Genomic DNA, 72,089 nt, shown 5'->3' with positions numbered 1-72,089 from the left:
TACTGCTGACAGATATGACTTTTGACAGCCAGAAATATTAATGCACAATTAGGGAGGACACCCCAAAAACACTGAGGAGTGCTACAAATTATTGAGTAGATACTGCTGACAGATATGACTTTTGACAGCCAGAAATATTAATGCACAATTAGGGAGGACACCCCAAAAACACTGAGGAGTGCTAAAAATTATTGAGTAGATACTGCTGACAGATATGACTTTTGACAGCCAGAAATATTAATGCACAATTAGGGAGGACACCCCAAAAACACTGAGGTGTGCTACAAATTATTTAGTAGATAATGCTGACAGATATGACTTTTGACAGCCAGAAATATTAATGCACAATTATGGGGGACACCCCAAAAGCGCTGGGGAGTGCCAAATATGAAGAAAAAATAATAAACCTCTATCCTCCTCTCTGCACTAGCGATTTTGGTTAGAGCAATTGCAAGAACAATATGGTATTCTCTGTCCCTGCTCTAATTAGCCTATGACTACACCCTGCTCTCTCCCTCTGTCAAATGGCGATGGATTGCTGTGGAGGCGTGTATTTATAAAGTTGAAGTATCGCGAGAACCGAGTCCCGAGATCCGACGACGTCACAATGACGTTCGGCCTCGATTTGGATTCGGAATGGGCGGGAGAGTACCGAGCTGCTCAGCTCGGTACTCGGATACCCAAAGTTCGGGTGGGTTCGGTTCTCGGAGAACCGGACCCGCCCATCTCTACTTTGGACACACATTCAATTGATTGGGCAATGCTTATTTTAAAACGATAGAATTACTTTAATAATATGGGGGCTCGTGAGTTAGGAGTTACGTTACCGGCAGGTATGCAACGCTTACGATATTCGGTTCCTCAACAAAGGGTGGATTGACGGACGCGTCGCATAAAGCAGGAAAGAACGTAATGCGTCTAATACCTGTGGTTCACTGTGTGTTGCGAAACCGAATGTCCGTTGTTGCATAGACTGAAGGAACGCTAATTAGAATCTAGGGACAAGAAAGAAAAAAAATGTTTCTTTTTATTGTCGTTTTAATGGTTTAAAGTATATTGCATTGCTGTGCGTATGTGTACTTCCTGCTGTGCGTACGCAAACTTCCGGTAGATTTGCCACGTGGTTGAACAATTGTTTTGATAGTTATTATATGCATAGTATAATTACTTGTGAAAGCCTCTGAGACATTATTACGGTTGTTGGGAACTTTCAATTTTCTGCGCAGAAAAGGTGTATAGTGTGCGATTTTGTAACGTAGATACACTGTTTATTGTTGAGGTGCTCAGTTGCTGTCTGACGAGGCGGATTGCCCAACTGAAGGACGGTATACAGGGCAGGTATACCGAATGCGAAAACCGGGTTTTCGCAAAGCGCTACCAATAGATCGCAAGGTTTGCTAATAATTAGTATTGGTAGGCAGTGCGATCCAATAGCACCGTTAGTGCGAATTGGTGAAGCAGCTAGGAGGAATTATACTGGAAAGGCAGGTTGATTGTATTAACTTGCGCTCCCAGCGATAATAAACTCAGCAGATTTTTGTGGTTGAGCCAGGGTATCGAGGAGCTGATAGCCCTTGGGGCCCACAGTGATATTTCTGTATTAGGGATCCTCGCCAGGGGCGAGAAAAGCGAGTGAACGCGGCTAAAGGAAATACGTTCACCGAGCATTATAGATCTCTAGCGGTGAGTATAGCAACAGAGTTGAAATTATTTAGTGGAAAGAACAGAGCATTGCGGTGTGTCTGTATTTCACATTTGGCCGGAAGGAACAGAGCATTGCGGTGTGTCTGTGTTCCGGGTAGAAAGTATATTGTGCAACATGGGTGCTAGGCATACGCTAGAGATTGCCAATTTACTGCCTAAGGAAGGTCTTATTGAGTCAGCGAGATTTCTCATGTGTGCAAAATATGGTGCATACGCAACTGTGTATTGTGACACGTGGGTCGAAATGAACAAAGATTGTGATAGGCATTTCCCAACAACAGGGAGTTTTAATGCAGAGGTGCTAAATACCGTAAAAGATAAAGTACGGTTGATTAAGTCAACGAAAGTGAGAAATGCACATAATCATTGTTTAAAATCGTGGCAAATGGAAGGTAACACGTGGCAGAGCAGCGAACGCACAGCGGAAGTGAGTGTAAGGAAAAACACGTGTTCAGCGGAAGTAAGCGTACCGGAAACAAGCATTCCGGAAGTGTGCGTTGCAAAGCGTGGCGAACTGAGCGCAAACACGCCCCCGATAAATTCGGTCGGGGCGGGAAGTACAGCCAATACCAAAAATGTAAAAACTGTAACTAGTAAGTTGTATGTTGTTTTAAGTAACGTTAAAAGTAATGTTTCAGGACAAAGAAGAGGAACGGTTCCACCAGCAGGGGCAGCTGCTGAAAGTGGTGAGAATAATGAAAAGGTTAACACAGGGGGAGACATCCATTGTACTGCAGCAGCGATTTCAGCAACTAGTTTCAGTGATTTGGTAGACTTACATCCTGTCTGCACAGCAGCAGTTCCCAATGGGAAAGCAGACAGGAATAGTGATGTTCCCTTAAAACATGTAGCAAAGCATGATCCATGCACTAGGTCTGAAACATTTTCAATTTTGTCTGATTTCCCTGATCCTAGGAAAGATTTGACCAAATGTCAGCAGTTTATTAGATATTATGGTAATGTGTATGAGCCAACTAATAACGATTGGCGAGTATTATTGAAGACCTGTCTTCCTCTCAATACTGACATACAAAAGTTCATTAAGGATTGTATGTTGGAGGAGGATGAATCCTTAACCGAGGATGATAATCAGGACAATATTAGACATATAATCACACAGTTGGCCACAGCTTTCCCAGGGATAGTGGACTGGAGTAAAATTTTTAGTATCCAGCAAAAAGATAGTGAAAATGCAGCAGACTATTTTTGCAGAGCTTTGATAGCCATGGGCAAATATACTGGGGTACCAGACATAAAAGATAATCTATATTACAGAGAGGTTGCTGTTAAAGTTCTAATGGATGGCCTCAGGGAAAACTTGAAAAGAAGGGTGCAAACTTCATTACCATACTGGAAAGGAACCACTGTAAGTGCTCTCAGGGAGTCAGCTATAGAACATGATAAAAGTATAAACAAACAGAAAGAGACACTAAGTGATAGGGTAATGATGATAAGTATCCCAGCACTAGAGGGACTGCACACACGACCACCAGAATACAACCCACATAACAGGAAACCCAGAATAGTGAGATGTTACAATTGCAGAGAAGAAGGACACATTAGGAAAGATTGTAAAAAGGAAGAGAAACAACACGAGTTGAGGAAGTGTTTTCAAGGCAATAAAATAGGACACCTAGCAAAACATTGTGCAGACATGACAGGGACGTGCTTCTACTGCCATAAGAAGGGACACATGAGTAGGAACTGTGTAGAGAGAAGAATGAATACCTGGGTTGGAAATCACATAGACATCCACAAAGGAGGCGTACACTTCTCTCAGAGGTTCCCCTTTAATTGATTGCACACTCTGTAACAACTAATATTCTGGGGGAGAAATATAGCCGACTCTAGAGTTAATCTGTGGTGAGCATTAAGGTGCAAAATGTAGAAAGAAACTTATTTTTCTGAAAGTAATCTTTGTTGATTTTGTTTGTTCGTTTTATGTTGTCACATGTTTGTTTTCCTAAATCACTAGCCGACGGCAAAGAATAGAAATGTTTGTTTTGTTTGCTGTTTTAAGATAACTATCTTGTTTTTCTTTTCACAGATAAAGGGGACACAAAAGAAGTATAGACAAGTGTTTAAAAGGGGTTAGATAGAGAAATAGAAGAATTACTCTTGAAAGACTAATTAACAATAGACAATTGGAACACTCTTTTGTTTTAGGCTGCAGTGACTCATGATAATTTGTTTGGCTGAGAATCATTATCCAACAATGAAGTATGTACATACTTTGCTCCAAAATATCGTTTTATGTATTTCAGAGAAAATATGAGTCACTAAGAGTACATTTTTACATTTCTCTATTATAAGTTAGAAAAGTCCGTTGAAAAGGTATGTAGTAAATGAGATACCGAGTTCTTAATGAACAAATGACGGACGACACTGGATTGCACTGTTAAGAACCCCTAGTCAAGTATGGGGAGGGGTCATAGTTAGCAAATAGCTAAGGGGAACAGTGGAATGAATACAGCCATTTGCCCATAGAGTCAGAGTCCAATCCAGCTGTCATTTTGTTGTAAAAATCTCCCTTTCTACATGTATGTTTGTATTCAAACCTTTGTATTCCCATCATTCATTGCTTTCCTATTTCTCATTCTTTACACAAACGCTAGTCTCTCTCTCTCTCTCTCTCTCTCTCTCTCCCGCTCCCTCTCTCTCTCTCTACCCCTCTCTCTCTCTCTCTGCTCTGGTAGAGATAAAATCAGACACAGTCTCAACAATGGGGCTAAAACATATTTTATATTTTTACATAAGACAAATTCAGAGATACACACACTAGATTGACATAAGTTACAGAAACAGTCAGGGGTTTTGTTTTCATGTGTATAGAAACTGCTGATTTTTTTAAGCAGAAAGGTTCTGTTGTGGAAATACGATTCATGTTTTATAGATTGCATATCTGTTTTGTTTTTTGTTTTTTTTTGTTTTGGTTCGTGCCTCCTGTACAAAAATGTGCCTTTTTATGGATGCACAAAGGGTGGAGACAGGAGATTGCTAGAGGATAGGCATACAGATATGCATCTCTGTGTAGAACATTGGAGTAGGATTTTTACCACAAGATACGACATAATGTGAAACCCTAGAAAATGTAGAATTTTCATGTTTTATAATTTTCACTGTTAGACAGGCATGTACTGGATACTGTTATATTTGAAGAAAGTGTTATAGAAAGAGACCCCTTTGCCTTTTCTCACTTAGTCAAGTAGCTGAATATGAGGTACTGAGAATGACATGTGAGTTGGCAGAGGGAAAATCGATTGATATACATTGGTCTTTAGCATTTTTCTAGTCTAGAGGGTGATTTTGAGGTGACTAAGAAATCGTTTTATAGCAATACCAGCACATGATTAGGACACTACATAGAGGACTTTATACAGTGACACAGTTACCAACTGAAGTAGCTGCTAGTAAGGTCCACACTTACACGCACAACCATACAGGGCTGTCACACCAGGGAGAACATAGCTGTCAAATAGACAGCAGGGTTTTATGTGACAGCTAAGAAATTTATGTTTTGTTTGTTTTTCGTTGTATTGTTTTAGTTTTAAAAAGGTGAACACACACACACATGCACGCATACAGATATTGGTTAATATAGGAAGATTTGTGTTACCTGAGGGATAAACTGTCTGGAAGGTGAAGAGATGTGGTGAGGAGTCTGGTGGACTCTGGAGAGATGGACAAGGTAGACTAATAGAGCCATCCCATATCCCTCCTGCTGATGGGTTTTCCTCCAGTTAAAACAAATGCACGTCATCCAATTACCACCATGCAGGATCCTCAAGTATACACAGGTGTACCAATGAAATATGTCTGGGTAGAGGTGTATTGAAATGTGTCTAATGTATTACTGTTTCATACTCAAAGCTTTTGTTATTTAATGTGATAGTCCTAGAGTTATAATAGATGATAGGGGTATTCATGTTATTGATAATAGATGTATAATGTATGAGTAGTGGTAACAAATCACATACTTTCAGTTAGCCATAAACCAGTGTGAACATAAAGTAGTGGTACTCGGTAGAATAGAATAAGAGTTGGAACTTGATTGAAGTGCCACTAGTCCTTTCCCGCTACCAAAAGATCACTCCTGGGCAGACTCCTAACCTGTCAGTTTTTGAAATGTTCTTGACCCCTCGTGAGATGAGATTGTAACTGGGAGGCTAGGTTAGACCTTGAGAGAAGGTAAATAGTGAGACAGTAACCGAGAACGTCCAAAACACTGTTTCCTGAAAGGTCACACTAACTGTCAGGATGTTGGATCAGGAGAGTAAGTTGTGGAGCAGTAATTTCTTAAGCTTAGGTTATTTGCCAGACAGGTACCAGGTGTAGGCTACCAGCCTCACGGCTTCAAGGGTAGCAGAGACACACTGGTGCCCATACCACCCACTGCAGAGGGGCCAACACTCAGAGAAGGGTCCAAGGGCACTCATGAGTCTGTACTGGAAGGCCTCGAATGCAGTTAGTAGCACCTGAGCCAAAGGCTAAGACTGTTGTCCAGCATGAAGTTGTAGTTTTTCCTCTTTTGTGTTCTCTCATTTCACTCTCTTCTCAGGACGGTTAATTCTTTTGATTATTAGCAGGTGACAGAGACTGGTTCGGGTAATGATAAGGAGGTATTGGGGAGGAAGAAGTTAGTAACATAATCAGTCCGGCCAATTACTCTATTCAATTCAGGGGTAAAGGAAAATTTGGAAACCTTGGAGCTTGGAGAAAGTGCGAGGGGCTATTGTCTGAGTAGCATTACGTCCGTAAGTACGGCGACCCCATAGTTAAAAAAAAGAGATACACCCAGCGATGCCAGTCCAGTAATATCCGGACTCGAGCAGGCATCCTTGAGAATGATTATCATTCTTGGGAGGGTAAGGTTTTAGACCAAACAAAGTGCTGGGCGTGCTCACACGTGCCTCAGTGATTATCAAGTAGGATTAGTTCTCTTTCCACTAAATATTCTTGAGGTACCCGAACTATAGGCGGGAGGTCACTAAGGGAAAAAGTAGGACACCTAGGTCCCTTAGTCTGAAGTCTCCCAATGCTTTGCAAGCCGATCACTGTTAAATCTGAGTATTGGGAGACTGGGAAGAACGAACAGACAATAGCCCGCCCACAAGTGTTGATGAAAAGAACTTGAAAAGAACTAGTGACATTATTAGATGTGTGTATATTAACGCAAGCTGAAGGAGATTGCATATGACATTATTGATAGACATAGGATGATGCTATTGATGAACATGAAGTGTTTAAATGTATTCTGAGCTTAAAGACATGCATTGGACAGAAGAACCTGTTAAACTTGAAGAACTGTAGTAGAGAATTCTGTATAGCTGATACACGTTCTACTGTACCATGTACCTTTCCAAATAATGTATTAAGTGTTTTGTTGCACCCTTGAAGGGCATACAAAAGGTTATCTCCAAGCTCCAGAAGTGTACGGTTTATAGTAAAAGAAGAAGTCGTTTAGAGGATTAAGACTCTCTCTTATGATAACTTGTTTAGATCTACAAACAGCGTGGACATACACCAAGGGGGATTTGTATTACATAACAATGAAACGTGGTACTGAGATCCTGCTTATAACATCTTTAAGGTGATAGTTTATTGTACTATCAAAGGGTGGACTGTCAAAGTCGTATAATTGGATTAACGAAAGTATATTGGTTTAATATTGGTTTGCCGTGCGTATTGCGAAGCGTACGCCACGTGTTACGTGATGTGGTGCGTTTGCACGGTAAAATACGCACGCACACACTCGCATTACAACAGTTAGTTATTTATATAATTTCATATTGGTTCTGTTACACTGTAATTCAGGAGCAGATAGTATTCGGTTTATTATTAGTCTATATATATATATATATATATATATATATATATATATATATATATGTTGATTATATGTACATTGTAGTGTTATTAAAGGTTTAGGTAATAGGAAAGGTGTCATGCCTGATATCATATTGAAGCCCTAATCATCAGCAGCTGTCCGGTGCAGTCGGCGAAGAGATCGCACATTGCATACTTTAGTTATTGATATTAGAGAGTAAAACCTTTGTATGATACTGGCTATGAAAAGGAGCAGACCCCCTGGAGAGAAGACCCCCACCTTTGGATTCCTTAGATTGAATCAACCTATTACCTGTCTGGCCTGGACCCACCCAACGTCTGGACCTATAGAAACAATCTACGTCATCTCTATTGTTCACAATGAAACACTGACTGTATATATATATTAGCTGCATCTCACTGGGGCCTCAGTCAACTCTGACACAATATTCTATACAGAATATTGTCCATCGGGTCCCGTGGTTGCGCAGCGTGCGCAAGCGATTGCAAGTGGTATGTATGTATTATCTTTTTGTATTGGCTGTGCTGTACTGTACTTTATCATGATATAATAATGTATTGAATTATTGACTATTTACATCTGTTAAAAATAAATCACTTTGTGCTTTGGACACACATTCAATTGATTGGGCAATGCTTATTTTAAAACGATAGAATTACTTTAATAGTATGCTTAGCACCCATGTTGAACAGTACCTTCTATGCGGAACACAGATACACCGCAGTGCTCTGTTCCTTCCAGCAAACAATTTCAACCCTGTTGCTACAATCACCGCTAGAGATCTCTAGTGCCCGGTGAACGTATTTCCACTAGCCACGTCCACTCGCTTTTTCTCACACCAGGCGAGGACCCCTAACACAGAAATATCACTGTGGGCCCCAAGGGCTATCAGTTCCTCGATACCCTGGCTCAACCACAAAATCTGCTGAGTTTATTATAACTGGTAGCACCAAGTTGATACCATCAACCAGCCTTTCCAATATACCGTATTTACTCGAGTATAAGTCGACCCGAATATAAGCCGAGGCACCTAATTTTACCACAAAAAACTGGGAAAACTTATTGACTCGAGTATAAGCCTAAGGTGGGAAATGCAGCAGCTACTGGTAAATTTCAAAAATAAAAATAGATACCAATAAAATTACATTAATTGATGCATCAGTAGGTTGATTAATGAATGAGTATAGATGTATTGGATTCATACAGTATAAAGCAAATATAAACAGTAGACAGTATAAATATGGCACAGTGTTAAACAGAGGTAAATGTTACAGTGTTCAACATGCAGAGCAGTATTTCTAATGGATGCTGTAGGCATTGCACTGATAAGAGTGTCCGTGCCGCTGGTAGATGGATGTAAATAGTGCTTCTGCCTGTATTAACTTTGGCAGCCTGGAATGCACAGTAGGGGCTGTAATGGTGAATGTGTATCCCATTCAGAATCAGATGTGACAAAAGTATGCAATTACCTTCTGATGGTAGTCAAACTACCATTATGGTGGATGCCAGGAGTCTTGTGCACGGTCCCGGGTACGTTGGGTAGACGCTGACCGGACTGAGCAGGAGCGATGTCGATATGGCTGTGAGGTCAGGCGGGCAGCGGTGTCCTGTCCGGGTGGTGTGTGAGCTGGCACTGAGTGCTGGGTAGTTTCCCCGCTGGTGGCTCCGATCTGTGTTTTTGCCGGGCAGCATCTGTTCCTGACGTGGCTCTGCGCAGTGTGACGTGATGTCAGAGGTCACGCTCTGCTGCATCCTGCATTGCTCTCAGTATGGCACCTTCTCTTCCCACTAGGAATGCCGGTCACTTAGATCACCCCAAGCATCACTCAAGTATAAGCCGAGGGGAGGCTTTTTCAGCACAAAAAATGTGCTGAAAAACTCGGCTTATACTCGAGTATATACGGTAATTCCTCCAAGCTACTCTTCCAATTCGCATTGACGGTTGTCGTGCGGTTAGATCGCACCGCCTACTGATACTAATTAGCAGTAAAGTTTGCGATCTATTGGTGGCGCTTTTGCGAAAACCCCCTTTGTCTTCGCATTCGGTATACCGTCCTTCAGTTGGGCAACCTGCCTCGTCAGACAGCAACTGAGCGCAATCCACAATAAAACAGTGTATCTACGTTACAAAATCACACACTATACACCTTTTCTGCGCAGAAAATCAAAAGTTCCCAACAATAGTAATAATTTTTCAGAGGCTTTCATAAGTGATTATATGATTATATTATGCATATGTAACAACTATCAAAACAATTGTTTAACCACGTGGCAAATCTACCGGAAGTTCACATACGCAAAGCAGGAAGTACACATACGCTAAGCAATGCAATACATTTAAAACGCAATCTTTTGTCCCTAGATTCAAGTTAGCGCACCTTCGATAATGCAAAACGGACATTCGGTTTTACAACACAGAGTAAAATTCAGGTTTTGAACACATTGCGTTCTTACCCGTATATGACGCGTCTCCACCCTTTGTTGCGGAACCGAAATCCGTTGGTCTTGCGTATCGTCCGGCAACGAAACCTCCTCCGCAAGCCCCCAAATTGTTATGCACATTTTGTCGCTATCCAATAACGATTGTCGAATCTCGATTTGTGTTTCCAACGCACAAATATTTATTCTCAAAAAGTAGCAGAATAATTCAAGCGAAATAATAGTAAGTACAGCCATTACTTATCGCAGGCGCTTTGTATCCAGTGAACAGTCATTCAGTCCTGAAGTCTGTGGACAAGATGTCTGAACACTAGATGAAAAGCTCCTGCTTATACGCAAACAGAAATACAGTGAAACAATGCAGATAGTATGGTTTGCTTCTATTGGTCCAGGCTTCAGGAAGGTCCAGGCTGGTTCAATCTAAGGAATCCAAAGGTGGGGGTCATCTCTCCAGGGGATGAGCTCTGTTCTTGCCGCCAAAACTCCAATTACAACCAGTCTATTAGCATTTTACAGTCAGCATCATATTAAAGGTTTATTCCCTAACATCAATAACTAGAGTATGCAATGTGCGATCTCTTCGCCGAATGCACCGGACAGCTGCTGATGTAAAGGGGATTAATATGATATCAGACATGACACCTTTCCTTTAACCTGAACCATATGTATCACTAATATGCATATAGCTTATAATATTACACATAAACACTACTATATTTCGACATAAATAACTATGTGTTGCAACTACGATTAATGTGTACTATTTACAAATGTGTGTGTTTGTGCGAATGTATACTAAAGTGTAATAACTGTTATTGCCATGTGTTGCGGCTGGATACGCCATTCCATGCCGTAGCGTGTTCTACGCATAATTTCAGACAAAGACAATCAAGTTTGCTCGATATTAATTGAGATGACTTTATCCAATTTGCTGACTTAGACACTAGTGGAACTGTGATTTTAGCCTATACTGTAGTCCTAGTTGGAGTCTCTCCCAGAATCCTCTGGGAAATGTATTTGAAAGCTGTCTGCTGATATTTATTTTTATGAACATTTTATCTATTTATTGATTGTTGTCACTACTTATGGGTTAGGTGGTCTTCTTCTACTGGTGCCTAACTTTGACCTGCACTTTCCTGTGATAGCTGATGAAGAAGTTGTCACATGTATTCCTGCATTCATTGAGACTAGTTAGTGGGAATTGAAGGTTACCAGCCACTTGGGTCTGATCTTGCATATATATCTCCTACAAGTTCTGACCCCCTGACCTTTTGCTTTAAACTTGACTATTCTCTGGATTGCCACCTGCCCTGAACTTTTGCTGGGATATTGATTTTTCCTCGATAGCCATCTACTTTAATCTCTGCTTGGACAGGATTTTGTTCTATCGTTTCTCCCATTATACAGTTCCCTGTATTGTTTGATTCATGTCTATTATATTTTTGGTGCCAGCATCAATCTCAGAATAAGCCTCTACTACTAAGAGACTTGGGGGCAATTGAGTATTGGGCTAGGAGAAGACCACATCTAGCCTGGTTATAGAGGTTTATTCTGGGAATACACACAAAGTAATTGAGGTCTTCCCTTGCAGCCATGCTAACAGGCAACAAAGGCAGTTCAGCATTTTCTAAAATGAGCCTAACCATGCTGCTTTGTTGTCACGCACCAGGTTCTCAGGTCCTGTTACTTACCAGCCCTGGATCCAGGAACAGTCCGTCAATTCTGATGTCTGTTGGCAAAGAGAGACCGTTCCTGAATCAGAGGCTGCTTATATGCTGTTAAGTTTAGAAAAAGTACTGATGATGTCACAAAATATAAACAGATAACACTAAGAAAGTTCTTCATTGGTCCAGGGTTTACAATGTTCCAGTAGACTGCTGGTCATAGGTCAGTTCATTTGATCTTCTTCCAAAGGAGGGGGCAACTCACTCCAACTGTTAAAAAAAAATAAAAAAAAAATTGGTATGCCTGCGCTGACAAATTAGGAGCAGCCCTCTATTAGAAAGCACACAATCCACAACAATGTTCTCTAGATAATCTTTAAACATATATGGAAATGGAGTTGGCGCTTTCCAATGGAAAGTATAGATAATTAAAATAGAAATGTTAACAAACAAATAAATCAGTCCCAATAAGATGACACTTCAAATAGTTCAAACTTGGTTTGTTCAAACACCGAGGTTCCAGGACTTGAGTACTTGAGTTCTAATGTAAAATTCCAACACTTTCCTCCAAAGATGTAAGTACATGAAAATAAAACGAAAATGATATCATAGCGCAACATGTAAAAACAACGAATATCGTCACAAATAGCACAATTACTCCGGTGTGTGTATAGCTGTAAAATAATGACATCAAGTGATTAGGTTCTGCCCCTTTCGGGTTTGAACAACATGTATATCTCAAAACAGCGTAGTCTATAAATGATGTATATTCTTCCTCAAAACCATTAAATTGATTCTTATATGCGGTCTCCCCATTTCAGATGAATATAAGCATGTAGATAAAAGCTTCTCCCGCACAAACAGTTGGGTGGCCGGCTCGTTTCATCCACAGACTTCAGGGAATTGGAGTAAGACAAAACCGCTCGGTTTGTGTTCCTCTTTAGTGCCCTCCCCTTGCCGACATGTTTCAATTAAAAGAATCTTTATCAAGGCACGTGGTTGTGACAAACACTGATGTATTTAATGTTGTTCCTCCCAATCATAGGAGAGTTCTACTACAAGTTGTTTCCCCAGTGACGGACTCATGTGTATAGAGTAGGGATGTGCACCGGTGACTTTTGAGGTCTCGTGTTTTGTGTTTTGGGTCCGGATTTTCATTATTTTTGGGGTTCGGATTTGTCTCGCAAAACACTTGACGAAAGGTCTCGGTTCGGATTTAAGGTTTTGGATTCGGATTTTTTTTGAAAAAAACATAAAAAGTTTAAAAATCAAGTTTTTGGGCTTATTTTCAATCCTACGCTATTATTAACCTCAATAACATTCAATAACAAGCATTTCCACTAATTTACAGTGTATTCTGAACACCTCACAATATAGTTATTAGTCAAAAACGTTGCAACGAGGTATCTTTCTGGACTGCGTAGAGGAGTGGGTCACCACAATATATATAATAAGAAAACCATCAACTTGTATGATTCGCACCAATAAATGTACCTGGACTGCGTAGAGGAGTGGGTCACCACAATATATATTAAAAACCCCGAACTTGTATGATTCGCACCAATAAATGTACCTGGACTGCGTAGAGGAGTGGGTCACCACAATATATATTAAAAACCCTGAACTTGTATGATTCGCACCAATAAATGTACCTGGACTGCGTAGAGGAGTGGGTCACCACAATATATATTAAAAACCCTGAACTTGTATGATTCGCACCAATAAATGTATCTGGACTGCGTAGAGGAGTGGGTCACCACAATATATATATAATAAGATAACCATCAACTTGTATGATTCGCACCAATAAATGTACCTGGACTGCGTAGAGGAGTGGGTCACCACAATATATATTAAAAACCCTGAACTTGTATGATTCGCACCAATAAATGTACCTGGACTGCGTAGAGGAGTGGATCACCACAATATATATTAAAAACCCTGAACTTGTATGATTCGCACCAATAAATGTATCTGGACTGCGTAGAGGAGTGGGTCACCACAATATATATAATAAGAAAACCATCAACTTGTATGATTCGCAGCAATAAATGTACCTGGACTGCGTAGAGGAGTGGGTCACCACAATATATATTAAAAACCCTGAACTTGTATGATTCGCACCAATAAATGTACCTGGACTGCGTAGAGGAGTGGGTCACCACAATATATATTAAAAACCCTGAACTTGTATGATTCGCACCAATAAATGTACCTGGACTGCGTAGAGGAGTGGGTCACCACAATATATATTAAAAACCCTGAACTTGTATGATTCGCACCAATAAATGTATCTGGACTGCGTAGAGGAGTGGGTCACCACAATATATATTAAAAACCCTGAACTTGTATGATTCGCACCAATAAATGTATCTGGACTGCGTAGAGGAGTGGGTCACCACAATATAATAATTCCGTGGGTGAAGCTGAACCACTAGTCATGAACACGGGCCAGGGCCTAAGCCGTTCCTTGCCACTCCGTGTCGTAAATGGCATATTGGCAACTTTACGTTTCTCCTCAGATGATTTTAAGTTTCTCTTTTTGCTACTTTTTCTTAACTTGGGCTTTTTGGATTTTACATGCCCGGTACTACGAGATTGGGCATCGGGCTTGGAAGACGACGTTGATGGCATTTCATCGTCTATGTCATGACTAGTGGCAGCAGCTTCAGCATTAGGAGGAAGTGGGTCTTGATCTTTCCCTACTTTATCCTCCAAATTTTTGGTCTCCATTATATGTAGCACAAGATACTGCAGAATGTGTGAACTTGGTAATATTGCAGTACCAATGGACTTATACTGCTGGATTGGTTTTGCAAATTTGGTTATAATTATATTTTTTTTTTTTAATTTTTTATTTTTTATTTTTTTTTACTTTTTTTTTATTTTTTAAAAACTTGGGAATAATGGGGAAATAACTATGCCCTTAGAAGCACAGAGCACAGGACACAGCACCACTGGACTGAACAGGACACGGCACAGGACCCAGCAGCACTACGGAACTCAGCAGGACAGAGCACAGGACACAGCACCACTGGACTGATACTGCAGAATGTGTGAACTTTGTAATATTGCAGTACCACTGGACTTTTACTGCTGAATGTGTGAACTTGGTAATATTGCAGTACCAATGGGCTTATACTGCAGGATTGGTTGTGCAAATTTTGTGGTAATTAAAAAAAATTAAATTAGTTTTTGGTATTTTTTTAAATAACTTTTTTTTATTTTTTTAAACACAGGGGAATATTGGGGAAATAACTATGCCCTTAGAAGCACAGAGCACAGGACACAGCACCACTGGACTGAACAGGACACAGCACAGGACCCAGCAGCACCACTGACCTCAGAAGGACAGAGCACAGCACACAGCACCACTGGACTGATACTGCAGAACACAGCACAGCACAGCACAGCACAGAACTAAACAGCACAGCACAGAACTAAACAGCACAGCACGAGATCTACCAGGACAGAGGACCACCTAACACACCCTCCCTCTACCCTGATCAATGCCCGAGTGAAGATGGCGGCGACTAGCGGGGAATTTATAGGATCCGAGTATCGCGAGATCCGACAACGGGATTATGAGTCAGAGCCTCAGTTTCAGATTTGAATTTGGCGCCAATACCCGGATCTGTCTCGGATCCGACTCGGATCGGCAACGTTCGGGTGGGCTCGGATTTCAGAAATCCGAGTGCGCTCATCTCTAGTATAGAGTTCTGTTCATCATGGTCTCATACCTGACTGTGTCAGAAAACGCATATCACAAATTTGACATATAAAATAGGCAATTTATAATAATACTGACAGAAACCTTCATTCTTAGAAATCTATTTAAATATATGTGACGGAAACTGCAGCCCTGAATATCGATTCCGAAGATAATTAACGCAATTTTCCTTTCATGTCGGGAAACTATGATCTTAGGTGGGTAGAAGGAACTACCCTGATATCTTCACGAAAAAATAAAAATATGGATTCTGTTGGAGCTATAATGACACCCATAGTGAAAATAGGATATTCTACTTTCGCTGATTACAGAATGTATAATGATATCTGCATGTACATACATATATACAAACCAACAGGTATTTAAATGCAAAGATATAAACTGAACAAATTTATAAAACAAACAGTGAAAAAGGGACGTACGTGAATATGAAATCTAAAACACATCGCTGTGAACCCATAATTGCTTTCTCTGACATGAGAGTGTATACACCCTAATGTGTCTATAAACTTAAAAAATATATAAACATATTAACTGGATCTCAGATAAGACGTGGACCTAGAAATATATACATGCCCCAACTGTTGCCTACATATCTTCCCGCCAAAGAACCGGTTTAAACTGACCCATAAGAAGAGTGCTTTTGATTATTAATCTCATATTGCTCATAACTAGCGACCGCTAGATGCGATCGCTACTTTGTTGAATCCGAGGTACTGCTCGTGAAATCTGGATTAATATGAGACCAAACCCATTACATTTTAGAGGACCTGAACCATAAATACCTTTACTGTAATATTATCTGTGTATATATAACCTTTAATTTATTAAATAATCAAGTGTGGATTGGAACGTTTAAAAAATGTGTACTATTTACAGCTGTATCCAGAAACATATGCAATAACTGAAAAGACGTACCTGTGATGAATAAAAGGCTTGTTAAACATGAGTCATTACCGATTTTGAGCGTATCGTACGCAAAATCACTCTGCGCTTACCCAGAACTGGGAGATATGGCCATGAATGCAGCCCTGTCTGCTATGTGCGGAGGCGATATGGACACTTGCTATAGCCTACGATTTTGGGGAGTGAACGGACAGGGGTAGGGAAGGGGCGTTTGGCCATAGTCAATTTACAGTGAGGGTGTGCCAAGCTCGAGTGCAAGCAGTCACCTCCGAATCAAGCACTGGGCTTCTCAAAGTTACTTGTATCTTTTGCACCAGCTATAGGGCTAAGTACTCAGTCCTAGTGATATCAGTGTCATATCCATGCTATAACATGTGTCTGCAATCAGGAGTAACTGTAAAAATGTCTGTTCTGTAAAACAGATATTAAGGACAGCCTAATAAATGTTAAAAAATATATAAAATAAATTAAAAAAATTTACATTTCCTTTTAGAATCATAAATGACTATATTAATGACAGATAACATTAATTGCTTAATTTTTTTTCTGTGCCTTCTTTTGAGACTTTATATTCCACATAGATATTGTACGTATCCTGCAGTGTCTGGTATAGTAGAGAAAAGTAAGACTACACCCGTAGTCAACACCACATATATCTTTAGATCAGTTCCTTGGTGAGGAGTATGGAGAACTGATTTATGTGTGGTTAATAACAAAGCACAATGAGCTCAATATGCCTGCCTTAATGACTCTGATGAGGTCTGACTGATTCTAGTGGAGGGGTGGAAAACAGTTGCATCATTCCTTACCTCCCTCCACATTTGTAACTCCTGCAAGCATAAGAATAAATGGGAGATATTAAAGTTGTATCTGAGTTCTCTCACAACATAGCACTAAGTCTCAGTAAAATGCAGAAAAAAATAAAGTAAAAGGAACTATAAATCTGTCCACCCAAAATCAATCACATGAACTTGAGGCTATTTTTGGCTCTGTCAGAGACAGAGAAAAAAATGTGTTTACTGTTTATGAGAGATTCTCTGGAATTCATTTTTTTTGCACAGCACTGTATTTAAATTCTAATTACTTTTTTGTCTGATGTAAGTGGATGTCTTTTCTGAAAATTAAACTTCTATTATTTATAGCTTTTAGATATTAACGCGTGTGTTTTCCTTCCTGCTATAACTCTCTTTCAAGTCATGGAAGTTTCAACTTAAAATGGAAGGGTCCAATGGCATCAAATGGTCAAGTCTGTTTCCACTATTTTCATCATCATCATCATCATCTGAACAGAACAGGGAACAGAATAAGCGCCAGCCCTGCTCTTAGGAGAGAGAAATTGGGAGAGGGAGGAGAGCTGCAAACTCCAGTTGCAAGATTCCGTTTTTCTGATGCACATTTTTTTATTTAATGGATGTTTTCTTTTCTATTCCTTAATGTGGAATTGTTTGTTGATTGAATTTTCTTTGATATAGATTTTTAATTGATTGAGTATAGAAAGAGATCAAATGTATTAAATAACTGTGTAATCAGCTTGGAGGGGGGCTGGCCATAAGAAGTACCTGAACAGTACCCAGAAATCTTTTCAGTGACTGGGCAGAACTCACAAGATACATAGTCCTTGTATAGCCGAGGTTCCCTCCTCAGCCAGTAGCTGTGGTTTCTCTTTTTATTACAAAAGCAAGACTCTCCTGAGGTCCTGTCTGGTGAAAAAAAGCTTTCCTGGGACAGACCTCTTGTCCAGCTTCAACTGGTCCTCTGTTTGGGCTTGCAACTTTCCTCTCTGTCTCTTTGTAGTACAGGAGCTCCTGTCTGGCAGGATCCAGTTCTCTTGGCACAGATATCTTGTCCCTCTGCAATTGGTCCTTTTTCTCAGACCTCCTGCCTCTTGCAGAACAACCAACAGCCTCACTTGTCTGTCTTCTTAGCTCAAGGTTGGACTGGCATGCTGGGGAGCCAGGGTGTTCCCTGATGGGCCCTGATGCCTGATGGCTTTGCCCACTTTGTTGGTGGGGGGAGCAGTATACTTTAAAAAAAAAAAATTCACATGATCGCAGAGCTGGTGCCCCTCCTCCCTGCTCCGTTCGCACTGTATATTGGGTGTGATGTTATCAGGTCACGCCTGACATTCAGTGAGTAGCAGTGGAGAGAGGAGCCAGCAAGAAGACAGAAGACAAGAGAAGAAAAGAGAAGAGAAGAAAGAAGCCAATAGGAAGGTGAGTAAAGGAAAAGAGGCATGGGGAGGAAAGCAGGATGGCACAGAGTGATGTAGTGAAGGGGGGGTCAGGATGGCACAGAGTGGTGAAAGGGGGGAGCGGGATGGCACAGAGTGATGAAGGGAGGGGGGGAAAACAGGATGGCACAGACTGATGAAGGGAGGGGGGGGGGGAATCAGGATGGCACATAGTGATAAAGGGAGGGGGGAGGAAATCAGGATGGCACAAGGTGATGAAGGGGGGATAGCAGGATGGCACAGACTGATGAAGGGGGGCAGAATGGCACAGAGTGATGAAGGAGGGAAGCAGGATGGCACAGAGTGATGAAGGGGGAAGCAGGATGGCACAGAGTGATGAGGGGGGAAAGCAGGATGGCACAGTGTGAGGAAGGGGGAGCAAAAGCAGCATGTTACAGGGTGATGAAGGGGGGCTAGTAGAAGGAGCAAAAGCAGCATGGCACAAGGTGATGAATGGGGGCCAGGAGAAGGGGGGGGCAAAAGCAGCATGGCACAGTGTGATGATGGGGGGAGCAAAAGCGGCATGGCACAGTGTGATGAAGGGAGGAGCAAAAGCAGCATGGAGGGCGCAGTGGGATCATAAGGAGGAACAGCATGGTGATGAAGGGGCACAGTAATGTGTGTGTGTGTGATGCAGGGCCGGACTTACCGCTAGGCTCTGGGGGGGCTCAGAGGCCCCCCCCGTGATGATGGTGGGGACATTTTTTTCTCTTCTATACTTCTCCAACTTATTTGCCAAAATACATTTTTTGTAGGCGGTAGCTGTGAGAGCTTGCCCAGGCTCAGTGTGCTTGGACTGGGCGTGCAGGGAATGAAGTGACATCATACAGAGAATTGAGGTAGACTGAGCAGAGTTGGACCAATAAGACCAATAATAGCAACCAGCAGGAAGTGACATAACCTTTTTTGCATCAGCAAACATGAGTAATGAAAAGTAAAGTAATCATTAGAAAAGATTATTGAAAAAAACTCCTATTATTAAAATATAATTATCTCTATTGTAGTGAGAAATCATGGGGGGGAGCATGTCTTCTCTGGGAGTGTGTGTTACAAACAGTAGTAACTTATATCTACATTCATATGAAAATAAATTGGTTAAGTGTCTATAAGGGTGGTGACCTCTGCATGTTATATGATCACTAACTTTACATCTACTGGTATAAATATCACATGCACATGGATCAAATTCTACCATACATTAAAGTATTGACATGTGACATGGATAATACAAGAGCATGCAAACACAAATGGGAGGTTCAAACTTGTCCTTATGATTATCAGAGCCGGATTTAGACATCATGGGACCCTAGGCAAGATAATGGTTTGGGCACCCCTCCCTGAAAAAATCCATAGCACTATAGTTTTTTAGCATAACATATACCCCTATTTAGGGGCTGGCTGGCAGACTTTAGCCCGGGGGGGCAAGCATATAGCACTGGCCCATAAGTAGCGGCCCATTTTTAAAGGGTGGTCTCACCGTCGGCCCTGGGCAGGCCCTCTGGGAACCGCTGGGCCCTAGGCAATTGCCTAGGTTGCCTAGTGGTAAATCTGGCCCTGATGCTTATTGCTTTTTCTGCACCAACAGCATGGGCAAGGCCCTACGTCAGGGTTTCCCAAACCCAGTCCTCAGGGCTCCCTAACAGTGCAGGTTTTCCATATCTCCTTGCTGGAGCACAGGTGTATTCATTACTGACTGACACATTGTAACAGATCCACAGGTGGTCCTAATTATGTCACATGTGATCCAGAAAACCTGCACTGTTGGGGAGCCCTGAGGACTGGGTTTGGGAAACACTGCCCTACGTTATAAATAGACCTATGTGACGGAGCTTCCTTCAGTCTGGATATGGTCCATAGTCCTTTTTAACGGTTATATGTATTTCTGTATGTGTAGAGAATTCTGTATGTGAAAGAACAAAAAATGTTTTTATGTTTATACGTGGGTATTGGTCTTTTTCAGGGGCTTGTAGTTAGACAACAGCTACAGTCAGCTGGTAGGGAAAGTGCTGAACTGTTTTTGGAAATTATAATATGTTTAACATAGTTGATTAGTGTTGTCCCAAAACCATCAGTATGTAATCTACTATATAAATGCCTAGTGGCGTGTGTGGGGAAAAAAAAACAACAATCTGCAGCGCCACCTGCTGGGCAGAGTTATACACTGACCTATATATTTCTTGAAGGAGAAGTGACAGTTGGGAGTGGTTGGTGGTTGCCGGGGGTGACAGTGGGGAGTTTTTAACACCTTAAGTAGCTTGATGAAGGATGTGGCGATGAAGATGAAGGATGAGGTGATGGAGAAAAATGATGAGGTGGTGACATGTGGACAAAACCACGTTAAAAAAGGGCACTTGCGTCGGGAAGTAACGCTCTACCCCTGAGGAGGCCTGGGCTAGGCCCAAATGCATGACAAGAACCTTTTTAATACCTTAAGTAGCTTGACTTGACTAGAATGCATGAGTATCATGCACAGGTGAACTTGTTTCTTCTATATTTATGAATGACTGTTGCAATGCCAGTTTTATTTGGGGGCAATGTGTACAATAAATGTTGTGTAGGATTATTGATTTTGCTGTTTTTTTTTTATTTAGCTTAATCCATAATGATGACATTTTCAGCAGGAAAATCAAATGTATGGTATAGTATAAGTAATACAATTGCTATTAACTTTTCTTATTCTGTAGAAAAACTACAAGATAATATGTACAAGCACATATTTGGGTCTGCTAAACGAAAGAAGAAGAGAGAGTTAATATTTTTTGGGATAACATTGTTTGCACTATCTTTTCTAGTAGGTGTTAAAAGTTAATATAATCTATGCTTTACAAAAAAAAAAAAAGTAGTGCTATGTATTGTTTCATGGAGGGGGGGCCCCAAACAAGTATCTTGTCTAGGGCCCCTTGAGACCTAAATCTGGCTCTGGCATGATGACACAAGGGGCTTGCGGCAATATAATATGTGTAATGGCACAGGGGGCTTGTGGCAATATAGTATGTGTAGACCAGGATTAGGAAGAGAAAAAGAAATGATCAAATGGGGCACTCAAAATGGACTAAATGTTGAAATTTTAATAAATATGTACTATATTCTATTAAATACTTCTTTATTGGTATTATTTAAAACATTCTAATAGCGAAATATAAAAAGTGGATATTGAGTGAGACTAATAGGATATATAAACTGGTAAAAAGGACAAAATTAATTTGTCCAGTCGCGTAACTGCACCATAATCCACTAGGACTTTATTAATTATGTTAAATATTGGTTATAACGTTGTTCCAGTGGTTAGTCAATTCCCTGGTTATTATATTATATAACAGTGCTATGGGTTTAGCCTCTTAAAATTGGAATGTAAACTAAATACCTATACTCCTAGATCATAAAGAAGCCAGTACCGTGTACCAGACAAAACTGGTATTGTTATAATATCCCAGCTAGTCTGGACACATAAGCCTGATTGTCTAACCAAACCTAAACCTAATAATGTATATAGTTGTGGTCTACCGGACTGTTAGGGCATATAGTGTGATTACTGGAGTAATCCCTCCAGTCATTATAGGAGTATGTGTTCCACACAATGCACTGTTTGCTTCACTGCCCAGGAGGCATTCATGTGCAGCCAAATTGATCCGTTTTTTGTTGCCCTTCATATGGCATAATCAAAAGCTTTTATTCCCTCTTATGTACGAGGGTTTGATCCGATTCACTTGTCCCCTCTTACTGTATCTGGACTGCATTTAAGCTGTATCTACTATATGGGAAACACGGGAGTGGATGCTTGATGTTGTTATATTCCCCGCTCCTCCAGCAGGGAGGAATCTATTGAAGCAAACGGCTATTGATATTATAACATGGGTGCTAATTGAAATGCAGCTGTATATGACTGCAGTTCTCTTGGGATCAGTATAGCACTCCCATTGTCATGCCGGACTTAGATTGGCTGCATATAGATGAGGTATTAACTAATCTAATTCTTATAAGAGGTTCGCTCACTATCTAAAACTACCAGGATATGATTTGGTGAACAGTAAACGCGGCGTCTGCCGACGCGCGTTTCACTAGAAGCTTTTTCTAGGCAAGCCGAGGATATGGCTTGATTGGCTATTTATAGTAGAGGGCCCTCCCCTTTGATGTCATCATCGTTAGTAACGTTTGTAGCAACAGAATTGTTGCCACACCTCCCACCGGATGTAGATCCGTGAGTAACAGACAGGGAAATGTAAATTGACGATCTCATATTGCTTTTAATAAAAGAAACTCGACATCTAGAAACCTATTAAGCGAGAGATACTACAAATCCATTATATCACGGATAACTGAATTTGAGAGGAATCGCAGCATCGGTAAATTTCTTAGGAGAAGAAATTATTGAATTCACTATGACAAATGGAGTATTCATAATCTCTCAGATTGGTAAGTATCCGAAAGAATAGAACTATTATTTTAAGAGAAAATCGATGTTAATATCCCATATTACTACGTTCAAAATAGTTCAACCGCATTCTACAAGGCTAATAAACACAGTTTCTTGAGATCAAAAGAAAATAGCATATTCTCAAGGACTAAGATATATAATATTAATTATTTTAGGTCACGTAAATTTATTCATGATAATTGGATTTTTTAAATGAGGGAATGGAGACGTGGGTGTTGTTGTAATGCTAAATTCTGACGAAGAGCTATATCTTGGATTGTGGATATAATAAAAAATATATATGAACCTAAGTGAAAGTGAGTGACGTGACTAAATGGATGATTCTGAAGGGATTGTGATCAAATTAATGATACTGAGGGTATATAATGCTAAAGTGAGTGAAACAATGATTAAACCTATAATAAATTAATTTTAGGAAAGACGTTCCAAAAGGGAATGAATTAAGTGAGAAGTGACAAAATAAGAACAATATCATTCAGTGAACTAGATATATGCTACCTTTGCATACTGCCATCCAGACTATATGAATCGAAAATTCTAAATAAATTATAATTAATTGCTAGTGATATTTATTGTAAGTCACCAGTAAATCAAATTACACTTATTATGAGCTCGATGATTAATCTCATTAGTTGTTATTCATTGCCCATTGAACATAGGACCTTATATAGATGTCTCAATAATTTTGTCTATATTATTGATAAAATTATATGGATTAGTTTAAAAAGGCTGAGAAATTGCTATGGTCATTCAAGCCATTAGGGGTCATACTGCCCATTAAGAAGATAAATTTGGTCTCTCTTCGTAATAATTCATTTTGTAAGTCCCCTCTTCTCAAGCCCAAATGCACTTGTTCCATCGCAAATGCTGATAGACCGCTGGAATCACTCTGATGATACTTCATAAAGTGTTTAGCCACTACTGTCAGTTGCTTGAAATTGGTCCTATCATTAATGGCTCTTCTTATGTTCCCAATATGCTCCAGAACTCGTTTTTTAAGGGGTCTACTTGTCATCCCCACGTATTTTAAGTTACACGGGCATGAAAGGCAATAAACTACGTTTATAGAATTACAATTCAAATACTTAGGGATTTTGTATGTTTTACCAAATCTGTCTTTGTATTCTTTGACCCGACTCATATTAGAACAGGCTTTACATGAGCCACACTTAAAAAAACCATTGTTTAGAAATCTTTTTTCTGGGAGTCAGAAAGCTATGCACCAAATGGTCTCTAAGATTTTTTGACCTTCTCCATGTAATGGAGATTCTTGGTTCTAATGTCTGATTAAGGTCTTCATCCGATTGCAAAATGTGCCAATGTTTTTGTAGAATTTGAGTTACAGCTCTCCATTCTGAGCAAAAGGTGCCCACCATTCTCATTTTTGAGTTTTTTGAATCCATATTTCTTCTATCAATATTGGAATGGATTAGAGTTTCTCTATTCAGTCTGGACACTTTGTTCTCAGCTTTTTTAATGGTACTACTGTTATACCCTCTTCTCATCGATCTGTTTTTTAATTCGTTTGATCTTAATTTATACGTTAATTCGTCAGAACAATTCCTTTTGGTTCTTAACAATTCAGCTATCGGTATTCCTGAGATCACCGGTGGATAATGGGAACTGGATGAATATAATAAGCTATTTGTGGCTGTTTTCTTCCTATACATGTCTGTATGTAAGCTACCATCTTCAGTTTTGAAGATGGTTAAATCCAAAAAGTTGATAGATGACTCATGTATTTCTGATGTTAATCTTAAATTAAGCTCATTATCATTAAGGGACTTCAGAAACTCATGAAATAGTCTTTCATCACCATCCCACAATACGAGCACATCATCTATGTACCTTAACCACATTAATATGTGGTCAGTATATTTCTCGTTTTGTGGGTGGAAGACTACTTCCTTCTCCCACCAGCCTAGATATAAATTGGCATAGGTGGGAGCAAAAGCCGTCCCCATAGCAATTTCTCTTCGAACGCAAAATAGTTCTTAGGACGAACTGAAGCAGAGTGATAAGAAAATCCGTCAAACCCATATCCCTTTCCATGCTCAAGAAGTACTTGACTGCATGAATTCCATTTGTATGTACAATATTTGTATAAAGGGACTCAATGTCATAGGACGCAAGTTCAGTAGTAGAATTGACAGTGATGTTATTCAATTTGGACAAAATATCCTTAGTATCTCTGATATATGAGTCAAGGCATATGACATGTTTACGCAGATGGTAATCTATAAACCTACTAGCTTTTTCGGTCAAACTACCATTGCCCGACACGATTGGTCTCCCTGGAGGTGATTGTTCATCTTTATGAATCTTGGGAAGCATATAAATCGTGGCTATTCGTGGATTAGTCACTTTAAGAAATTCGTAATCTGTTTTAGAGATTGTATTATTTTGGAAGGCTAAGTCAATAATGTTGTTATAGTTTGCTAAAAAGTTTGCAGTAGGATTAAAAATGATTTGTTTGTAGCAGGTTTTATCGTTCAATTGGCGATAAACTTCCTTAAGGTATTGTTGTTTAGGCCATAATACAACATTGCCCCCTTTATCAGAGGGTTTGATTAGTATATCCTCCCATTCAGATATTTCTCTTAAAGCTAGGATTTCATCTCTACTCAAATTACCAGACTGGAATTTTTGACTTCTCTGAAATAGTCGATCTAAATCCTTGGAGACTAAGTCCATGTACACTCCCACTTGCGGACAGATTGAAAAATCCGGAAAGAAGGTGGATTTGGGTTTAATGCTGGATAATTTCACATTTATAGACTTCTCTCTAGGGGTGAGCTCCTCATCTTCCTCTAAATTGGAATTACATAATTCTTCCAATATTAGGAGGGCTTGTTTATCTTCCTCTGTATTTAGGGAAACCTGATTCTCTTCTAAAGGCACTGAGCCTTGTGCTAGGGGGATACTGTCCTCTCTGGATTTGATGCAGAAGAACTTATTCAACAATAATTTCCGAGAGAATAATACAAGGTCCTTTTCCCATTCAAATCTATTTAGATATTGAGTGGGAGAAAAAGAGAGAACTTTACTGAGTAGGGAGATTTGGAAAGGGGTTAATACATTGTCAGACAGATTTATGACTCTCAGAGAGTCTTCTAAAATCTGGACCGTCTGCACCCACGTCTCCATTCCCTCATTTAAAAAATCCAATTATCATGAATAAATTTACGTGACCTAAAATAATTAATATTATATATCTTAGCCCTTGAGACTATGCTATTTTCTTTTGATCTCAAGAAACTGTGTTTATTAGCCTTGTAGAATGTGGTTGAACTATTTTGAACGTAGTGATATGGGATATTAACATCGATTTTCTCTTAAAATAATAGTGCTATTCCTTTGGATACTTACCAATCTGAGAGATTATGAATACTCCATTTGTCATAGTGAATTCAATAATTTTTTCTCCTAAGAAATTTACCGATGTTGCGATTCCCCTCAAATTCAGTTATCCGTGATATAATGGATTTGTAGTATCTCTCGCTAAATAGGTTTCTAGATGTCGAGCTTCTTTTATTAAAATCAATATAAGATCGTCAATTTACATTTCCCTGTCTGTTACTCACGGATCTACATCCGGTGGGAGGTGTGGCAACAATTCTGTTGCTACAAACGTTACTAACGATGACGCCATCAAATGGGAGGGTCCTCTACTATAAATAGCCAATCAAGCCATATCCTCGGCTTGCCTAGAAAAAGCTTCTAGTGAAACGCGCGTCGGCAGACGCCGCGTTTACTGTTCACCAAATCATATCCTGGTAGTTTTAGATAGTGAGCGAACCTCTTATAAGAATTAGATTAGTTAATACCTCATCTATATGCAGCCAATCTAAGTCCGGCATGACAATGGGAGTGCTATACTGATCCCAAGAGAACTGCAGTCATATACAGCTGCATTTCAATTAGCACCCATGTTATAATATCAATAGCCGTTTGCTTCAATAGATTCCTCCCTGCTGGAGGAGCGGGGAATATAACAACATCAAGCATCCACTCCCATGTTTCCCATATAGTAGATACAGCTTAAATGCAGTCCAGATACAGTAAGAGGGGACAAGTGAATCGGATCAAACCCTCGTACATAAGAGGGAATAAAAGCTTTTGATTATGCCATATGAAGGGCAACAAAAAACGGATCAATTTGGCTGCACATGAATGCCTCCTGGGCAGTGAAGCAAACAGTGCATTGTGTGGAACACATACTCCTATAATGACTGGAGGGATTACTCCGGTAATCACACTATATGCCCTAACAGTCCGGTAGACCACAACTATATACATTATTAGGTTTAGGTTTGGTTAGACAATCGGGCTTATGTGTCCAGACTAGCTGGGATATTATAACAATACCAGTTTTGTCTGGTACACGGTACTGGCTTCTTTATGATCTAGGAGTATAGGTATTTAGTTTACATTCCAATTTTAAGAGTCTAAACCCATAGCACTGTTATATAATATAATAACCAGGGAATTGACTAACCACTGGAACAACGTTATAACCAATATTTAACATAATTAATAAAGTCCTAGTGGATTATGGTGCAGTTACGCGGCTGGACAAATTAATTTTGTCCTTTTTACCAATTTATATATCCTATTAGTCTCACTCAATATCCACTTTTTATATTTCGCTATTAGAATGTTTAAAATAATACCAATAAAGAAGTATTTAACAGAATATAGTACATATTTATTAAAATTTCAACATTTAGTCCATTTTGAGTGCCCCATTCGATCATTTCTTTTTCTCTTCCTAGTCCTGGTCTACAATAAATCAATGATGGGGTGCACCGATCCTCATTATGTATGGCTAATGCCATTTAGGCAAGATTGACACATACATTATTGAGGAAGTACATGGACTACCTGGTGCGGTTTCTCCTTGTTTTCAATATAGTATGTGTGTGGGATGGCACAGGGGGCTTGTGGCAATGTAGTATGTCTGTGTGGTTGCACAGGGGGCTTGTGGCACTGTAGTATGTGTGTTTGATGGCACAGGGGGCTTGTGGCAATATAACATGTGTGTGTGATGGCACAGGTGGCTTGTGGCAATGTAGTATGTGTGTGTAATGGCAGAGGGAGCTTGTCGCAATGTAGTATGTGTGTGTGTGATGCCACAGGGGGCTTGTGGCAATGGAGTATGTGTGTGATGGCACAGGGGGCTTGTGGCAATGTAATGTGTGTGATGGCTCAAGGGACTTGTGGCAATGTAATGTGTGAGGTTGGTAGTGGCTTATTAATGGGTGTTATTTTGTTTGTGGGGTGTTGGTGGGGCAATTTAATTTAATAGTGGGGTTGGTACAGACTTATTAATGAAGGTTGGGATGATTAATTTAATGTTGGGATGGTTTGGGCGCGATTAAATGTGTGGCAGAGTTCTGGAAAATGTACTGTGTGTGTGATGGCACAGGGGGCTTGTGGCAATGTAGTGTGTGTGTGTGTGTGTGTGTGTGTGTGATGGCACAGAGGGCTTGTGGCAATGTAGTGTGAGTGTGTGAGGTAGGTGGTGTTATTTTGTTTGTAGGGTGAAGGTGGGGCAATTTAATTTTATAGTGGGGACTATTAATTTAAGATGGGGTGGTTTGGGGGCTATTAATTGAATGTGGGGCTGAGCTGGGGAGCATGAGGTCTATTTATTAAGTGTGAATATGAATTATTTACTAGCAGTGAAGGTTGAGGGAAATAGGTATATTTATTGCACGTAAATGCTATTAATTTATTGCTGGGGCTGTTTAGAGAGAAGGAAATAGGTTTATTTATTAAATGGGAATACTATTTCTTTAGTGTTGGGGTTGGTTGGAGGAATATATATCTATTTATTAAATGGGAATACTATTACTTTAATGTTGGGGCTGGAGGAAGGCCTAGGTATTAATCGTGGGTCCTATTGATTTGACGCCGGAGTTGGTTGGAATTTTCTAAATGTACCCATTTTTTTTCCAAATAGGTCCCCAACATTTCAGGATCCAGAGAAGCCGTAACTAAAGAAACCAGCAGGCACAGGTGGTGGAAGTGACAAGAACAGGTAGGAGAGAGCAGAAAAGTCTGTCAAATGTTCCGATTCTAGTCAGATAATCCCGACTTTTGGTGACCGTTCTGTCCAATCTAAGGGGCAGGTCAAGACTGTGTACTCTTTATATACACACTGCATTCCTTATATTATTATTATTATTATTATTTGTATATGTAATGAAGAGCACATACAGTACAGAACAGTCTGTCTCTGAAAATGAGGAGGGCTATTAGTGTAATATAGGTCAAAGTTTAAATTAATGGAAAGGGTTGGGGATAGTAATTTAACAATAGGTGGGAGATATTTATTTATTGGTGGGGTGATAGGGGGACTAGATATGGAATTTTATTTGAAGATGGGAACTATTTAGTTTAATAGGGGGGTAATGGGATTATTTATTTAATGCGGGGTGGTTTGAGGGATAATAATAGAACATGTGGAGAAGGAAGGATATATATTAAATATGAAGACTAATCCCTAACCCTCTAGAATTCCGGCGTTTACCCATGTGGATCCCCATTGTGTCTCGCAAACTGCTGGCTTCATGACCAAATGTCAACAATTTGCAACCTTGCTATCTTCCTTTTAGCCCTGCTATAAAGTCTCTGGCAGCGTTCTACCAATACACAAACTCTTTTGGTGGTATGCTGTGTGGCACTAGATATGCCTACGGGTGCAGATAGGCATGCCCCTTGGTTGGAGCACGACACTCCCAATCTACCTAAATTATATTTCAATATTAGGCAAGTATGATATAAAACCATGGAGGGAGATATAATGCAGCACAATGTGTCTCTAGAACAGTCCACGGAGACACATTGCACCGATGTTGAGGCTGAAATATCTGCTTATTTTTCCTTGCACCCCATAGAGGCACAAGGAAAAATAAGCGGAGCTTTCTTACTGTAATTGCGGCAATGTGCGCAGTTGGACATCCCAGTGATGTCCAGCAGCAAATTGGAGCTGATTAAATCTCCCCATATGTGAATTTTTTTTTCTAAATAAGCTTCCAATAGTTATAATATTTCTTAGGTTACTAACACTGATTTTAATGTAAATACTTTTGAGACAAGGACACTCTATTCCAGTTTCTCAATCTAATTACACAACATGAAAAAACAAAGGATTGCACAGTCACAAACTCTGTGTGCTTGTAATTATACTGTTACGCAACATAGGTGGAGCCAGGATTAACACTTTACAATGTAGTTTATGGAACGATAATTTCTAGCATGTGATCATTTAAGTACTAGACTACGTCTGACAGACTTCACCCTGCTCAAAAGGATAAGCTTCCTCACAGCACCACTTTGTTTGACAGACTGTGAGCCCGTTCTGAGGTATCTGACTTCTGGTTCCAGCATGGGTTACATAACAAAGGCATGGTGCTTTGTTGCATTTGTGGCAGTACTGGGATATCTGTACAGTGATACTTTTGACCCGGGTAAGAAATATGGAATACATCTTTTTAACAATTTTTTTCTGCATGGGGAATGTCACAAAGCGATTGTCGACAATTGTTTGTGTTTTTTATATGGGGATGGATTGCCGATTTGCAGAAAGAAATACTCTTTGTATGAAGTTTATTGATTATAAACCTTTACTTATAATAAAAATGCATCTTCATTTTATTACATAGATATTATTATCTCTGCACTTTGGCTCTGTTGTAAATGCATACACATGCTACTAAAAAGGACTGAATTTTGAAGTATTTCTCACTGTCTGGAATAGTGCTGTATGTTAACAGTCTGCATACCTGCCAACAGCAGGGCTGTAACCAGGGCTGTGTGAGAGGGGCAATCGCCCAGGGCACAACGCTGAAGGGGGGGCACAGTTTATGAATATTCTAAGTTAATTTGGTTAAAATTGAGGGCAAGGAGGTGGCAGTTTTCCTTCTAGCCCCAGGCGCTAAAATTTAAAGTTATGGCCATGACCAGCAGTCCCAATATTTATGGGGCAACCCCAATTTTCAGGACACAAAGTGCCAGCTCATCAAAATGAACAGGGTTAGAGCTAATCTGGGGCATGGCCTAATTTGTCCCAATTTTCCATTTGTGTATGTTGTTAGGTATGCATCTTGTATGTTACATACTGCATTCCATCAGTTTTATACTTTTGCAGAATCATTGCAGGATTTGTATGTATATATATATATATATATATATATATATATATATATATATATATTAATTAGAGATGAGCGCACTCGGATTTCTGAAATCCGAGCCCACCCGAACGTTGCAGATCCGAGCCGGATCCGAGCCGGATCCGGGTATTCCCGCCAATTGCAAAACTGAAAGCGAGGCTCTGAGTCATAATCCCGCTGTCGGATCTCGCAATACTCGGATCCTATAAATTCCCCGCTAGTCGCCGCCATCTTCACTCGGGCATTGATCAGGGTAGAGGGAGGGTGTGTTAGGTGGTCCTCTGTCCTGCTATATCTCGTGCTGTTCAGGTCTGTGCTGTGCTGTGCTCTGTGTCCTGTTCAGTCCAGTGGTGCTGTGTCCTGTGCTCTGTCCTTCTGAGTTCAGTGGTGCTGCTGGGTCCTGTGCTGTGTCCTGTTCAGTCCAGTGGTGCTGTGTCCTGTGCTCTGCCCTTCTAAGGGCATTGTTATTTCCCCATTATTCCCAAATTATAAAAAATTTCAAAAAAAGTAATAAAAAAAAATTACAAAAAATGTAATTATAAAAAAAAAAAAAAAATATCCCAAAACAATCCTGCAGTATAAGTCCATTGGTACTGCTATATTACAAAGTTCACTGATTCAGCAGTATAAGTCTAGTGGTACTGCTATATTACAAAGTTCACTGATTTTGCAGTATAAGTCCATTGGTACTGCAATATTACAAATTTCACTCATTCTGCAGTATAAGTCCAGTGGTACTGCAATATTACAAAGTTCACTCATTCTGCAGTATTAGTCCATTGGTACTGCAATATTACAAATTTCACTCATTCTGCAGTATAAGTCCAGTGGTACTGCAATATTACAAAGTTCACTCATTCTGCAGTATTAGTCCATTGGTACTGCAATATTACAAAGTTCACTCATTCTGCAGTATTAGTCCATTGGTACTGCAATATTACAAAGTTCACTCATTCTGCAGTATAAGTCCAGTGGTACTGCAATATTACAACGTTCACTCATTCTGCAGTATAAGTCCAGTGGACTATGCAGTCCAGATACTTTTTTGGTGGAATTCAGACCAGTTGAGGGTTTTTTTATTATATTGTGGGGACCACTCCACTACGCAGTCCAGATACTTTTTTGGTGGAATTCAGACCAGTTGAGGGATTTTTTATTATATTGTGGGGACCACTCCACTACGCAGTCAGGATACTTGTTTGGTGGAATTCAGAACAATTGAGGTTTTTTTTATTATATTGTGGCCCCGGTATCAAATTGGGTACCGGGGCTACTCCACTACGCAGTCCAGATACTTGTTTGGTGGAATTCAGAACAATTGTTTTTTTTTTATTATATTGTGGGGACCACTCCACTACGCAGTCCAGATACTTTTTTGGTGGAATTCAGACCAGTTGAGGGATTTTTTATTATATTGTGGGACCACTCCACTACGCAGTCCAGATACTTGTTTGGGTGGAATTCAGAACAATTAGGGTTTTTATATTATATTGTGGCCCCGGTATCAAATTGGGTACCGGGGCCACTCCACTACGCAGTCCAGATACTTGTTTGGTGGAATTCAGAACAATTGGGGTTTTTATATTATATTGTGGGGACCACTCCACTACGCAGTCCAGATACTTTTTTGGTGGAATTCAGACCAGTTGAGGGTTTTTTTATTATATTGTGGGGACCACTCCACTATGCAGTCCAGATACTTTTTTGGTGGAATTCAGACCAGTTGAGTGTTTTTTTATATTGTGGGGACCACTCCACTACGCAGTCCAGAAAGCTACCTCGGTGAAACGTTGTGGACTAAAAACAATATTGTGAAGTGTGAGAGTGTTCAGAATAGACTGGAAATTAGTGGAAATGATTGTTATTGAATGTTATTGAGGTTAATAATAGCGGAGGAGTGAAAATAAGCCCAAAAACTTGATTTTGGAACTTTTTATGCTTTTTTCAAAATAAATTCGAATCCAAAACCTTAAATCCGAACCAAAACCTTTCGACTGGTGTTTTGCGAAACAAATCCGAACCCAAAACATCAAGCAAATCCGAACCCAAAACACGAGACACCAAAAGTGGCCGGTGCACATCCCTAATATATATATATATATATATATATATATATATATATATATATATATATATATATATATATATATATAATGCCCTTGCATGATAACAACCCTTCAATTGAAATCCCATTACTGTCCATGGGTAACATGTATAAAGTAATCAATAAACAATAATTATTATTTGTAATGTCTGTAGGAGGGGTTATAAAACTTTTTCAGCCCTATGCCTTGATTTAAAGTGAGTGTAAACAAATTATTGCATTAAACGGAATTCATGTACAAATGTATTATAAAAACCTGTGTTGCAGATTCCTTTGCTGTGGTTAACTACAATCTGAATTACCTCAATCATATACATTTTATATGTTTTTAATTTATGTTTTGCATCCCACAATATATATTAAACTGATGGTTAATTATGTTAAACTGAAAGTACCTTTGTGTCTTTTGATTTCAATGGAAAATCCATTAAGCATCAAACTAAACAGCGGGGAATGTGGACTTATGAACCTATGTGTATGTAACCGTAGATCATAACTTGACCTATTGTTCAATGCATTCAACTTTGTACCCAAAACAAGTGTACATATCCATAGATATTGTTTACATGTGAGCACTGCTGCAGTTACCACGGGAAGGATCAGTGTCCTGTGTAAATGGTTGGATCGTGTAACATAAGCACCATACATTCAGTCTTAGACCTACAATAAACTGATATTCCATACCAGCAGATTTAGGTCAATTTATTTTTCACACAGGATAAAACAAGGCAGGTTTGCACAGGTGCACCATGGAACAAATTAACACAAATTATACAATCTTTGACTCTATGGCACTAACCCATTTGAGCATAGTTAACAACAGTCCCTGCATTCCAGGGATAGCCCCAAGTTTAAGGATGTGTAATTGGAAATGTCAACACTGACCAGCCACAAAATACAATTCTTCTTTTTCCTGCATATTATATGCATTTCTTACCATTTACCCTGGTGTAAGTAAAAGAAGAAATCTTTTGAAATTTACAATAGAAAATAGAAGAGAGAAAGTATAATCTTATCCGTAAAATACGTTCTGATGGGGCTAATAGTCTTCCAAAGTCCGATGAGAGAGCGGAGTGTGTGATGTGACTAGATTAATTTTAAACTATTTTTGACTGTGGTGTCTGACTACAGAGACTTAACATGTAGGCCTGACAAAAAAAGCAACCTATAACTAGAGATGCTCACTGACCCCCGTGTTTTGGTTTTGTTTTTGGTTTTGGATCTGGATTACCTTCGTGTTTTGGTTTTGGTTTTGCAAAACCGCCCTTGTGTGTTTTGGTTTTGGTTTTGTTTGGTTTTGTTTTGCTATTTTGATAAAAAAAATCAATGTTTTTGGGCATAAAATAACCTAATTTAGTGCTCCACCTGTTTCTTGGATAAGTAAGGTAATTCTAAAGCTAATAAATTAGGAAGAAAACAGTTTAATCCCTGGTAGGCCGTCCTTAATTCTCCACACAAACCTGGTTGTCTTCCTCTTCATCTTTGCCTATTGGCAATGCAGCCATCGTCTTTGGGTGTATATTACACCCTCTACTTGTAGTTGAATAGAAAAAAAGCAGCCTGCATATACTGTGGAATTAGAAAGTAAAAATAAATGGACCACAGTAGTTTGGTGGCTATCTATGTCCCGTCCCCCCCCCCCGCCCTCCACTTGTAGTTGAATAGAAAAAAAGCAGCCTGCATGGACTGTGGAATCTGAAAGTAAAAATAAATGGACCACGGTAGTTTGGTGGCTATCTATGCCCCCCCCCCCCCGCCCTCCACTTGTAGTTGAATAGAAAAAAAGCAAGCTGCATAGCTTGTGGAATTAGAAAGTAAAAGTAAATGGACCACGGTGGTTTGGTGGCTATCTATGCCCCCCCCCCCTGTCCTCCACTTGTAGTTGAATAGAAAAAAAGCAGCCTGCATAGACTGTGGAATCAGAAAGTAAAAATAAATGGACCACGGTAGTTTGGTGGCTATCTATGCCCCCCCGCCCTCCACTTGTAGTTGAATAGAAAAAAGCAGCCCGCATAGACTGTGGAATTAGAAAGTAAAAATAAATGGACCACGGTAGTTTGGTGGCTATCTATGCCCCTCCCCCACCCTCCACTTGTAGTTGAATAGAAAAAAAAGCAGCCTGCATAGACTGTGGAATTCAGAACAATTAGGGTTTTTATATTATATTGTGGCCCCGGTATCAAATTGGGTACCGGGGCCACTCCACTACGCAGTCCAGATACTTGTTTGGTGGAATTCAGAACAATTGGGGTTTTTATATTATATTGTGGGGACCACTCCACTACGCAGTCCAGATACTTTTTTGGTGGAATTCAGACCAGTTGAGGGTTTTTTTATTATATTGTGGGGACCACTCCACTATGCAGTCCAGATACTTTTTTGGTGGAATTCAGACCAGTTGAGTGTTTTTTTATATTGTGGGGACCACTCCACTACGCAGTCCAGAAAGCTACCTCGGTGAAACGTTGTGGACTAAAAACAATATTGTGAAGTGTGAGAGTGTTCAGAATAGACTGGAAATTAGTGGAAATGATTGTTATTGAATGTTATTGAGGTTAATAATAGCGGAGGAGTGAAAATAAGCCCAAAAACTTGATTTTGGAACTTTTTATGCTTTTTTCAAAATAAATTCGAATCCAAAACCTTAAATCCGAACCAAAACCTTTCGACTGGTGTTTTGCGAAACAAATCCGAACCCAAAACATCAAGCAAATCCGAACCCAAAACACGAGACACCAAAAGTGGCCGGTGCACATCCCTAATATATATATATATATATATATATATATATATATATATATATATATATATATATATATATATATAATGCCCTTGCATGATAACAACCCTTCAATTGAAATCCCATTACTGTCCATGGGTAACATGTATAAAGTAATCAATAAACAATAATTATTATTTGTAATGTCTGTAGGAGGGGTTATAAAACTTTTTCAGCCCTATGCCTTGATTTAAAGTGAGTGTAAACAAATTATTGCATTAAACGGAATTCATGTACAAATGTATTATAAAAACCTGTGTTGCAGATTCCTTTGCTGTGGTTAACTACAATCTGAATTACCTCAATCATATACATTTTATATGTTTTTAATTTATGTTTTGCATCCCACAATATATATTAAACTGATGGTTAATTATGTTAAACTGAAAGTACCTTTGTGTCTTTTGATTTCAATGGAAAATCCATTAAGCATCAAACTAAACAGCGGGGAATGTGGACTTATGAACCTATGTGTATGTAACCGTAGATCATAACTTGACCTATTGTTCAATGCATTCAACTTTGTACCCAAAACAAGTGTACATATCCATAGATATTGTTTACATGTGAGCACTGCTGCAGTTACCACGGGAAGGATCAGTGTCCTGTGTAAATGGTTGGATCGTGTAACATAAGCACCATACATTCAGTCTTAGACCTACAATAAACTGATATTCCATACCAGCAGATTTAGGTCAATTTATTTTTCACACAGGATAAAACAAGGCAGGTTTGCACAGGTGCACCATGGAACAAATTAACACAAATTATACAATCTTTGACTCTATGGCACTAACCCATTTGAGCATAGTTAACAACAGTCCCTGCATTCCAGGGATAGCCCCAAGTTTAAGGATGTGTAATTGGAAATGTCAACACTGACCAGCCACAAAATACAATTCTTCTTTTTCCTGCATATTATATGCATTTCTTACCATTTACCCTGGTGTAAGTAAAAGAAGAAATCTTTTGAAATTTACAATAGAAAATAGAAGAGAGAAAGTATAATCTTATCCGTAAAATACGTTCTGATGGGGCTAATAGTCTTCCAAAGTCCGATGAGAGAGCGGAGTGTGTGATGTGACTAGATTAATTTTAAACTATTTTTGACTGTGGTGTCTGACTACAGAGACTTAACATGTAGGCCTGACAAAAAAAGCAACCTATAACTAGAGATGCTCACTGACCCCCGTGTTTTGGTTTTGTTTTTGGTTTTGGATCTGGATTACCTTCGTGTTTTGGTTTTGGTTTTGCAAAACCGCCCTTGTGTGTTTTGGTTTTGGTTTTGTTTGGTTTTGTTTTGCTATTTTGATAAAAAAAATCAATGTTTTTGGGCATAAAATAACCTAATTTAGTGCTCCACCTGTTTCTTGGATAAGTAAGGTAATTCTAAAGCTAATAAATTAGGAAGAAAACAGTTTAATCCCTGGTAGGCCGTCCTTAATTCTCCACACAAACCTGGTTGTCTTCCTCTTCATCTTTGCCTATTGGCAATGCAGCCATCGTCTTTGGGTGTATATTACACCCTCTACTTGTAGTTGAATAGAAAAAAAGCAGCCTGCATATACTGTGGAATTAGAAAGTAAAAATAAATGGACCACAGTAGTTTGGTGGCTATCTATGTCCCGTCCCCCCCCCCGCCCTCCACTTGTAGTTGAATAGAAAAAAAGCAGCCTGCATGGACTGTGGAATCTGAAAGTAAAAATAAATGGACCACGGTAGTTTGGTGGCTATCTATGCCCCCCCCCCCCCCGCCCTCCACTTGTAGTTGAATAGAAAAAAAGCAAGCTGCATAGCTTGTGGAATTAGAAAGTAAAAGTAAATGGACCACGGTGGTTTGGTGGCTATCTATGCCCCCCCCCCTGTCCTCCACTTGTAGTTGAATAGAAAAAAAGCAGCCTGCATAGACTGTGGAATCAGAAAGTAAAAATAAATGGACCACGGTAGTTTGGTGGCTATCTATGCCCCCCCGCCCTCCACTTGTAGTTGAATAGAAAAAAGCAGCCCGCATAGACTGTGGAATTAGAAAGTAAAAATAAATGGACCACGGTAGTTTGGTGGCTATCTATGCCCCTCCCCCACCCTCCACTTGTAGTTGAATAGAAAAAAAAGCAGCCTGCATAGACTGTGGAATCAGAAAGTAAAAATAAATGGACCACGGTAGTTTGGTGGCTATCTATGCCCCCCCGCCCTCCACTTGTAGTTGAATAGAAAAAAAGCAGCCCGCATAGACTGTGGAATTAGAAAGTAAAAATAAATGGACCACGGTAGTTTGGTGATTATCTATGCCCCTGCCCTCCACTTGTAGTTGAGTAGAAAAAAAGCAGCCTGCATAGACTGTGGAATTAGAAAGTAAAAGTAAATGGACCACGGTGGTTTGGTGGCTATCTATGCCCCCCCCCCCCCTGCGCTCCACTTGTATTTGAATAGAAAAAAAACAGCCTGCATAGACTGTGGAATTAGAAAGTAAAAATAAATGGACCACGGTAGTTTGGTGGCTATCTATGCCCCCCCCCTCCACTTGTAGTTAAATAGAAAAAAAGCAGCCTGCATAGACTGTGGAATTAGAAAGTAAAAATAAATGGACCACGGTAGTTTGGTTTCTATCTGCATCAGACCCCCTCTCCACTAGGAGTAAAATAGTAAACTATTCAGCCGTTATAGAGTCTAGAATATAAATAGAAGTTGAGAAAGGCAATTTGGTATCTGTCTGCATCATAATCATCAACATCATCATTAGTGCCCTCGTCGCCTACACAAATCTCCCCCTCATCCTCTTCTAATTCAAAAGTGGCATCCTCAATTGGTGTATCACTGACTACACTCGGGCTGTTAAGGCACACATCAGCAGAACTGCTGAAAGGAACCTTCTTTATGGGTACACTGTCACTAACAGAATGCTCACGATTAGACATACCACTGGTGGATGGACTCTCCCCAGGGATTGGTGTCATTTCTGATTCAGAGCATACACTATCCTGTAATGCCTTACTGTTTTCTTGCAGCTCGGCTTTCACGCGTAACAGTACTTGTGCACCACTTTTAGACTCCAAATTACTTGGTTTTGCTTTGTCACGAGTGTCCGTACAAGAAAAAGGCTCAGTAACATTTTTTGATCTGCCACTAATAGAGAAAGGCCAAGGCCTCATTCTTTCTTTGGCACTGCGTGTGTAGAATGGCATGTTGGCAATTTTTTTTTTATCGGCAGTTAACTTTTCCTCAGTTACACTTCTTTTGCGCTTCAACACGGTAAATTTTTTTGGGGTGTGTGTTTTTTTGACTGATTTCAAAAGACTGTAGTTTGACATCGCCTTTCCCAGATGACGTACTGGGAACACTACCATTAGGACTGGTGACAGAACCTGGTTGCTGATTCTGCTCATATGTGGACTGATTAGAATCCATTATGAGCCCAATGCACTTGTAGTGCTACAAATTGTTTTAGATACTGCTGACAAATATGACTTTTGACAGCCTGAAATATTAATGCAAAAGAATGGGGGTCACCCCAAAAGCACTTGGGAGTGCTAAATATTATATTTTTAGTCTGCTGAAAAATAGTACTTTTGACAGCCAGAAATATTAATGCAAAAGAATGGGGGACACCCCAAAGCACTTGTAGTGCCAAATATTGAAGAAAAAAAAAGACTCCTCTATCCTGTTTTTTCATGTAGCACACAAATATCAACTTTAAATTTCAGTGTACAAATAAGCTATCAAGTATTTGTGTGCTACATGAAAAAACAGTCAGTATTTAACTTATGTGCAAAACAGAATACTAATTTACACCCCTTGCATTGTAACATGGTTTTGTTCAGGAAACTGAAATAAGAAGTTTCTTAAATTAAGATCCTTAATGAATCAGGCCCCTGGTTTGTACAGCATAAGAAGCTTTGTCAGTCAGCCTATCACAGGCCCTCCTGTCCTTACCTCCTGGTTGAGGGAGCTGCAACTGCCTGCTGGTACATTATTTACATCAAGCCTGCAGATAGTTAATTACAATTGTAGGCCTAAAAGGCAGTAGTGGCCAATTGAACAGTGCCCCAAACAACTCATCAAATTAGATGACTTGGAGTTTTAGGCCATTAAATATCCTCAGTAATAATTTTATCTTCCATCCCAGACTCTTTATGGAACCTTTCAGACTGCTAGTGCTGTATGTCAGTAGAAACAGATATACAAGCCCTGTCCTCTACAGCGTGGTCAAACATCCTTCCAAAATATGTGTAAATATATCAGTTATATAGATCACTGAACTATATGACAACTTCACTGGCTGTTCACGTATGATTGCTTCAGTGATCCTTTCTACAGATGTATTTTCTGTATGATTTGTAGGAATATTTGCCATGTTGAACAAGCTGTAGTTAATGCTCAGATGTGAACAGGTCTTAAGTCTTAAAGCTTCAAGACTCAAGGTTGGGTTTTTTATTAATAATATATTGTGTTTAATTACTTTATTTTTGGCTTATTACTTTAGTTTTGGCAATTGTTTAATTGCATTAAAATATAACAGTCAGGAAATTAGGTGCCTGTGAAACTAGTATGAAAATATTATTTATAATCAGTTTATTAATCAATAGCAAATCATAGTTTTTGCCAAAGGTATTAATGGAAACCCATTGTTAAATGGCATTGATCCCAGGTATTATTGACATGCTATGTTCTTGTACAGAATGCAATGAAAATTGATGATGGCCACTTATTTATGTTTCTGTCGATTTTTATTTTGTCACAGCTTGTCTTGCCAACACTAGAGTTCTAGTCACTGGTGCCAGCGCTGGCATTGGCGAGGAGATGGCGTATCACTATGCTAGAGCTGGAGCAAAGCTTGTACTGACTGCCAGGAGGGAACATGCTCTGGTCAAGGTAAGAGATCTATGTCAGATATATAATCAAAAGTACAAGTTAATAAAATATCAAAATTATAATTATCACGTGGTTAATTGAAAGCAAATAAGTAACTGGGTGTGACGTTTATGTAGTATATCTAATGACTGATTGTTATTTTCTGTTATATTCATGTATGACAATGTGAATATTTTATGTAACCTTGTAATGTAATCTCAATGAGTGCTTTGCTAGATTACATGAGTTTGAATTTATGCAAGTGTCATTAATCTGTTGAAAATAGCCAGACCAGGGAGAGATAGACATCTGAGGAGTTTGAAGCCCCAAAGTTGTAAATCATCTAGCCAAGCAGAGTGGTCAAAGGTAGGAAATCAGGTTCTGTGAACATTTCAGAGCTCAGAACATCCCTAACTCACTTCGAAAGCCCTGTGACATTTGGGAGATCAATTTGTCCTTATTGACAGCTAAACTCCAAAGGTGGGGGGTGAGAGCTATGTGGAAATAAGGTTTAAAATCTTCTGCATTAGACAATAATGGGTGCATTTTCATGAGGGGTCTATCAAGACTGAAATGTCCTATTTTCCTCAGTTATGTTCCCTCGCACACCAGGTCTTAACTAGTAAGTAGTGACTCTGATTTTATTTCTTATTTTATTTTCTGAAGTGGGCTTTATAGGACTGTTCACAAAAATGTACAAATATATGATATTACATTATGATTTATTTATTTATTTCCCTTCTGTTATGTTCTGAAAGTTCAAATTATTCAGGTATCTTATTAATGAGTTGGCATTTGGTTTTCTGAGATGTTACTTATTCTTGTGTGGTACACTATTCTTCAGTTTAGACCTTTGCTTTGGGCTTGATGTCTTGGACTACCTTCTAGAGATGATTGATTTGTCTAAGTTGACAAAGCTAAGCTGTCCTATGAACAGGAGCTCACCAAATAGAAGGTGAAGAATTGTTCTCTAATGTTAAGGCTCTACCTACTCAGTGTCAGACAACTCAGCTTTTTCTTTCTCCTAACGGCTACACAGGAATGTGTACCAACAGCAGAAAGTTCATCCTCTTGTATTTTAGGGATACCTGATAATACAGAGCAGAAATGTTACCGAGAGCCATGTTTTTTGGGGGTTTTTTTTGCACTTTGACAGAGAAGCGCAAGTTATGCTCCAAGTAATGTGATAGAACGCTTCATACACACCAAATTGGCACTTGTAATAAAGACAGTATCCATGTTTCCAGACTGTCTGTCACTCACCGGACCGTGAATGCCTCTGCGCTGGTGCGTGGCTCCCTAGCCTTCCTGCCGGCACCTATCCTGAACCGCGGCCGTCCGCCATCCTGATGGTCTGCGCATACGCAGCTCCCAAGAACTCTTGTGACTGTTGCTTTTAATCTAAATTGGTTGATCAGGCAACTCCCTATTTAAGGCGGCTGTGTGCATTACCTCATTGCCCGATCTTGGAGTCTCATTCCCTGTGAGTCTCTGAAGGTGTCTCCTGTGTTCTACTAGTGTCTTCAGTTTCCTGCTGATTCCTGATCTACTCATCGCTGGTTTCCATACCCGCTACTATCTCCTATGTACTACTAGTGTCTTCAGTTCCTGTGGATTCCCTGTGCTACTCATCGCTGGTTTCCATACCTGCTACAGTCTCCTGTTTCCTGCCTGTGTCCTCAGCTGGACTCTGATTACCAGATCTACTCACCTGTGGTTCCTACACTCGTCTCTGCCGTCCAGCGTCTCTGCAGTTCCTGCATCTCCCTGTGGACAGACTGTTCTACTGAATAGCTGTATGTCTATCTGTTATTGACTTGCTACTTTTACTCTGCATATCCGCTAGGACAAGTTTCCACGCTCAGCAGCGGTATCCATACCCGCTATAGACTGTTATTGTTACGCTGCATACCTGTTTAGAATTAACCGTACTACTCAGTCGTTGTATGCATAATTCTGATTGACTATCCATTATTGGCCTGCATATCTGTGCTGAGCAAGTCTCTACCAAGCAGCGCCACAAATACCGTTATATAGACTTTGTTGGATACGCTGCATATCTATCGGGATCAAGTTCCTCTGTGCTCTCAGTGTCTGCATCCTATTATCTTTGTATGCTTCCACTCATCAACACCTGTACACATCCTCACCTATTAAGCAGTGGTACAACTTGCTATACGCAGACCACTGACTTCCCCGCTTCCTACCTGCACCTGGACAAGTCTTCTCACCATAAGCAGTGGTACAACTTGCTATACGCAGACCACTGACTTCCCCTCTACCTACCTGCACCTGGACAAGTCTTCTCACCATAAGCAGTGGTACAACTTGCTATACGCAGACAGCTGACTTCCCCGCTACCTACCTGCACCTGGACAAGTCTCCTCACCATAAGCAGTGGTACAACTTGCTGTACGCAGACCACTGACTTCCCTGCTACCCCCTTGCATCTACTCACGTCCATCCTGATCTCTGTGTTCAAATCTGCCTTTCCACTATATCAGCTAGTCGCTGACTCATTGACCAAGATTGCTGCAAGTCACTGACTTTCCTATTATTTATTGGCATTCTCTCTCCATCTGCTGTGATATATGTTCCGCTAGTCACCCTGCTACCAGAGGACCGTTGTGTGAACTTCACTACTCTGGTAAGCCCAGTCATCTGGTGAATTCCTGGGCAAGACTCCTAGTGCCCGTGACACTGTCATGATTAATACAAGCCATAACTAGAGCAAAACTGAGCAGTATTTTAGGAGTAAAATCTGTAAGGTTATTTTAACTGACAGAGGTGGCATTGGAGGTTGGACATTTAGGGCTAGATTTACTAAGCTGCGGGTTTGAAAAAGTGGGGATGTTGCCTATAGCAATCAATCAGATTCTAGCTTTCATTTATTTAGTACCTTCTACAAAATGAAAGCTAGAATCTGATTGGTTGCTATAGGCAACATCCCCACTTTTTCAAACCCGCAGCTTAGTAAATCTAGCCCTCAGTGTAATTCTATAGTTTTCTTCTGCCAGACTGAACATTGAGGTGTCTCCCAAAAGCTGAGAATTGGTGTGGACCATGAAGTGCCATTGAAACACACCTATGTAAAACCAAGTCATCACATAAGCTTTGAAAATAAACTTCACCCCCTGGAACGCTTTCATAAACATGTTCATCGGGGAACCACTAGGCTTGTTTGCTATCAGTACAAACAAAACCTAATTGCACTCCTTTGTTCAACTACTAACTTAAACCCAGAGGCTGCCTGGAAAATCTTAGTCTGAGGGGTAAGACTTAAAGGAAAACAATCAGGCAGCCCAGTGACCCAGAGCAAGGTAGTCCACTATGGGACCATACAGGGATGCCGATGCCACACTTCCCCCCAGCCCAGCCTGTCCCTTCGTAAACCCTTACTCATGTTGTTCATGTTATTTAAATCTTTGTGTCCTTTGAATGACTTAGTGGATATGGTTTTGTGGGGAGTTAGACATTGCAGTGACCAAAAGCTATGTAAGTATGGGATTTATTATCTAATGATGTGTGTTTTTCCATAATTTGCAGAACAATGTAGAAAATATACTAAACTACATTTAAAAATGACTCCTGTCTTGTGCATGTTACCACTAACATTGTCCTTGTTGTTACTTTGTGTTGCCAAACTCCTCATGGCGGACATACTCATTGACTATGTCTGTGTGTGTACACTTTATTACCTTTCAGGTTTTTTATAGACACATATGTATTTTGTAAAACATGCTGTCAGCTTTTTCCAGTTGCAGAGTGACTCACACAGACTGACTATATATATCTGACCACAACCTCTACTTGACTGCAGGTGAGAAGCAAGTGCCTGGAACTTGGGGCAAAGACAGTGTCTCTGGTCCTTGCTGACATGAGCTCATCAGAGGCTCGAGAGAAAGTGGCGGAACAAGCAATTTCTGCAATGGGTGAGTGAGTGAGTGAGTGAGATATGGACAATTATGTAGCTGTTCTTCAAATGCTATATTACTGAGATTTGTTCTGTGTTACAGTAAAATTTCTAAAATTATGAATAATGATTGTTTTGTTGTAGTAAATAAGTTATAGCATTAGCTATGTGTTTTTCTAGGTTAGAACTATTTTTGTGTGCAATGCCCCTTACTCAAAGCTGCTACATTCATATTTTTTTTTCTTTATAATTCTCTATTTTGAATGGTTGGTCAAAATTACACAAGAGACGTAACAGTACAAGTGTGACAAATACAGGGAGAAACACAAATGATACAACAACAAAAAATCGCCATGGGGAATCCAAGTCAAACATATAGACAGGTTCCATGCAGATTGGTTGATGTGGCATGGCAAACTATAACAAATTACCAATTTTTAGGAATTTAGAAGCATTATTGGTAGAGCAGACTTGAGAGGTAGGGAGAAGGGGAGGGGTCAGGAGTAGGGAGAGGGGTGGGGGGTTAACAAAGTAAGTCGTTATGGTTATTTAATAGGCAAACAGTGTGTAGGTAGTCTAAAGAGATGTGAGTGTATTACGGTAAAGGAGTCATCATTCTCCGCATATGGTGAATGATGCTCTTATGCGAAGAGCCAAGGGCCCCAGACTTGGCTAAAAATATGGCCTCTGGCGTGAAGGTAATAGATCATGTGTTCCACAGCTGCAACATGCAAGATCTGATTTTAAGGGCAGGAAGTGCCTGGCAGGGAGTATTTTTCCAATTCATGGCTATGAGTTTTGTAGCCACCAGAGTGTCTGCAGTCAGTTTCCTGGAGAATTTGTCAAGGTCTTGGGAAGGGTAGCAGAGTAAGAATACCCAGGGGTCTTTAGGCACAGGCGCCTCAAATAGAATATTTAAGAAGCTGTGGACCGAGTCCCAGAACGGGGAAATGGCTGGACAAGTCCACCAGGTTTGGAACATAGTGCCCTGTGGCCAGAGCCCTGACAGCAATCCGAGGAGGAGGGAAACATCCTATGGGTGGGAGTCGGGTGGGAGTATAATACCAGCGGTAATAAATTTTGTAGGAAGTTTCCTTCATTATGGTTGAGATGGAGCTCTTGGCTATGCTACATTTAATTTTAACAGGAAATGTGGCCTTTTCCTTATGTGTGACAAAATAAGCAGTACACTTCTCAGATTCTCTGTAGTATTAAGGGCTTACTATTCTGCAGAGTACTGAAATATTGTTGCAACAAAGTAAAAAGAATGTAGTTGTAGCTTTTATTTGACCTCTTCAGGCACACACTTAAGGGGGTTTCCAGTTGAACAGAAATCTCAATGTGCTTGAATCAACACTTACTGATGCTGGCTGCACCATGGGCCACGCACTACCCATTGCTATAAGGAAGGCAACGCAGGACCACACTCATTTTCCAAGCACATATATGTGAACAAGATTAGCTCAGTCTCCACTCAAGTGACAGATCTTTTATTGCATATATTAAAGGGAACTTACTGTATGCAAAATAGGTTATAGGAGTGAGTCTAATTTGGGGAAGACGGGTAAGAATAGAATTGTAATACTCAATGCGGAAGATGATGAATTAAAGTATTTGCTGTATCTGGTGAGATATGTGCGTATTCTGTAAATGTTTTTTAGATGTATGTAGCATGATTTAAATATAGAGTTGATGTGGGGAACAGGTGCGGACTGAGCCGGCCCCTGTTCTCCACATCAACTCTATTTTTAGATTAAAAAAAGACTGTTCTGGGCTGGTCCCTAGATTCTGTTGCTAGGTGGCTGGCGACTCCTCTGGGACCAGCCAACTCCTTTCATTGGCCGCGGATCCTTATGATCCGTTCTCCCCTCCCTCTATCCCTTATGTGTGGCCTGCTCAGTGTCACGTGGGACGTGCACTACCTGACAGGTGCCATCCCATGTGTGAAGAGAAAGAAGACTGCACAGCCGCGCGGATGGAACAATAGGGTGGGGGTAGTATATTAATATAATATGTGAGTGTGAGGGGCTAGTGTATTTATAGTGTGTGTGTGTGTGTGTGTGAGGAGCCAGTGTATTTTTGTTATATGTGTGTGTGTGTTTGTGTGTGTGTGTGTGTGTGTGTGAGGAGCCAGTGTATTTTTGTTATATGTGTGTGTGTGTGTGTGTGAAGGGGCAGTGTATTTATATTATGTGTGAGGAAAAGAGGGGATCTTAGCAAAATATGGGACTGCAGGTGGGGGCTAATTATTGGGTGCTATTTTATTTGTGGGGTGATGGTGGGGAAAATGAATGTAATAGTGTAGCCAATTTAAGATGGGGTGATTGGACCTTTAATTTAATGCTAGGGTGGTTTGGGAGCTATTAATCGAATGTGGGGCTGTTTGGAGAAAATGAGGTCTAATATGGTTATGAATTATTTAATGCCTGGATGGTTGTGGGAAATGGTTATATTTAATAAACATAAATGATATTTAATTATTGCTGGGGCTATTTGGAGTGAGGAAAATAGGTTTCTTTATTAAATGGAAATACTATTAATTTTATGTTGGGGCTGGAGAGAAGCCTAATTATAAAGCGTTGGTTATATTGATTTAACACCGGGGCTGGTTGGACTCTTCTGAATTTGCCAACTGTTCTGGTGGGGCAGTCTCGAACCTGGGTGACTGTCCTGCTTAATCAGGATTTGGTCTGACTGCAAGGACAGTTGGGTGGTATGTCCAGCTTCTCACTGTACTTTAATGCAGAGCTAACCTAACAGTAGTGCACACAGTATTGCTTGTGTATTTGTCTAAAATTATAACCATGTTACATCATAGGGCCTCCCTGTCTAAAGTACCCCGGGCGCCCCAGAGCCTTATTCAAGCTCTGGGCCAGGGTGTTAGATTGGCACTTAGTGCTCTGCTCCTCCTCCCAATAGCACCCCTCATATTATTTGTGTTAGGTTAACCTTAAAACAAATAATAACCCTATTTGTATATAAGGCAAAGCAAAACTATCAGTAAAGCAACAGACCTTTGTATAAAAAGGGTTAGCAAAAGCACAAAGAAAAGGAAGCCAGTGTGGTTTACAAAAGAAGTAGCAAGTATTGCGAAAGATAGAAAGATGGCCTTTAGGAAATATAACAGACTCAGAATAAGGAAGACAAAGAGGTGATTCTTGCTGGACAGAAGGAGGCTAAGAAGGTGATCAGATGTGCAAAGGCACAAGCTGAAGATAAAATGGCCCAGTCAGTAGGCAAAAGGGGAATCACTTAGTCTAGCCTCTCACGAGAAAATACTACACCAAAAAGCAGTTACAGACCTAGAAGCCCAAATCCAAACCCTAACTAGACAGCACCAAACATATCCCAAACGTAAAACTTATTTAAAACTTCTGGCTCTGCGAGGACAACTAGGTAAACTACTAGCTTCAAAGGCGGCTAAGACTCTTCAATGGCTCCAACAGCGACACTACGATAAAGGGGATAAAGCTGATACATTGCTCGCTCGTAGGCTACAAAACAAACGGACCCGTAATCGCATAATATCCATTAAGGATCAAGCACAGCAATCGCTATACGACCCACAATCTATAGCTGATAGATTCAGTGCCTACTACACTTTGCTATATAATCTCCCCCTGACAACAGACTCCCCAGATATTTTTCATACCCAGATACGAGACTTTCTTCAGACTTGCTCCCTCCCCCGCCTCACTGCGGCAGAGCTCTTAATTCTAAACGCTGACATCACGATAAAAGATATCAAAACGACTATTAAGACCCTAAGAAATTCGGCAGCTCCAGGCCCAGATGGCCTTACGGCAATTTATTATAAAAAATTTGCCTCTGATCTGGCACCTATGCTTCTCTCGCTTTTTGAAACAATTTTGAATGGTGGGTACTTTGAAAGGGACACCACCAGAGCAGACGTTATTGTTATAGCCAAAGAGGGACGCGACCCTAGTCGCTGTGAAAGTTATCGACCAATTTCGCTATTAAATGTGGACCTAAAGCTATTTGCCAAAATACTAGCAAACAGACTAGCCAGAGTGATTCCCGCCCTGGTCCACCCGGATCAGGTGGGTTTTATCCCTAGTCGACAAGGAGCCGACAATACTAGACGGGCTATTGATCTAATTGAAATAGCAAATAGGCCTCGGGTCCCTACTCTGGTGGTGTCTCTTGATGCAGAAAAGGCGTTCGACAGGGTCTCATGGTCCTTCATGAGAGCCACCCTGGGCGCAATGGGGTTCAGGGGCCGTTTCCTATGCGGACTAGCGTCCCTCTACCATAATCCCTCAGCTACGGTTATAGCCAATGGCGCTGCGTCATCTCCGTTTCACATTACAAATGGTACCCGACAGGGCTGCCCACTCTCCCCCTTGCTGTTCGCTCTCACGATGGAACCATTGGCGTCGCGTATACGCAGGAACCCGACAATCTCTGGAATTCAAATGGGGATGACTGATTATAAGGTATCTATGTATGCAGATGATATTCTTCTCACAGTCACCAATCCCCTCGCCTCCATCCCATCTCTTCAAAAAGAACTCGATGAATATGGCGTAGTATCTAACTTCAAGATCAACATGGACAAATCAGAAATTCTCCCTCTTAATCTACCTCCTCACCTGTTAGATACCCTGAAGAGCCAAACAAATTTCCGATGGCAACGAGATAAACTTAAATACTTGGGAATTTACTTAACGACCCATTATAATCAGATATATGCAGCTAACTTCCCCAGGCTTTTAGACTCACTCAAGCGTGATATTGAAAAATGGGATAAACTATATATCTCCTGGCTCGGCCGCATGGCGGCGGTAAAAATGAACCTCTTGCCACGAATTCTTTATTTGTTTCAAACCCTACCTGTTCAAGTACCCTCTCTTGCGCTACAGACCCTCCAAAAGCAAATTACTAGATTTGTTTGGGCAGGCAAGCGACCCAGAGTAAAGGCCTGCACGCTCTTCCAACGAAAATCAGAAGGAGGGGTGGGCCTCCCAAACATCTCCAAATACTATAATGCTGCACACTTGACCCAGCTAGTTTTATTTCACTCTCCATCTTCCACTAGGCTCTGGGCAGACATTGAGGCTACCTTTTTGCAATTACTCTCGCCCTATACATTACTTTGGATTTCAATCAAACATAGACCACCACTCCCATTACTCTTATCCACCACCCGTTTCTCCCTCCAGATGTGGGACTACAGTACTCGCACGTTTCAGCTAATAAAAAATTCGGAAGCTATGTTTCCACTGTGGAACAATCCAGCTTTTCCACCAGGACAACAACACTCCTCTTTTCACCACTGGTCCCGACGAGGTCTAAGATTCATTACTGACATAGCGCCCATGCGGATATTCCCTGAATTTGCTGACTTACAACGACGATATGGCATTCCCCATGACTGTTTCTATCAATACCTTCAGTTGCGACACTTATATCAATCGATCCCAACGCTTAAGCTTATATACCAACTTACACCTTTAGAAACTTTTTGCAGACATAAATCCCTTCCTACTGGTTTAATCTCTACTTTTTACAGCATCATGGTGGCATTTCGTCAACCTACCAAAGATCGCTATGAGCTGAAGTGGGAAGAAGACCTTGGCGTTGAACTAGAGATAGAGAAATGGGCTAAGATCAGGTCACGAGTCGCTAAGAGCTCTATCTGTGTCCGTACCAAAGAGAACTCGTATAAGCTCTTATATAGATGGTATTTGGTCCCAACCCACTTGAAAGCCATATATCCTGACTCCTCTAGTTAATGATGGAGACTATGTGGGCAGGAAGGCTCATTCCAACATACTTGGTGGTCCTGTCCGAGACTTGTGGAATTCTGGCGGAAAATTCACAATTTAATTGATAGAGTCACCTCAGTAAAACTCCCCCCCTGCCCCTCATACTCACTATTGCATAGGCCTATACTGGACTTTAACAAATATACAATGGTGCTCATAGGCCATATGCTTAATGCAGCTAAATGCGCAATAGCAGCAAATTGGAAACACCCAGAATCCCCATCGCTGCCTGAAATTATCAATAGACTATGGCAGACATATAGCTGTGAACACATTACAAGCATTCTCAATGATCGTCCCAATAAATTTTGTGCGATTTGGGATCCTTGGCTCGTCTCCTATGGTACAGAACAACCAAGGCCTGATCAGAATGGAAACTAATGAATATAGCGTCAGAAGACGTTCAATATATGGTATATACATGTAATACATCTAGATGCCAAGTCAGGTGCCCCTTTTCCTTCCCCCTCTTACCATACTACAATTTCTTCCTTTCCTCCCCTTTTTTCCTCCCCCCCCTCCCCCCTGTCCCCTGCCTTCTCTCTTCTCTTTCCCTTTCTATGTTTTTACTTTGATTGACAAAGTTCACATTGTTCTTCTCATTTGCAAGGTATTTGTTGTTTGATCAATGTAACTTAACCTTTACACTGTTTTGAAAATTGAAAAATCTTCCTAATAAAATATGTTTAAAAAAAAAATAAAAAAAAAGGGGAATCACTTTTTTTTAGCTATATAAGTTAAAGGAGAAAAACAAAAGGAGGAATAATAAGACTAAAGACAGAGAGTGAGAGTCTTGTTGAGGGAGACAAGGTAATAGCAGATCATATTAATAGTTATTTTTGCTCAGTGGGGCAAAACTACAGAAGAGTGGGGAAGATTCCGCAGTTAAGTTGCAAGTATACTCATAAAAATTAGGTAGATACAAGTACATTTACAGAGGAGAAGGTCCTAACAGAGCTCTCAAAGCTGAAGGTGGATAAATGAATGGGGCCAGATGGGACATATCCAAGGATACTAAAAGAGCTTAAAGGGTTCTGGTAACACCATTAACAGAATTATTCAACCAGTCACTCTCTACAAGAGTAATTCCAGAGGATTGGAAAAGAGCAAATGTAGTCCCACTGCACAATAGTGGAAGTAAGGAAGAGGCAAGCAACTACAGACCAGTGAGCCTTGCATCAGTAGTAGGGAAATTGATGGAAACACTCTTACATGAAAGAGTTGTAGAATATCTCAAATCCAATAACTTACTGGATCCCAAACAGCATGGATTTACTGGGAAAGATCTTGTCAAACAAATCGTATTGATTTTATTGACTGGGTGACTAAAGTAATAGATCAAGGTGGAGCCGTAGATGTAGCTTATCTAGATTTTAGTAGGGCTTTTGACACTGTCCCACATTACAGACTATTAAATAAACTTGAAAGCTTTGGATTCGATTCAAAGATGGTAGATCGGATAAGATATTTGTTGCAGGTTAGAAAACAGAGAGTTATAGTAAATGGAGTACATTCACAGGAGGGAAAGGTTATCAGTGTAGTACCCCAAGGATCTGTACTTGGATCAGTGCTTTTTAATATCTTTATTGGAGACTTTGCAAATAAAGACAAAGTATGCCTTTTTGCAGACGACACAAAGATATGCAACAGGGTAGTCACACCAGGAGGGGTAAAACAAATGATTGATGATCTAGGTATACTAGAGGAATGGACAAGAGTGTGGCAACTACAGTTTAATGCCAAAAAATGCAAAATCATGCACTTGGGTCTCAAAACTCAAAGACTAAATATAGTAATAATGGCACTATAATGGAAATTACTGAGGAGGAAAGAGATCTGGGAATCACTATTTCAGGTGACTTAAAGGCAGGTAAGCAATGTAACAAAGCAATGGTAAAGGCAAGTCAGATGCTTGGTTGCATAAGAAGAGGAATCATTAGTAGAAAGAAAGAGCTAATAATGCCACTGTATAGGTCATAGGTCATCTAGAATACTGTGTTCAATTCTGGAGGCCATATCTCCAGAGCAATATAAATATATTAGAGACTGTACAAAGAAAGGCAACTAAAATGATGCATGGCCTACAGCATAAAACTTACCCGGAAAGATCCTAATATGTATAGTTTGGAGCAGAGAAGGGGAAGGGGGGACATGATAGAAATTTTCAAATATATCAAAGGTTTGAATAAAGTAGAGGAGGGAAGCATTTTTCAAGGGATGAGAAGTACTAGAACACGAGGACATGTACTGAAACTGGAGGAAAGTAGGTTCATAGGAAATTTGAGGAAAAACTACTTCACAGAAAGAGTAGTAGATAAGTGGAGTAGTCTCCCATCAGAGGTGGTAGATGCTAATACAGTAGAGTAGTTTAAACATGCTTGGGATAGATATAAGAATATCCTTATGAAGAATAAAGGATCAAATAGGGTTTGAGGTTACCATAGGTTAATAAAACAATGGGCAGACTAGATGGGCCAAGCGTTTCTTATCTGCCGTCAAATTCTATGTTTCTATGGTCCCTGTTATATGGACATACTGGCTAATGCACCACTGCTAGCCCGCACATGCTAGCAATGTGTTTTTGCCAAATGCAAGCCAACAGTTAAGGAGGCACAGCAGAGATCTGGGAGGTTAGCTTACCTTCCCAAGAGGTTGCAAGAGCAGGCAACTATCACAGACAGACACTGACAGACTAATGTACACACACACTTACAGACAGACAGCAACTCTCAGACAAACAGACACAGAGACACACAAAGACATACACACATATACTTCTATTCTGTATGCAGGACAACCTCACTGGCCAGTCCTGAGGAAACACCATAGAGAAGATTAAATAATGACTACACCAGCGTGGACATTTTCTTGTAGTACTAATCTTCAAATTGCTAGAGGAAAATATTTCATAATAAGTATATAACACTTGTCCCCATTTATGAAAGCATCAGCCTTTTATTTGTAGTACTGGAGCCACATCAGGCATTTGGGTTATTTGTCTACCTTTCCAAGATGTCAGGTAGATCACCTAATATTTCGGGAGTCTCCTGGACATTCCGGGAAAGTAGGCAACTATATTCCTAATTCTGCTAAATGTACCTCTTGTAGCCCAGGCATGCACTTTTTTTTGTAAATTGTTTGTCTGCAATCTGTATAGTAAAGAGCCAATTCTTTCTGTGTATAAAGATATAGCCTATTCCTTCTGTTTATAAAGATAGAGCTTCTCATACCGCAAGCAGACAAATTATGCTATATGTAATATATTAATTAAGGTAGATCCACCAAATGTTTACATGTCCTTTAAAGGGAAGATATATGTATAATAGCAATTAAGTCAAAAATCTATGTATACGCAGACCATTAGCATAGTGCCAGAATGGTAGAAAAGGAACCCTTTTACTTAGCTTTTCTTAGTAAAAGTAAATGTTTAACTGCTATTTGAACCTTAACTGATATTTTTTTTTATTCTTTAAGGGAAGTATTCCCTTGTTATTTATCTCTTACATACATACCATGGAGATGGTTATTATTTAGTTACGATTATGACTGATAATGAATGGGAACATATGTGTCAGGACTTTAGCAAGATAACAGTGCTATTAAAATAGATATAATTATTTAATCTCAAACTAAGCTTTACAGGATTTTGAACGTTATACTTTTATCTGCTTTGGCTGTAATATGCATGCCTGTCCTAATTGCATCCCAGGTTTATACTAATGTGTGTACATTTTAATCATACTTGCCAACTCTCCCGGAACGTCCGGGAGACTCCCGCATTTTGCGGGAGTCTCCCGGACTCCCGAGAGAGTGTGGCAATCTCCCTGATCTGCTCAGAAGTGGGCAGAATACGGTTCAAACGCCGCGATTCACCGGGAATCGCAGCGTTTGGCCCCGACCCACTGTAAAATGACGCAATTTGCGTCATTACGTAACTGGGGCGAGGCTAAAATGACGCAATTTCCGGGGCCCCGCCCCCTACACGCCTACCTCCTACTAGCAGCTCCCAGGAAAAAATATTGAAATGTTGGCAAGTATGATTTGAATATGTTCTCTTCTTGGAATATTCTCTAAAACAAATACATATATACATGCACACAAAGAAAGTGTGTTACATAATCAGTAGCAGCAGCTGGAGTGCACTATCAAATATGTTGAAATCTTAAAGGCATCAAGTGGTAAATTTATCAATCTGCTATTTTCCAGCAGGTTTGAAAAGTGGAGATGTTACCAATAGCAGCCAATCAGTTTCTAGCTATCATTTTGTAGAATATACTAAATAAATGATAGCTAGAATCTGATTGGTTGCTATAGGCAACATCTCCACTTTTCAAATACACAGGAAACTCACAGCTTGTTGAATTTACCCTAAAGACTTGATCTTCATAACAATGAGTAATAATTTATTGATTTATTCAGCAAACAGGATACACAGTGGTCCATGTTTCAGTTCCAATTTAGGACCTTTGTCAATACGTGTGTGTATATGACATGTGCATACATGATACATTGATACTTTGCTTAATGCAGTTAATTTGTTTGCATATATAGCAGATATTTATTGTGTTTTATACTTTAAGCAATTAAATAGATTTAATAATTTATACTAGATTTATAATTTAAGCAATTACATCTTTATATAGATTAGTATGTATTTTTTCCCCATATTGTACTGTCCAAGGTCCTGTTGATGTGGCGTTCACCTGGGAAACACGTTATTACAGTAAAGTAGTTATTTATTTATGTTCAATGCCCTTCAATAAAAAACATAACTGCATTGATGTTAAGCTAGTTTATTTACATGGTTTAGTGGAAAATGTGAACTCTAGGTAGAGATCTGAAATTTTTAAAGCTGTTCCACAGAATATTTGCCCTGTTCTACATTTGCATGGTTATCCAGCAGAATTTGTCTTCCCAGAATTCCCCCAACCATTGTTATTCCATCTGGTACTCTCACAATGAGTTGACCATATCATTCCAGCTCTATTTTTAGACTTTAAGTTCTGCAAAATGTGAAACTTACAAATACAAGTTGAAGAGTGTGTCGTTTATATATATATATATATATATATATATATATATATATATATATATATATATGAAATTATTTGATTCAAATAATATCTAGATGAAACATCTAGAAATAAAAACTATTTCTAAGATTTATGGTAAACAAATACATCCTTGTACAATGTTATTGAATACAGTTCAGAAATAATAACCATATACATTAAATATGATTTAGGACATGGGGAAATTTCATTAAAAGAAAAGTGAATTCAAAGTATTTACGGTAAAATAAACAATACAGAAATTATGTAACAGCTAGTTTTTTATTTAGTTTGCAGTATTAATGATTCTCGAGTACAATAGCTTAGATTTATTAAAGTCATTCTTGACATGCTTAGTTGATTAGTAGTAACATTTACATCACAATGAAAAGTAACTAATTAACAAACTGTCAGAAGTACTGTGAAGCTACAATTTGCAATTCCTGATAAAAAGCTAAGTCTAAATATCTGCAAATTGTGAAAATGATCAGAGTGGCTACAGCACAGCTGGGTAATACAATTTGACCAGTATTTTTTTGCAGTTACAGGTGAGAGTACTTTGGAATCAAGTTCCCGAGTTCAGATTTCTCTGTCCTTAATTCACACTCTATGGGCTAGATTTGCTAAGCTGCGGGTTTGAAAAAGTGGGGATGTTGCCTATAGCAACCAATCAGATTCTAGCTTTCATTTATTTAGTACCTTCTACAAAATGATAGCTAGAATCTGATTGGTTGCTATAGGCAACATCCCCACTTTTTCAAACCCGCAGCTTAGTAAATCTAGCCCTATGTGTTTGTAGCCTGTCACCTGCTGGCATATTCACGAACATTTGTATTATGTGCCAAGAGAAATCATTGTTAAAGTGTGTGTACCACAGTGTTTGATAGTGGGTCAAAGCACAATTCACTAAATTGCAGAACCCATTATTAATGATCCCCTGGCTATTTGCATTTAACATCTCTGAGTTGAACTAGCCATGCTGCTAGTAAGAATGAAGGAGACAGCAGTTAGAAAGAGGCTTTAATAGATTATAGTTTTAATAAAAAAATTTAAGTAGTTGGCATATATAAAAACATGAAGGTACTTAAAAATAAAAAATCGTACAGAGTTTATCAAATTTTTATATTATACAAACGCCATAAAATCTATTAAAACATTTGGAGGCACTATAAATATCAACAATGTTTGCAATACTTTTCTCACTCTTTGTTGCTTCTACTAGCTCTTCTAAAATTGTGTCTATATAAAGTAAATTTGTGAAATCAGCAAAAGATTCTGTTATATTTAAACTCTCTTGCAATTCTGCTTTAATTAAGTTAATTTACATTCTTTATCCAAACATTATTAATTTTACTGAAGACCCTTTCTGGGTAAGCATTGCTCACTGGGATTGACATAACAAGAGAAATAATTTTCTTGTACTCACTCAAATTTTAATTATTTCTGAAATAATCAACCCCGAGCATCGATGGGACAGAAACACTTATGGAGGTTTTTGGGAAAATAAATGTCTTTACTGAATCTTTCAGCAGCAGCAATAGAAGAGGTGCTATGTGTGGTTGGAACTGTGAATGGACTTGTGGGGCTATGCAAACCTCACAAAAGGTTCCCTAACTTCTGGACATTTCACTACATTACCCATCATCCATTGGGAGCAACTGGCATCTGAAAAGCTGCATTTGGAGTACGTAATGAAACCTGTCCTGGAAATAGTAAATTATTTTCTCGCACATGGTCTTAAATACAGGCAATTCAAGAACCTGCCGCTTCACTGTACTGTAAGATGGCTTTCAAAATGTAATTTCAGTTTTGTATTATCAAACTTTTGGGACTTTGGACACTTTGAAACTTTTCATGGAAGTGAAGATAAAGGACTACCCCGTGCTCTTAGAACCACATTAGCATTTAGATCTTATGGTGAATTTGCTGCGGCATCTGAATGGCCTCAACCTGTTTTGCCACAGGAAGTTAAAGTTACTATATGACCTGGTTCAAAGTGTATTCACATTTGTCAACATACCGAAGCTGTTTAAGAAACAAACACATTTTCCTTACTGTTAAATGTAAGTGAGTAAGCACCAGAAGTCTTGACAAATAGCAAAATACACTATATAGCATTGATTGATGGCTTATTGGAAAGATTCCATGAGCTACAGCTGAAAAACCTCTGATTTCATACCCTGTTCTCAATTATAGATTCCTCTGTGTTTGACAGAGGTGCAAGAAGAAATACTCAGGGCCATCTTTCCCATTGGGCACAATGGGCAGGTGCCCGGGGGCCCTGCAGCCCAGGGGGCCCGTCGGAGGCAGCACAAAAAGAAAAAAACCTGAAAAAAAAAAAAATGAAAATACTTACCTTGCGGTCAGCTGGCGATCCGGCTCCCTCCCTGGTCTCCTCCTCCGTGCGGCGCTCGCAGTGCATGTCGGGCGTGACGTCATCACGCCCGCCCGACATCCATTGCGGAGCGCGACGGAGGAGGAGACCAGGGAGGGAGCCGGATCGCCAGCTGACCGCAAGGTAAGTATTTTCATCTTTTTTTTCAGGTTTTTTTTTTTTTTTTTTGTGCTGCCTCCGACGGGCCCCCTGGGCTGCAGGGCCCATATATATAATCATTATTTTTTTTTTAATATATATATATATGAATATATAGGGGCCCCGGTGCACTGCTTTGCCCGGGGGCCCAAAATGTTGTTAAGAGGGCCCTGGAAATACTCTCCTCATACCCGCTATCTACTGGCACTGGTAATTTTTTTCTAGCACATTTGTCTATATTACTTGCTCTCAGGATAAAAGTTTAAACGCTGTTTTGTTTGGCTGTTTTTCTAACTCTAATGTTGCTATTGGTTTGAGACTATTGTACTTTGTAACGGGGTATATTGGATCAAAGGATAGTGGAGGGTTAAGGATTACACCTAGGCAGCAAGCTTGCATGGTGGAATTTATGGTCATGTTATCAACAGAAATAGAAATGTCAGGTAGAAATATTCTATTGTTGGGTGGAAATATTATTAATTCTGTTTTTGAAAGATTGAGTTTGAGTTGGCGAGAGGAGATTGAAGATGAAATGGCAGAAAGACAGTCAGTAACGCAACACAACACGGTTGGTGAGAGATCAGGAGAGGATAGATAAACTTGTGTATCATCCACATAGAGATGATACTGAAATCCAAAGGAGCTTATTAATTTTCAAAGAGAAGTGGTGTAGATAGACAACAGCAGAGGACCTAGGACTGAGCCTTGTGGTACTCCAACTGATAAAGGAAGCGGAGCAGAGGTGGAGACAGAGAAATTAACACTGAAAAAACAATTGGAACGTTAGGATGAGAACCAGGATAGGACAATGTCTTGAAGACCTAGGGATTGTAGCATTTGTATGAGAAGAGACTTGTCAACAGTGTTGAATGTAGCAGAGAGATCCAGGAGAATTAGAAGAGAGTAATCACCTTTAGTTTTAGCTGTGATCAACTCATTGACAACCTTAGTCAGCACAGTCTCTGTGGACATCCTATATCTTTATGTTACGAGTATGCTTCTATAGCCGAGAGCTACATACCAATCAGCTGATTTTCAGGACTGTTAGGTTCCTGTTCATACAAGTATGTCAACAGTGACACTAATAGGTAGGCTTGTGACCACACATGTGGGAATCTCAACACGGCCCATAGAAAGATAGGAAACACCACTACTCACGCCTCAGAAGATGGCAGGCAGGTAAGTACCTTACACTCACATGGTTCTAACATCATTTCGTAAAGTTTTTCCGATCTGTTTGAGTGCATCGGTGCATACTTTGTGGCAAAGTCTAAGGTTGCTTACAAAGGCCCTGGTGATCTATGTATAATAAAGAAAAGTACTTGTTAACTATACAGTCATCACTGTAGCTCAACAGCGCCACACTGATTTCTCCACTTGAACCGCTGATTTCAAATCTCCAATCGCATGGCTCGAGTCACTCATATTCATTTAAGCAAAAGAATTGAAAATAGCATTTCAAATGGAAGAAGTGCTGCAGCAATGGTGAGATGCAGTGGCTCCTGTATAATTAACGAGGACAAAAAGAAACAAATAAACTTTATTAATTCAATTGTTTCGAAAAAATATATATATTTTATATGAGTTATATATTATATCTTAAATATTCTGCAGATGAAAGGATATATTAACGGTATTTAATAAATAAAATATAATATTTTTAATAATAATAATAATGATAATAGTAATACAATTATATTAAAATACTGAACATGCACTTATCTAAATAAATGTAATGCTCTTTCTCTCTGTCTTTCTCGTCTTCTGTGTGTGTGTGCAAGGGGGGATTTATACACTAGTTCCGAATGACCAATACTAAGGAGCAGGCCGGATGCCTGCCCAAGGCATTGAATGGGAGCCTTTTTATTAAGTGTATTTCTGCAATAAATTCAAACCACGATGCAAACTTAGGATGTATTGTATGGTTATATGTTTTCTGACACATTAATAGTTATTATTCATCACCAAATCTCTCCAGCTCAAGGAGTTTATGAAATGACCTTCGAAAGCTTGAAGATAGTTGTATACATTAGGGCAAACAACCCTCCATTGCTATTAACCCCTTCTTCTACTCTAGCAGATCAGCGGGATGACTCCAGATATTTGGGAAAGTTCAAAAAGCTAGGGACAAAACATGTGTGAGTGAAATGACACCAGATTGGCAGCCTTTTAGCAAATAGCAGTCATCTAGAATGGGGACCCCCAAGGGCTCCTAAAGTGACAAATGTGCAATTACTTCAACATATTCCAAAGTTCTATAAAAGATAACATTTTGAATAAGTATAAATGACCCAACATATTTATCAAAATGACTCTGATAGCAGGGTTAAAATAAACATTTATCGCTGTAATTTATCATCAAATGTAGCCAAGGCAACTGAAAGGTTCTCAATTTCTGTATTTGTGTGCATCTATATACAGGCATGTGTTTTGGGCTTATTTTTAAAAAAAAACACATTTATGTATTTAAAAATGCTTTATTGAAAGAATAATGCATTTTGTTTTATTAATGATTTTGTTCTGTTATAAAAGAACAGGTTATAGAAATATACTTTTGTATGCAAATGTTATTGTTGGCGTTAGCCCTTTTCTTGTATTGAGTGAAGCAAAAATCTACTGTTTTCACCGTTAATAGGAGACTTTGTCCCTTGATAAATGTGCCCCTTTATTTCTTATTATAGTAAGAAAAATATGCAGGTAATTATGATTATGTAAGTCAGCCTTTATTAATGTTAATTTATATGTATGTGTGTTTTAGTCTGCTTTTCAAATGGAAATTATTTTTTTTCCCTCTAAAATAAAGCTGGAAAATGAAATGCTGCTTGCAATTTAATGAAATAGGTTTGCAAATTCTTTGACAAAATATGCCTAACTGACTACCATTTTTAATTTTAATATTCAGTAAGCAATAAATGGAAAGCAACAAGTGCTAAAAATAAAAAGCATTTGAATGGGGGGTGGAGGAGGAAGGGGACTCTGGAAGTCAGAATTCATTGCTGTCTTAAGGAAAAAAACACCACAATCCTTGTATTAAAATAAACTAAAATATATTCCCACCAAATTTAGAAGTAAATTGGAGAAAGCAAGTGACTAAAACACCTACAGGGCGTATCTTCATGATACGGACTAAGGGTGTTTTAGTGGTAGATTTACTAACACTTCTAAAAATGAAAAGTAGAGGTGTTGCTCAAAGCAATCAAATGGGTTCTAGCTATCATTGTCTAGAATATACTAGCATATAGTTGAAAAAGACAGCTAGAATCTGGTTGGTTGCTAGGGGTAACACCTCCACTTTTCATTATATAGATGTTTTTATAAATCTGTTTTGTCTCTTGCTTCCTCCAAGATTCTCTGCTGAGAGTAAAATATATGTTTTATATAAAGTTGAGTGTTATAGTAATTATTGTGCTTTATTGTGATCGCTATGTTTTGTATGAGATTAAAATAGTTTTTTAGATGATCCAACTCCAGGTTGTATTCATTCATGTGATTCCGCTTTCAACAGATTAATTTACATATAAATTTGGTGTGAGTATATTATAGTTATTTTAATACATATTTTTCAGTATAATACACAGTGGTTTGGTGAATCTTTTTAGCGCTGTCTTTTTCATTTAATATTTTCTTTTAATATTGTCTGTGAACAGCAAGAGTAGTTTTTTTTCCATAGTCTTATTGCTGCAATGTTATTAGTCTTTTATACATTTCACTTTTCTCTTCAAAAGAAAATTTGCGCTGTATTAACCACTCACTGTGTGTATCTCTGCAGGAGGTTTGGATTACCTGGTGTTAAATCACATTGGCACATCCCCATTTCAGATGTGGGAGGGAGATGTAAATCACACGCGATGGCTAATGGAGGTTTGTATTGCTGTTTCCTTTCACACCAACTGCAAATCCCTAATCTCTCTCTATACATACTTTATTCTTATTTCCTCCTTCAATATTTTATTTTCCCAGATTTAGACTTCCATTCATAATTGATTTAATGTGCTTCCAGGTAAACTTCCTCAGCTACATCCATCTTGCCACCAAGGCTCTGCCTCACTTGACTGAATCGAAAGGCTCCATTATTGTACTATCTTCTCTCACAGGTGATTGGAGAATGGAATTTAAATGAATATTATTGGCTTTCATTTTACTGAGTTATTATTACTTTTTAACAATTATATACATTTGTTTTTATTGATCCTTTGATATGCTGTTACTTTATCACTAGATTTATGTTTCTAAGCATTGTAATGTAGGCATCAGAGAGCCTACATGAATGAGGATTCTATTTTATGTACTGTGAAGGTTGTTGCTTTTAAAATTATTCACCATTGTAATTGTGAATATTAATATGGATTTCATTTTACATAGGACCTCTTTTTGTCTAAATCAGAGTATGTTACCCATTTTTTGGCATGAGCCTGAGACCAAGGTAACTGTAGACATAGCAGTCCATGTGAGTGCTATGGAGCCCAGCAGCACAGGGTTCCCTGTCCCAAAGAAAAAAATAGTGTCTTCAAATACAAATTTAATATGACTTCATATAGTAATACAGTTTTGAAAAATAAAATGACTGTACATACAAGTCAAACTAACGCAATTGGTATTCTGCCCTATTGAATACTGACTGGTGATGGGGCAAACATTGTGCTGGGCATGATATCATAATGGTGAGTAGAGGGCCCTACCACATTTTTTTTTAGTTCTACCCTGCATAAGACTTTTTTTTGGGTTATGAACCCTTGGATTAAAGATACAGAAGCTAGATAACAGATAAGCCATTCACATGCAGGTGAAATACAAGCACACTTCCCCAATACCTTTGGTATCCAAACATTCAGGCATTTATTCTCAGGTTCTGAGATGGCTTTCTCTTCTGAAACAGTTTCTATAGTATTGCTGTCCTCCAGCATATTTTAGATCTCCCTTTGCATTTCCCATAGACTCACATATTGTCAGATTAGCAGTTACTGGTTCCTACAGACTCTTCATCCCAATTTTTGTGCTATCCTTTCTCATGGTCAAGTGAAGATTGTCTTTCATTTAATCCAAATGAATGTTATCATATATGTTTTTTTTTCTGTTCATTTAGTTAATTTTATGTTGTATTTAGCACTACAGATATCTGACTGAATTTCACAAAAGTGATGATATGATTTGCCCTGCTATTAACCATGCTTTTAAAGCATACTAAATTTAAAAAGCAATAACGTCACTTTTAACACCAGGAACATTAGTTTTGAGAACTAGAGTAAAAATATAGACATGGCCAATTTAACATAAAAAATAACAAGCAATTTCCAGAATTACATTAATATTAAGAAGGTCTTTAACCTAGTATGAATGTTGAAACAAATGATAATTATTGAATGAACCATGACCTATGTAAAATTACATTCTATTATTGCATATACTGTATATTATGGAATCACTCTGGGGCATAAATATTTATTTTAGTAATTTAGTATACTATAACTACATTTTTATTTTTAATGTAATTCTTATACTTTCTAAAACCCATAATATCTCCATTGTTATATTTTACTCTTAGTTGGCAATTCCTTTATTGTTCTATTTCTATTTATGTATTCCTTTAATTATAGTTAGATATTTGTAAAGAATATATTTTTCACCTTCATGTTAGTTTTATTAAAGAAATCACTGTTAAAAAAACAATTTTCTAACATGTAAAAAACTGACATTGGTGGCATGTTTATGCTTCACCTAATGCCGCAATGGTTTTACCTCCAGCGATCACGTTTTCCTTCAATGTGCTGAGTGGTTAATCTAAGCAAAGCGAAAATCTAGAGACAATTGGGGACAACGGCGCCAAATAGTGTACTAGTATTATCATAGAAATCCAGAAACCAATAGGTGACAATTTTATGCCTACCAGATACAAGATATTAAAGCCTCATTAGCATACAAGATATTAATGTTTGTTCCCAATTGTAAAGCACTATGGAATTTGCTGGTGCTATATAAATAAATGTTGATGATGATGATACAAGATTCAAATGCCTCAGCAAGGACTGTACATGAAATCTTCAAACATATGTGCCAGATATAAACAGAAAACAGGAAAACCAAAGATAGCATAGTATTTTTGAATCCGTTAATGGAACATATTACTTTCAACACCACAGGTATATATGTGTACTAGAAATAAAAAGGAGAAATGCTTATCTGTACATGATTTTTGTGACTTCTATACTAGATCCAACTTTACTCCATAAGTAGCAGTATAGGCAGTTATCCCCATTATTGGCCAAGAAGCAAAAAGAGTAGGAAATCTCTATAGTGTAGGATACACTATATGCTGAGGCATTTGGATCTTGTATGCTGATGAGCCTTTATGAACTTGTGTCTAGTATGCATCAAATTGTCACCTATTGGTTTCTGGATTCCTATACTATAACAATATTTGGCTCCACTATCCTTCTGTTCTGCATCTTCTCTCTCTCTCTCTCTCTCTCTCTCTTTCTCTCTCTCTGTGTGTGTATATATATGTATATATATATATATATATATATATATATATATATATATATATCAATCTCCCACTTATATGCTCAAGTTGCTGATATTACATGATAGTACATGCTATCACCAACTTATGATGCAACTTCAGCATATAAGTGGGAGATTCATGTCATCATAAATTTGGGGTTCAATAATCGAGACAGGTCCATCGTAAGAACCCCATCATATATTCACTTCCTAAAAGTCACAAAAGACTGGTAAACACTCTGGCCTGATCCATAATTCCAAGTTGGGATTCATTGGGTCACCTCTTATCTCAATTTGTCGAGTTGTATTTACAACCATTTGTTAAACATTCTTGAAGTCATATATCATTTGCCACAGATTCTTTAAATGTATTTCATGATTTGAGAATTTTCCAAAAGGCTGATTATTAGCGATTCTGGATGTAACCAATCTGTACACCAATATTCTGCATGATTTTGGAATGGTTTCATGCAGGAGAGGGATTAGAGAGAGAGTACAGTATATATGCCCCTCCATCAATCTATTTGCTGTTGCTTATTATGATTTTTATTATGATTATTTTTTTTATTAGTATACACAAAAACTTCTATTTGAGAAATGTTTTTAGCTCCAAAAACAGGGGACAGCCATGGGGTGAAATATGGCTCTATTATATGCTAATTTTTGAGCTTAAAATACATCTATTCTGATCTTAATTATTCTAACAAACATTATAATGTATGTAAGACACATTGATAATGTTTCCTCATTTGGGGAGGTGGTGGAGAGACATTATTGATAAACTTAAAAGCCTACCTATTACCAAAATATTTAATATTTTTTGTCATAGATCACCATGATCGACTTTCTGCATATGACTATAGTTGTTGCTGAGGGTAAATTATGGAAGTCAACATATTCTAAAGCCACTGATAAAAATGCTCACTTACACACTACAAGTTTCCACCCATATCCACTCAAGTGGGGTTTGCCTTATTCTCAACTATTTAGGGTTGCAAGAATTACATCTGATGTAAACCAAATTGGTGAGGCTTTGGATCATAACTTGATCATAACTACAATAACTGGAAGCTGAGAAAGCTATTGTTTGCATTGGTAAACTCAAAAGGGTACTTCTCCTGCTACCCATGACATCTGATGCCGCCACATACAATCCAGATTGCATAACAATAAGAAAATGTATAATCCTAGTAATGTCGGGATAGCCCTTCCAATAAGAGTCTGTCACAGCGAAGATGATTCAAATGAGAAAGGAACTTAACTTTTGGGTGATATCCCCAACTGATCTAAGTGTGCACATGCATTTCAACTTAACAGGAGGAGGGATCAGAAAGGATCCCTCTACCCATCACATTGCAGTACAGTATTGACTTCAGTTCCCCAATGCGAAGATACCGGGTTTTGTGGCCCAATTCTACCCACTTCGCTCTGGCTGGCCACCCACAGGTGCCTTCCTAAGCCATGGAAGTCTACCCAGTACCTTCTAAGGTTCTTATTAGTCACTCAGGAAATGCAGTTAGAAAAGTACAACATTATGTGTCGTGTAATAAAAACATCACTAGAATATTATGTACACACAGTAAATAAATGCTAGGCAGGTTTACCACATCATCTATTCCTTACCACACTAACTTAAGGAGCTACAGTTACCTGGATGTCCTGACTTAAAAACCCATGGAGTTCTTCTCTTAGCTGCAGCTGTAGTCCATTGGTAGAGAACGAAAACTCAAAACCAGCTAAACTGCACCTTCCATCAATCAATCCTCAGAATGAATATTACCTCCCCCTCTGGAGTGGCTCCTTATATTGCGGGTCAAATTTCCACAGTGCTTTCCCCTCCCTGGACAAACCCCTGGGCCTCTCCTTGTTAAACATTGGAGAGTGCTGGACTAGGGGGATGGAGAGGGGAGTGGAGATGAGCTGTACTTCCACAGAAACTCCCCTGCTAGATGGCATGTCTGGACTAGTCTTGTGAGAACAATGGACACTAATTAGCCTTTCCCCTCACCAGTATCTTGCAACCTGATCCCTACCCATAACCCCCCTGGCTTCACTTTAGGGACAATGAATAACAAGCTCACTGCCACATCATCAATATACAATACACAATATACATATTTACAATGAGCTACAATGTCCCCTTATCCATATGTAATTAGACACTGCATTTGTAGTCTGTTGGGCTGGGGAACAAAAGAAAGGGCTATAAAAGTACATGCTATAATCCACATTTTGTGAGAAACGAAGGACAGGCTGGTTAGGGTGATATTAATACCTCGTTTCACCACACCCATCCTGATAGAAACTTATTGGCACGGCGGCAGGGCTGCCAAGAAGAATTCAGGGCCTGGGTACAACAAATTCATGGGGCCCCCCTCATAGTGAAGTAAGCCCCAAAATTTTTTTGCGCCGCCTTACGGCGGCGCAAAAAAGATTAGGTATATGGTCATATATTCAGGGGCGTGGCTAGCCAAACGGCAGTGCAAAAATTTTGGGAGGTGCGGTCATGCATTTGGGGGCGTGGCAAACGTGCCATTGGGGCGTGGCTAACATAAAAACCACTAGGCTCTCAATTCGCCGGAGCGTCACATATGTTTAAGCACTCCTGACTTTCAGGACATCTACCACCACAGGGTAGTATACAAACAATGCAGTGTGTACACAAACAGTTCAGTCTTGGCCTACACCTTACATTGGACACAACATTCACCAAAAATTGGTATTGTCCCTACTAGAATCACAACATTTCACACACTGTGCTGCTCTCTCCTACCTGTTCTTCTCACTTTCTCCACCTGTGGCTGCTGCTTTCTTTAGTTGTGGCTTGTCCGGATCCAGAAATGTTGAAGGACCTATTTTGAAAAAAAAATGGCTACATTTAGAAAATTACAGCCAGCCCCAGCGTTAAATCAATAGCCCCCACGATTAATAATTAGGCCTTCCTCCAGCTCCAATATTACAATAATGTGCCCCTTCATCATCGCCATGCCTTATGATCACACTGTGCCCTCCATGCTGTTTTTGCCCCCTTCATCTGGCTCCCCTTCATCAGACTATACTATGCTGCTCCCCCTCTTTTTCAATCCCACTGTGCCATGCCTCCCCCCCCCCTTTGTAACCCCACTGTGTCATGCTGCCCACCATTTTTTAACCCCACTGTGCCATGCTGACCCCTGTTTATTAACCCCACTGTGCCATACTGCCCCGTTTTTTAACCCATCTGTGCCCCTCTCATTTTTTCACCCCCTCTGTCATGCTGCTTTCCCATTTTTTAACCCCTCTGTGCTCCCCCCTCAATTTTTAACCCCTCTGACATGCTGCTTTCCCATTTCTTAACCCATCTGTGCCCCTCTCATTTTTTAACCCCTCTGACATGCTGCTTTCCCGTTTTTTAACCCCTCTGTGCTCCCCCCTCAATTTTTAACCCCTCTGACATGCTGCTTTCCCATTTTTTAACCCCTCTGTGCCCCCACTCATTTTTTAACCCCTCTGACATGCTGCTTTCCCATTTTTTAACCCCTCTGTGCTCCCCCTCATTTTTTAACCCCTCTGACATGCTGCTTCCCCGTTTTTAACCCCTCTGACATGCTGCTTCCCCGTTTTTAACCCCTCTGACATGCTGCTTTCCCGTTTTTTAACCCCTCTGTGCTCCCCCTAATTTTTTAACCCCTCTGACATGCTGCTTCCCCGTTTTTAACTCCTCTGACATGCTGCTTCCCCGTTTTTTAACCCCTCTGTGCCCCCCCTTATTTTTTAACCCCTCTGTCATGCTGCCCCCCCGTTTTTTAACCCCTTTGTGCCCCCTCATTTTTTAACCCCTCTGTCATGCTGCCCCCCCGTTTTTTAACCCCTTTGTGCTCCCCCTCATTTTTTAACCCCTCTGTCATGCTGCCCCCCCCCCCCCGTTTTTTAACCCCTCTGTGCCCCCCTCGTTTTCCTCCCTTCACTTACCTTTTCTCCTCTCTTGGTCTTTTCTGCTGCTCTGTGCTCCAGACTGACTGAATGCTGGGCATGACATGATGACATCACACCCAGCATTCAGACAGTCTGAATAGAGCACAGAGCAGCAGAGAGGAGGGATGCCGGCTCCGCGATCAGGTGAGTATGTTTTTTTTTTTTTTTAAACTAGCCTGCTCCCCCCACCAACGACCGAGCCCCCCCCCCCCCCCCCCCCGCCAAAAAAAAAAAAAAAAAAGGAAAGGAAAAAAAACGTTTTAAAAAAAAAAATTAAAAAATTAAAAAAAATCAGCAGCGCAAGGGCCCGGGCCGGGCCCCCTGACATGCCGGGCCCGGGTAATTAGTACCCGCTCCCCCCCCCTCTCGGCGGCCCTGCACGGCGGTAATGAACATTAGTTTGGTTAAAAGGTAAAATTTTGAAACAGCCCTGATACTAGTATTTGCCTTATTCATGTGAAAGCAGTCGTTCCTGCAGGATTTAAAAAATGTATGACAAATTGGCCACTTTATGGGAGGACTGCCACGTTCACATCCCGAAGGTACTTGCCCATTTCTATCTTTCCCTTTGAGCTGATTTATGGCAGTTGTTACTGTGATCTGTTTGACTGCTGTGATACTTTGTTCGGTTTTAACATTTATTTCTGCAGATACTTTGAATGTAACTCAAAATTCCCTTTTGCAGCCACATACCTCCTACACTCATTGCTGGCTGCTTGGATTACTATGGGCCAATAGGGTATAGCTGTATATAGCTGTCTGGTAATGTATTTGTAAGTAATCTGTTTGATTATTTTGGTGCCACTGAAGCTTTATATATTGCCATTTTTTACATTGCTGCTATACCCTTGATGAAAGTCCTGAGAGATTGAAACGATTGTCGGGTACACCTCAGCTGTAGCAGCCTTCAGCCTTACAAATGACATAAATAACCTCAGTTGCCAATATGTTCAAATTATGAAGAACCCATGAAAGAGGGCATTGCTGTAACTTTTTGTAATCTAATGTATTCCTCCAGGTAAAATTGCCAACCCATACACTACAACATATGGTGCTTCAAAGTTTGCTCTAGATGGTTTCTTTGGTTCCCTGCGACATGAATTAGCCATGAAAAAGATTCCTGTTTCCATCACAATGTGTATCCTTGGGCTAATCGACACTCAATCAGCCTTGGAGAAGATAAAGTGAGTATGGATTTTAAACAGTATATTATTTATATGCCATTGGCCAGACTGGGGTGTTCCTTGTAGAGTAGAGAGTAGGTGCACCAATGTGCCCTATTTTTTTTAAAGAAAAGTGCAAAAATTAGATTTAATTTTATAGAGCAAGGTTATTGAAATTAGATAAAGGGGTGAAGTGGGCCCATTTTTGGGTTGCATAGCTATTTCCACTCTGTAAATAGACACGTTTTTTTTTGCACCAGCTCTGAGCTGACCAAAATTTGGTCTCATCCAATTCTTTACCAAAGAAGCTCATTTGCTAGTGAACTTTTCCCATCTATTCTCTGCACACCTAGGTGAACCTCTAGCTGTCAGAAGAGTATCCTAAAAGCGGAAAGTAGGCGTGCACCTTCTTTTGCGGAGCATCTAGTGCATGGACGATAAACTGAAATATCTGTGCTCTTTGTTATTTTTCATTGTTTTACTACTGTAGATACACTTCATCTCTTAAAAGTTGTACAAAAAAACAAGAAAAATTGTACAAAAAAAAAAATCTATTTTTCAATTCATTATTCTTTTATCCACCCTGCTGAGTTTCAGATCTAAAATATCTGAACACAAATATGTAGTCCTGTGGCTGAGTTATGAGGTTTTCTTTACTGCCTCTTCAATATAGGACCTGTCACTATTCTAATTATGTGACAATAATGATCCCTTTTAAATAAAGAAGAGAAGGCAGCAAATGTAATGTACACTAACATACAAGTGACCATGCACTGTCCATTGCAGTCCATCTAGATTAACATGTTAGACTCCAGCAGTCATTTGAATTCATATCTCTTAATTGTTAATAAAATTATTTTGTAATTTATTGTTACAAACCTATTTAATGCTTTCTAGTAAAAAAAAAAGTTAAAGTTGCTTCCAACCTATTTAGTTGTGAGTTGGGCTTTAGAGCTTAGACATATGACATAAGTCTAAACTGATTAACTCTCACATCCCCTTCCATCATTATATCATTATTCATTAATCATTTATTCAATCGAATACTGTTTTTTTCCACTTTATTAGAGTTGTTATTTTATTTTACTTTAGTTTATCTGTTGAAATAATGTTACAGTTCTGTGTAAAACAATTACAGTTAGTGCTACAGATAAGCTAATAAATTTAAATATTTTTGAACCATAAGACAACAGAAAAGTGAATACAAATGTAGTTAATATTTATTATTTGGGAAATATTATCCAACAAAAGTATTGTTTTCTACAATTTGTCAAATATTTAATAAACATTCATAATCTATGTTATTAGGAAAACTAGGTATAAATACTGAAGGAAGAATCCACCCAAAACTTAACATTTACTATTAATGGCATTTTTGACTAAGCTGTCTGCTGATCATTACAGGGTTTAAATAGGCAGGTCCAGTATGTGTATGTGACCATTGACTTAATGAACATGGGCAATTGCTATTTTGTCATTTAGCCTAACCACTACAGCCAAAATAACCACAAATTTGGTCATAAGCTAAATAGCACATGCATGGTAATTGTTATAATAAAGAATTTAACAAATAGGAGACTGGGTTATCCGAGGCTTCACAGCAGACTATATGAGGATAGACGATTTGTATGTGCATTCACCTTTCACGTTCTTGTGTTTTAATACCTCTTGCAGAGATAAGGTCTCCATGCCTGCTTACCCTGCCGAAGATGCTGCCTTAGCAGTGGTATCTGCTGGAGCAAACCGCCTAGAGGAGATGTTCTATCCTTGGTATGTAAGACCTCTATGCTTCTTCAGGGACTGGTTTCCACAAAGCAGAAACTGGATTATACAGATGTCATACCAATACCAATCAGGAGAGTCAAGGGTACAATCCTGAGACCACCAAACATTAATGAACTTTGGATATCTTTTTTCATTCTTGCTTTTCATTAAAAATAAATTACATTTTCAAAATCTATTTTCCTAAAAATACAATGTTGTATGTCCATACTATACATTTTTCAATTCGTATATACTATATTTACAACATGACTGATATGTGAGATATATCAGTCATGAAAACAAAACATATCAATATCAACTCATATGATAACTGCATCCAAATTGTAGTTTTGATTCAATTGAATTTGCGTCGTGCTGAAAGAATGACAAAAGCAAACCTTTCCATGAGTAAAGCTAGGTACACACTACACGGCTTTCGTCCAATAATCGGCTCAATCAGCCGACATACGACCACTCGTTCAAAAGTCGGGTCAGTGTGTGTAGTGACACGATGGTCGAAAGCCTGCCCAAATGGATGATTGTCGCCTCATTTG

The 72,089-nt window shown here is 39.4% G+C and overlaps 1 protein-coding gene across 1 annotated transcript; it reads left to right on the top strand.

Moving 5' to 3' along the window:
• The first annotated feature begins 30,204 nt into the window (after positions 1–30,204).
• On the top strand, positions 30,205–71,731 carry HSD11B1L (hydroxysteroid 11-beta dehydrogenase 1 like). The gene is made up of 7 exons (XM_075206552.1): positions 30,205–30,431; positions 40,758–40,888; positions 44,688–44,799; positions 61,923–62,014; positions 62,154–62,247; positions 69,627–69,792; positions 71,446–71,731. The coding sequence occupies exons 1-7, from the start codon at positions 30,350–30,352 to the stop codon at positions 71,648–71,650; spliced, it is 882 nt and encodes a 293-aa protein (XP_075062653.1). The 5' UTR covers positions 30,205–30,349; the 3' UTR covers positions 71,651–71,731.
• Positions 71,732–72,089: the final 358 nt, after the last annotated feature.

Source organism: Mixophyes fleayi, chromosome 1 (genome assembly GCF_038048845.1).
Source record: "Mixophyes fleayi isolate aMixFle1 chromosome 1, aMixFle1.hap1, whole genome shotgun sequence".
NCBI classification, from domain to species: Eukaryota; Metazoa; Chordata; class Amphibia; order Anura; family Limnodynastidae; genus Mixophyes; species Mixophyes fleayi.
This window is presented reverse-complemented; position numbering and strand designations above follow the sequence as displayed.

Coding starts and splice junctions, on each gene's coding strand:
- HSD11B1L (XM_075206552.1), top strand. CDS start 30,350: ATGGGTTACATAACAAAGGCATGGTGCTTTGTTGCATTTGTGGCAGTA. Junction 40,889..44,687: donor GGGAACATGCTCTGGTCAAG/GTAAGAGATCTA, acceptor ACTTGACTGCAG/GTGAGAAGCAAGTGCCTGGA. Junction 69,793..71,445: donor TCAGCCTTGGAGAAGATAAA/GTGAGTATGGAT, acceptor TACCTCTTGCAG/AGATAAGGTCTCCATGCCTG.